General features: G+C 31.6%; 6 protein-coding genes and 1 long non-coding RNA gene across 11 annotated transcripts; 1 reads left to right on the top strand and 6 right to left on the bottom strand.

The window, feature by feature from the left end:
- Nucleotides 1–8785: 8785 nt before the first annotated feature.
- LOC137823027 (uncharacterized) lies at nt 8786–9971 on the bottom strand. Its single transcript, XR_011083048.1, has 2 exons — nt 9753–9971; nt 8786–9639 (listed from the first exon to the last, which is right to left on the bottom strand). It is a non-coding gene; the product is annotated as an uncharacterized lncRNA (long non-coding RNA).
- A 6819-nt stretch (nt 9972–16790) lies between these two features.
- On the top strand, nt 16791–18301 carry LOC137822455 (uncharacterized). Its single transcript, XM_068627341.1, has 3 exons — nt 16791–17270; nt 17357–17680; nt 17771–18301. Exons 1-3 carry the CDS (start codon nt 16791–16793, stop codon nt 18299–18301), a joined length of 1335 nt encoding a protein of 444 aa, XP_068483442.1.
- Nucleotides 18302–20850: 2549 nt separating this feature from the next.
- On the bottom strand, nt 20851–21252 carry LOC137822456 (ethylene-responsive transcription factor ERF098-like). Its single transcript, XM_068627342.1, has 2 exons — nt 21177–21252; nt 20851–21101 (listed from the first exon to the last, which is right to left on the bottom strand). The coding sequence occupies exons 1-2, from the start codon at nt 21250–21252 to the stop codon at nt 20851–20853; spliced, it is 327 nt and encodes a 108-aa protein (XP_068483443.1).
- Nucleotides 21253–26072: 4820 nt separating this feature from the next.
- LOC137821609 (ethylene-responsive transcription factor ERF098-like) lies at nt 26073–26774 on the bottom strand. Its single transcript, XM_068626289.1, has one exon. It carries the CDS (start codon nt 26617–26619, stop codon nt 26242–26244), a length of 378 nt encoding a protein of 125 aa, XP_068482390.1. The 5' UTR covers nt 26620–26774; the 3' UTR covers nt 26073–26241.
- Nucleotides 26775–38502: 11728 nt separating this feature from the next.
- On the bottom strand, nt 38503–38880 carry LOC137821690 (ethylene-responsive transcription factor ERF098-like). The gene has a single exon (XM_068626399.1). The coding sequence runs from the start codon at nt 38863–38865 to the stop codon at nt 38503–38505; it is 363 nt and encodes a 120-aa protein (XP_068482500.1). The 5' UTR covers nt 38866–38880.
- Nucleotides 38881–50787: 11907 nt separating this feature from the next.
- On the bottom strand, nt 50788–58179 carry LOC137821215 (potassium transporter 11-like). Of its 3 annotated transcripts, none has more exons than XM_068625696.1 (9): nt 57656–58179; nt 56887–57042; nt 55836–56061; nt 55376–55621; nt 54822–54872; nt 54409–54669; nt 53952–54119; nt 53069–53323; nt 50788–52133 (listed from the first exon to the last, which is right to left on the bottom strand). In XM_068625696.1, exons 2-9 carry the CDS (start codon nt 57007–57009, stop codon nt 51094–51096), a joined length of 2370 nt encoding a protein of 789 aa, XP_068481797.1. In that variant the 5' UTR covers nt 57010–57042; nt 57656–58179; the 3' UTR covers nt 50788–51093. The 3 variants fall into 3 exon arrangements, with proteins under 3 accessions (XP_068481797.1, XP_068481798.1, XP_068481799.1); XM_068625697.1 differs by having other exon boundaries at nt 56887–57047; nt 57656–57966; XM_068625698.1 differs by lacking the exon at nt 57656–58179 and adding an exon at nt 56269–56335 and having other exon boundaries at nt 56887–57037.
- A 2645-nt stretch (nt 58180–60824) lies between these two features.
- Nucleotides 60825–64684, bottom strand: LOC137821216 (ATP-dependent zinc metalloprotease FTSH 2, chloroplastic-like). 3 transcript variants are annotated; one of them, XM_068625699.1, is made up of 5 exons: nt 64491–64684; nt 62507–63709; nt 62123–62436; nt 61707–61947; nt 60825–61293 (listed from the first exon to the last, which is right to left on the bottom strand). In XM_068625699.1, the coding sequence occupies exons 2-5, from the start codon at nt 63689–63691 to the stop codon at nt 60952–60954; spliced, it is 2082 nt and encodes a 693-aa protein (XP_068481800.1). In that variant the 5' UTR covers nt 63692–63709; nt 64491–64684; the 3' UTR covers nt 60825–60951. The 3 variants fall into 3 exon arrangements, with proteins under 3 accessions (XP_068481800.1, XP_068481801.1, XP_068481802.1); XM_068625700.1 differs by having other exon boundaries at nt 64218–64638; XM_068625701.1 differs by having other exon boundaries at nt 64261–64506.
- Nucleotides 64685–72089: the final 7405 nt, after the last annotated feature.

The following is a 72089-nucleotide window of genomic DNA, read 5'->3' on the forward strand; positions in this document are numbered from 1 at the left end:
GTTTTGATTTTTGGTGAAATTTAAATTTCAATTAAACTAATAAATTGACTAATAAAATACTTCATTAAAAATATATAATTTTTTAAGATAATACATATATACACATTATTACTATTCTAATGAAAAATAATATATATATATATATATACATATATTATAAAGGGATTCCCCTCTTAACTGTTTTTAATTTTTTTTCCTATTTTATCCTTATATTAATATTTAATTTTATTATTGTATTATGGTCATTGTATCATTTCTTATTCCCCTCTTAACTGCTCTTAATTTTTTTTTCCATTTTATCCTTACTTAATAATTTATTGTATTAATTTATTTTGGTTATTTGGACATTTTATAATTTCAAAAATTAATAAAATAATTTTTTAATTTATTTTATTTGTTATTATTTAACTAGAGAGTGGAGAGAATGGAGAGAGTGGAGAGATTGATTAGTTACTTTTCTGTTTTAAAGATCTTCTTCTCTATTAAATAAAAAATTAAAGATATTTGTAATATTTTGTGGACCACTAGCAGGAGAGTGGAGATTTGATACGTTACTTTTCTGATTTAAACTGATATTTTTTTTATTAAAATTGATTTAAGAAACAAATTTTATGATTCTCCACTACACATAACTCACATATCCTACTTTTCACTTTCTCTCTCCTATATAGGTGAGAAAAATAAAAAAATACTAAAAAAATAAAAAATGCGGATACACAGACACGTTTTATTAGAGAAGAGTGGAGAGAGAAGGGGTGAAATGTGAGTTTATGGACGGTTACTTTTTTTAGGCAAAAACAATTATATATAAGAAAACTATGAAAGAGGAAGAATATAGAAACATCTTAAAAACTATTGTCTGATACTATTTGATATTCTTTCTACAGAGTGCGCGCAAATTCAATTTTGGTATTCTTTCAACAAATTCAATTTTGGTGCGTTTTCTTTCATATTTCTCAAGCACAAGAGGAAGAAGGAGATAGAGAAGAAGAAATCGAGAAGTTCCAAGTTGTGATGCTCAGCGTGAGCAAACGCCTCCATTGTTGACCCTTCCAACATCTAAATGCAAGCGCACACAGTCTTCCTTGGCTGCCATTATGCCTCCCGCCTCCTCAAAATTCTAATTTTGAGATTCTGAAATAGTGTATTATTGTTCCTCTTCACATTTCATCACAGCCACTCACCATGTATTTCGTTTCCTTAATGCTTCAAAAACTCTAATTTTTAATTCTGAAATGTGTATTGCTAATTTTCTTCATATTTAATCTCTTTTATTTATCTTATTTTGTTTTTCCTATTTCTTTATTGTATACATTTTATTTTATTTTTTCCAATAGATGTTTAGTTTATTTTATAAATTAATAACTTCAATTTCTTTACTCATTAAGAATCACATTATTAAAATAATATTACATTTTATTTATTGTGATAAAAAATATAATTATTTAATTATTTTAAACATATTTAATTAAAAATATATATATCTATATCTATATATAAAGGGGATTCTCCTCTTTAACAACTCTTAATTTTTTCCCTATTTTATCCTTATATAAATATTTGATTATATTATGGACATTGTTGTCATTTCTTATTTTCTCTAAAATATGTAATATATGTGGAGGAACAATTTTAAATTGAAATAGAGGTTGGAGACTTTTTTGAATTGAAAAAGTGGTTACTTTTCAAACAGTTGCATAGAAAGAAGAATGTCTCTTCAAATTTGAGAGAAAGAAAAATATTAGTGAAATACTGGAGAAGATGAATGGTTTTGAATTGCAAAAGTGGTTAATGTGTGTGACATTCTTAGGAAATAAAATTTGTAAAGAATAAAACACTTAGAATGATGATCAATTACTTGCATTGGTTAAGCCAATTCACACAAAGTATAATAATTTTACATAATAATGATAATGTCATTTTTTATTTATAATATACTATAAATTTATATTGTTAAGATAAATGTGCAAATAATAACATTATTTATTCAAATTTTAATATTAAACATAAATATATATAAATAAAAAAATAAGAAATGCGGATACACAGGCGCGTGAGCGCCTGTGTTCCCGCTAGTATATATAATGATAATACTATATTTAAATTTTATTATAAAAAATACTAAGATCTGAATACTACATTTAGTATTTGATGAGTATTGAAACTTAAATAATTTATACATTTCATAAAGACAAAAAAAATTATAAAATTATTATCAAAATATGGGGTGCAGAAAGAAATTCTTAAAATTTTAAAATATGTGAGTTATGTAAGCCAAATTGTCCAGTCTCGCACTTGGGGGTTATGCATAGCAAGCCTAAGCGAGTCGGCGGATTGAAATAGGCAACCTGCATCGTGTTTTTCTTAATGGCCCATGGGTTGGCTTGTCTCGCTTTGTCATCCCTAAATGAAAGTGCATACTGCTAAGGCAATTTCTTCCTGCACCATATCACTTTTAACTTGCATCCTATCACTTTTTTTAAATTTCCAAAATTACCCTTATTTTGTATTTAAAAATCTAGAATAATAAATAAAATTCAAAACTAAAAAAATACATTCCAGATAAAAAAATCCAAAATAAAAAGTTGAAAATACATTCCAAATAAGAATTTCTGAAATTTAAAAATGTGCTATGAAAATTTAAATCCAGAATATTTCCGTAAAAAGTGTTCCACACCCTCTTTTTATTTCGTCATTTTTGGGGGTACTTTTGTCATTTTAAATAACAAATTGGGTGTACGTTAGGATTGATATGGTGCAGGAAGAATTTGCCTACTGCTGCTACTGCTAGATACAATCAATTAAGCAAAAATTCTTCCACACCACGATCTCTCAAATAATTATAATTGTATGTATAGTCGTATATTTTGGCCCTAACTCCTCAATTCAGATTAACTAATAGCACTGGCCATTAACCCACCAAAACAAAGAAACCTATCTTGCAAGCTCCACAAAAGTTATTTTATAACCCCGTAACCTATTGAAGATTGATTTGCAGTGCCTCAAAAATGTGTTTACTGCAATGTCCTTCAACAATCTACCATGGATATTTTTTTTACCCTGATGTCAACATCTGAAGCTAAATTGTATGCGTGATTGAACCTTCTTTCAAATTTTAAATCTTGCAAAAAAACGAAAGCATCCAACCTCCCAACAGAATAAGATTATACCATTATAGGCACTAATAAAAGCAGGAAAAAGAAAGACATAATCAATGTATAATATGTTGATTTTGGCTTAACCCAAGTTCCACATCGGTGGGTTCATTGTTTGTGAAGGAGGTTTGAGGGTTATATATTAACATCCCCTCCTTCACTGTTATATATCCCAATTTGTAATATCTTCTCTCATAATAATAAAAGTGAGTTGTTTTTGCTGTGCTCGGAGATTAGGCTAAATTGGTCGAACTCCGTTAACAATTTTCGGGTGTGTTTTTCCTCTTTATCTCTTTTATTATTTCGCTTTATTTATTCAATATTATTTGTCGGGTAGCTTTGTTAGGGTTTTGTTTTAGTGGGAAAATTACCTGTTTTTCCCAACAAGTGGTATCAAGAGCCGAAGGTTCGCCTTGGGTTGTTTGAAATTATTTGTAATATTGAATATTATATTGTGAGTTTGTAATGGCAAATCAAGAAGAAGAAGCGAAGAATGTATCCAGAGTGTCGGGCTCCTCGTCATCATGGTCGAGGTTCCCGGTGTCCACCTTGAAATTGGCGGTGGAAATATTTGATGGCACTGGACATTTTGGCATGTGGCAAGGAGAGGTCTTGGACTCTCTTTTTCAGCAGGGTCTTGATATTGCTATTGAAGGAGAGAAACCAAAAGAGGTAGAGGAGAAAGATTGGAGCATCATCAACCGGTTGGCATGCAGAACTATTCGATCCTGCCTGTCCAGAGAGCAGAAGTACGCTGTAAAAAACGAGACTTCTGCACACAAACTGTGGAAGGCATTGGAGGACAAGTTTCTGAAGAAGAGTGGTCAGAACAAGCTCCTTAAGTGGAAAGCTGAAGTTGAAAACCAGACAGGAAGGAAGATTAAGGTTCTCCGAACAGACAATGGAGGAGAATACAAGAGTGATCCGTTCCTGAAGGTATGTCAAGATTGTGGCATAGTTCGGCACTTCACTGTTAGAAAAACACCACAGCAGAATGGGGTGTCGGAGCGTATGAACAAGACACTTGTGGAGAAAGTTCGTTGTATGTTGTCTAATGCTGAGTTAGGCAGAGAGTTTTGGGCTGAGGCTGTGACATACGCTCAACATCTCGTCAATCGTTTGCCATCATCTGCTATAGATGGCAAAACCCCGTTAGAGGTATGGTCTGGAAAACCTGCAACTGATTATGATTCTTTGCATGTTTTTGGTTCTATTGCATATTATCATGTGATTGAATCAAAGTTGGATCCACGGGCAAAGAAAGCTCTTTTCATGGGTTTTAGTCATGGAGTGAAGGGATACCGTTTATGGTGTCTAGAGGCAAAGAAGACGATTATCAGCAGGGATGTTACCTTTGATGAATCTGCCATGTTAAAGAAGGTAAATCCAGAAGGAGCTGATAGTACTCCACAACAGGTAGAGTGTGTTCGGAAGCAGGTGGAGTTTGAGCAGACAGTGGTGATCCCAACACGAGATACTATAAGTGACTCTCCTATGGCAGAAGAAGAGTCAGATGAGGAAGAGGTTCCTACCCAAGAATCTCAACAACAATCAGCGCCAATTGCAGTTAGAAGACAGAGACGAGATATTCAGAAGCCTGCTCGTTTCATGGATATGGTTGCCTATGCACTTCCAGTTGTTGATGACATTCCATCCACTTACCCAAAAGCCATTCTGAGTTCAGAGAATGGTAATTTGGCAGGTGCGATGGAAGAGGAGATGCAGTCTTTGAAGAAGAACAAGACGTGGAAGCTGGCACAATTACCAAAAGGTAAGAAGGCAATTGGATGCAAATGGGTATTTGCAAAGAAAGAAGAATTTTCTAATAAAGAAGATGTTCGCTACAAGGCAAGGTGGTTACAAGGGCCAAGTTTGAACATTGTTTAGACTTGGTTAATATTTTGCACATTTGAAGTTGGCGCCCAGAGGCGCAAATTTGAAGCACTGCAAAGTTTGTTTTTGTTATGTTTTGAGAATATTTGTTTTAGGTGGGACTTGAAATTAAGCCAAGGTGGAGATTTGTTGATTTTGGCTTAACCCAAGTCTCACATCGGTGGGTTCATTGTTTGTGAAGGAGGTTTGAGGGTTATATATTAACATCCCCTCCTTCACTGTTATATATCCCAATTTGTAATATCTTCTCTCATAATAATAAAAGTGAGTTGTTTTTGCTGTGCTCGGAGATTAGGCTAAATTGGCCGAACTCCGTTAACAATTTTCGGGTGTGTTTTTCCTCTTTATCTCTTTTATTATTTCGGTTTATTTATTCAATATTATTTGTCGGGTAGCTCTGTTAGGGTTTTGTTTTAGTGGGAAAATTACCCGTTTTTCCCAACATAATATAACTTTATAGAATTCAAGCAAGTGATGGGGTCAAGAGACCATTGAACACATGAAAAAGATGCAGAACTTATTTTTCCAGTAATCCAAGAACAAGTTAATGCGAAAATTTCCATAGGATCCACCATTGAATTTCTAAACACTATGTTGTTTCTTTGCTTTCATATTTCACCTATTATTGTTATCCACACAACACCTCATATATCGTGAGCATCTTTGTTTAAAGTGAAACTAATTAACAACATGCCTAAAGTTTTGGTTGGGTTCATTGTGTGACACAGTTGCCTCTCCTATCCACAAAAAAACATGAGTTCTAAACTTCTTTGACAATATTACATGTTAAGAATAAATGGCTTATTGTTTCTTCTTTCTCACCACACATCACACACATATTACTATCCATCGTTACTCCTCTTCTCCTTAAATTGTTTTTTGTGACCACTTTATTCTTAATGACTCTTCACGCTAAATTTGAGTTGAAGGTAAGGCTTTGATATTCCAAAAACCTTCAAACACATCCCTTTCCTCTCCTGTGTTGTCCATGAGAAGAAAATTATATGTTGATTTCACAGTGTAAATTAGTGAATTTTCTCTTTTCCACTTCCATTCGTCTTCCCTTTCCAAATTTGATGTTTTAATAGCTAAATTGTGTTGAACTTGAAGCTTTGATGTCTCCAAATCCATGAAGATTGCTTGAAGACTAGGTTGTTGCTTGTGGGCATGGGTTGTAGGTAGATTAGAATTTGTAGTTCACTCTTAGCTTAATTCAAAACTTAATCAATCAAGTTATTTAAAAAGAAAAATGTTTTTCAAAGTGAAAAAACAACCTGTTGATTTGTCGTTTCAATCGGTTAAATCGTGCTTTCAATCGTTTGTTTTTTAAAAATCTCAATAGAATTGGTTAAGTTTGTTAAATCTGTTTTTCCTTGATTCAAATCTGTTTTGATCCCTAATTCAAAGCCAAAAACGTTTATATAAGAGTGAGATCAAAATACAAAAAGAAATTAAAAAATTTCCAAGATTGCTAAAAGCTTTGCATTGGTTAAGGGTGGGATATGAGTTGCAGTATCAGGTGTAATCTTTCCTATTCTTTCTTGTATTTCAATTCAGATTTGTAAACTTGAAAGGTATTGGTGTATACAGTCAGAGGGTGTTCTAACTTGTAGTATGTGTTACAAAGAGGGTGAGTGTTCTTGAAGGGTTCAAGATCACCTCTTTGGTGTTTGTGTTTGTGTAATCTGTGATTGATTGCCTAGTGAAATACTCAGGGATTTCTGGAGACTGGATGTAGTTCAGGTTAAGAGTGAACTAATATAAATTTTGTGTGTTGAATCTTTCTATCCCTCACTGCCTTAAAAGCTATTTGATTTGTGTTTTTGCAAAGTGCCGATAAAAACAATCAATTCACATAAACAACCGATTGATTTTTTTAAATCAATTTTAAAACAGTTTTATTTCTTGACTGATCTGATTGTTTTGTTATGTGATTCTGCATTAATCTTCATTCTTGTCTAGTATTTTAAAAAATCTTTCATGAAACAACTCACACCCCTCTTATTTAAAGCCTTTAATTCTAACAAATTGTTCATTAAAAGATTTAATTGTTTTGATTCCCATTCGAACGTGAATCTTCTCCATTCTAAGAGATCACTTCCAAGTATTATTTTTCTAATATTCGGTATCACAGAAATTAAATATAACCTTGGATATTTAGTAGTTTCCAACCCATCTATCTTCCCAAACTCTTATGGATTAACTTTGATTTCGTTAATCACTTGATCGAATGAAGTCGTAAAGGAAGAAACATTATAATAAAGAAAATCGTGTTAGTGATAAAGGAAATCATTCTCTCATAAATGATAAAAGGCTTGATTCTCTCTAGGTTTGATGCCCTGTTTCAACAAGTAATCATTTATGTATCATTATATCTCAAGCCAACATTATTTAGCAACTAAATAAATAAAAAATCACAAGGTATTTTTCTAATTATTTAATTAGTGATTAAGATTACTGACTTTACTTATCACTATTTTAATAATTAGTTATGCATGGCCGTCAACCACTTTCTATATTTCAAGCGATTGCGTAAGAATGTTGCATGTTGGAGAGGTAGATATCTTTAAAACGCTGACATGAGTTGACTTTGTTAATTTTTTTCCATTTTTTGTCTTTTTATCTTTTGTTTCTTCTACTGTTATTTTATTTATTTAATTCTTAGTATTTTTTATAAGTTAAAATATTAAAATTATATATTCGTTTTTATTATCAGAAAAATTATATATATTAGTTATAATAGTTTTATTAATATTAATATTAAAGGTAATATTATTCTTATTATAATAAAACCTTATTATTATTATTAATTTTAGTAATAATATAAAACAAATTATAAAATTATTATTACAATAATATATTATTATCATAATAAAAATTTATTTTTATAATAATATATTAATTAAATAATTATAATAATATTGTTGATATTAATTTTATTATTAATTATTATAACTAATATTTATTACAGTATTTTATAATATATTTTTATAAATATTAAGAGCTAATAAATACTTTTGCAAAAATTTATAATAATATATTATTATAGTAATCATAATAATAAATTAATATTAACAATATTATTAGTGTATTATAATTATTGTTGAATAATCGTAAAGAATAATTATTATAATATTATCCAAAAAATTAATTTATTTTTTATATTATTTTAATTTTATTATGATAATAATAAAATATTACTAATAATAATATTTATATTATTACAATAAAATTAATATTATTAACATTAATTTTATTATTAGTATTTACTATAATTATATATAATTATTTTTTAAAATAATAATTTTAAAAAACTTAATATTTTGATTTGAACAGATTACTTAATAAAATATCCACTAAAGATTTATATATCAACCTATATCGTAATATTATATTCACTCTCATCCAAAATAATTCTCATGGACTTTTTTTAAACCTTGTGTCAGGTTTAATAAATAAGCTTATATATACACTTAAATTTTCTTAGTTCCCAGTATGGCAACATATTACATATCTAGAATCGGGTTGACTTATATATTGTATATATATAGTACCTTCCTCGCAATTCTATTATATATATACTGAGATATGAGTAAAAGTCAACGAATGCTCTTTTTGTCACCTACCCCTTTTTATATAAGGACTTGAACTTACCGAGAAAAAATAAAAAAATAAATTAACATTATAACTTGAGACACTATGCAAAGTCAAAGATTTGAACAGATGTCTATCACATGTTTGAGGAACACCAAATCAGTAACTTATTTACTGCAAAATCACTTGTATATAATTTTTTTTTTATATATGCTCCTTTTAATTTTAATGTATTTTGATGAAAAAAAAATCTATGAGTACATAATCAGAAAGGAAAAGTAAAATAACTAAGACTATTTGAACTGTGAAATTGTAATCTCCATAACTTCAACCAAACATGACGGTTTCCGAAGCCTTGCTGAGGGAGACTCCGTTGAGTTCGCCATTCAATCTGACTGACGGACGCGCCAAGGCGGTTGATGTCACCGGTCCTGACGGTGCCAGCGTCCTGGGAACCCGTCGTGGTGGTGATGGTAGCCGAAGCTACGGCGGTGGCTACGGCGGTGGTGGACGAGGTGGAGGCGGCGGCGGCGGCGGCGGCGGTGCTTGCTACAACTGTGGAGAGTCCGGTCACCCAGCTAGGGATTGCTTCCAGGGAGGCGGCGGAGACAGGTACGGCGGAGGTGGAGGTAGATATGGTGGCGGCGGAGGAAGGTATGACGGCGGCGACGGCGGCGGTGGAAGCTGCTACAACTGTGGGGAGTCTGGGCATTATGCTAGAGAATGGCCATCTAATGCTTGCTGAAGTTTGTTTTAGGATTTTATGTTTATGAATTGCTTTATGTTTTTTATTTCAAGATCGTTTAGGGTTTCAGTGGCTTCTGTTTCGAACTATGAATTTTAATTAGTAGAATAGGTGTTGGGGAACCCTAAGTGAAGCAGCAGGGAAAAACAAATAAAGTAAAAGAAAATTGACTACGATAAACTATAGCACACCATGCTTGTGTTATTTTTAGTATCAGTTTCCAATATATATCATTGAACCTTCTACGTAAACCTGCATGAAGATCAAAACGAAATAAGCAATAAGACTCTGAGAAATGCATAGGAAGCAATTTATAGCTATATATGATACTTACTTTGAACTACAGAAAATAAGAAAACGCATACCTTTTGAAAATCATCTATTCTTGGGATAAAATATGCCCTTTGTAGTTGGTGGCTTCTGACCACCGGAGCTTGATGAAGAAGTTGAGCCAGTGCCCTTAGGTGGGGGTTTTGTAGGGCAAATGGCATTCTGAATATTGGTGTTACTGGAACTCATTTTCCTAAGACAAACAAAAATTCAAGCTTCTTAAGTAATGGCTCCTTTTGTGTAATTTTTGGCACATCACTTCCAATATCGCCACAGGTATTTATAATGAAGATTCTAAGCCTGCATTCAAAGGAGGAACTTACCAAGTAATTAATCTGATTGTGATTAATAGGGAATTTACATATATTTTCCTTTTCCACATATACATATGCCGTGAACTAAGGTTTAAATTATTTAATTTATAAAAGATTAAAATATTAGTAAATGTAGTCGTCAAATAAAGGGTCCTTTGGACTTTTAAGTGAATAATGTATAGCTTTATACAACGAATAATGTATTCCTTACTTCAGTTGGAAGCTCTCCTTAGTTCGAGATAAGGTTGATAAAACGCTAACTTTTTATGTATAAGGGTTGGACAGTGGTTTCCATTTATTTATTTTTTATTATTAATAAAAAAATAATTAAAGACTATTCACCTTGAATAACCTTTCAATTTACTTTCCTATCAAAAAATGAGGTTATAAGTATTAAACTATAGATCACTTGGTCATAAGAACTATAATTCATTAAGAGTTTTATATATTTGAATATATCTAGCATTTTGTAGTGAAACATTGAAGTCATACCAACACCCCGTGTATCAATATTCCAGGAAGGAACTTACCAAGTAACTTGATAGCAATTACAGGAAAACAAATTTACATGGTCGCATATATATATATATATAAAAAAAAAACATTGTCACATATATATGACGTATGTCATATTCTCACCAACCAAAAAAAAAAAATGAAGCATGCATGTGGGAAGCAAAAGATACACTTGATTTATGGTGACTTAGAAAAGGTCGTGCCGTGTGCTATAGAATTCTTCTCTTTGGTTTGTAGAAAACACAAAAAATTTCGTGGAAGTATCATTTTCTAATATCACATGACTTTAATGGTGGAGTAGCTATATCTTTGACTGTTTGAATTAATGTTTGAAATTCTTTAATATTAGAGTGAAGTTAAATGCTTCTTCTTGCTGCATCTTTTCTTCGTAATTCAGGTATCATTCGAATTGAAGTTTCTGAATGATACCAGGCAAGAGATTTTCATTGCCTATCGTTAACTAGTATTTCTGATTTTGTTTCAAAAGTATTTTATTTGTTAAAAAAAAATAAAAGAAAGAGCGAGTTATTATATTCATTATAATTATTGATAAATATTTTCCCAAGAATGTATTTTATCTTCCTGACTAATATATATATGAAAAGTTTCCATCGTCCTTCGTAGGCTTTTTTTTCTCCTTTTCCCATCTGTTCATGGTCAATGAAGGATTCTTATTTTAAATCTGATGGTCAAAATCGAATGTTTCTTATGTGAACACAGAACTTTCTCTTCTTTTGCTTCCAATTGGTTGTTAATTTGAGCTAGGTAAGAGAAAATTGTTCGACTTTACACTTGCACATGTTTGCTAGAGAAAGACTCGTTAACCTAACTTAATTTACTAGAAGTCTACAATTTAATTTCCCCTGCTTGAATTCCATCACACCATTAATGTTATTGGAACAAATTCTTCCTAAATTAATGAATTAATGAAGTGCATGATGATAAGTTTCTATTGAATTCTTATATTTATTCTCATCATATATATAATTAATTAACTATGTTGGAATATAAGAAACAGAGAGAAAGAATATTTGATTATTGTGTCTACAAGCACTGTTCACGTAAGTTTATATACAGACAAGAGCACCTAAGTACAGACTAAAGATATTAACAGAATAACATAATGGTAACAAGATTATACACTGACTAATATCCTCCCCTGTAAACTTATGGGGGTGGTTCAGTAACCATGAGTTTATGACGGAATTCTAGAAAAGAGGGACCAACAATGGGTTTAGTAAAAGTATCAACTATTTGAAATCTGGCAGGGAGATGAAGCAAGCGAATTTTGTTTTGCTGAACATAGTCGCGAACAATGGAGATCTAGTTCGAAATGCTTCGTTCGAGAATGCATGATAGGATTGGCACTTAGAAGAACAACTCCCAGATTATCCAAGAAGACCTGTGGTTGAGTGGAGGAAAGGAAAGGTGTAGTTCATGTAGAAGGGATTGCAACCAAATGACTTCAATTAGAGCTGCAGCAATGCTGCGATATTCAACTTCAGTGCTGCTACGAGATACAACTCGTTGTTTATGTGAGGACCATGCAATGATGTTGGGACCATAATAAACACAGTAGCCAGTGGTGGACTTCCTGTCGTCAATATCACTACCCCAGTCAGCGTCACTAAAAGCGCGTATGTCTCTGGAAGGGCTACGTTGAATGAGCAAGCCATGAGAGCGGGTGCCAACAAGGTAGCGTAAGATGCGCTTGACTGCCTTCCAATGATGCTCCTAAGGATCGTGCATATACTGACACACTTTGTTTACAGCATAGGACAACTCAGGACGTGTGACAAGTATGTATTGAAGGGCTCCTACGACAGATCGATACATGGATGGATCAGACAAGGCAGCGGAGGCATCTTTTGGTATGCGAAGGTTAGTTTGCATGGGGGTGGGTAGAGGTTTGGCAGCATGCATGTTTGTGCGTATAAGAAGATCATGGATATATTTGTGTTGGGACAAGTGTAGACCGCCACTGGAAAGACGTTTGACTTGTACACCGAGAAAGTAATGAAGGGGACCAAGATCCTTGAGAGTGAAACAAGAGTTGAGCTTGACTATAAGATTCTGAATTTCCTGGGAAGAGGATCCTGTGATGATAATATCATCAACATATATGAGAATAAAAATTGTGTATGAGGGATGAAACTGCACAAATAAGGAAGAATCACTTTTGATAGCATGAAAACCAAAGGTGTGAAGGGTGTTACTTAGCTTTTGAAACCACGAACGTGGTGCCTGTTTTAAGCCATATAAGGCTTTGTGAAGTTTGCGAACAAGAAGAGGATTGTCCAACACGAACCCTGGTGGCTGGTGCATATAGACATCCTCCTGTAAGTCTCCATTCAGAAACGCATTATTTATGTCAATTTGACGAACAACCCAATTAGCAGAGATCGCGTGAGTGAGAACAAGACGAATGGTGGAAGGTTTAACCACAGGACTGTAAGTGTCATAGTAATCACACCCTGCAGTTTGGCTAAATCCCTTGGCTACAAGGCGAGCTTTGTGCCTATGAAAAGAACCATCTGCATGATATATATTTTTAAAGAGACATTTGCAGCCAATCGCTTTAGCTCCTTCAGGGAGAGAAGTTGAGGACCAAGTGTTATTGTTGAGAAGGGCATTGTATTCATCAGTCATTGCTTGACACCAAGGAGGGGAAGAGAGCGCTTCGGCGATGGATGTTGGTGCAGATGGTTGTAAATCAGAGTGTGTATGAAGGACTTTAGGTTTGAAAATACCAGATTTGGACCACGTTGTCATGTGATGAGTATTGACAGGGCCATGATCAGTGAAGGAGGTGGGCAGCAGGGGAGAAACAATAGGTCGAGAAGTAGTGAGAGCAGGAGAATCAAAACCGAGTTGAGAAACAGGAGAAGAATTAGCAGCAGGAGAGTGAATAACAGAAATAGCATGGTTCAAAGAATCAGATTCAATATTATCATGCACAGGGTGATGAAACTTATATTTAGGAAGGTCATAGGGGAATAATTCTTCATGAAAAATGATATGCCTAGAAATATAAACCTTACCAGTGTTAGAGAGGCAAATATAACCCTTATTATGAACACTGTAGCTAAGAAAAATGCAGCAAGCGGATTTGAAGTCAAGTTTGTGTTTGTTGTAGGGTCGAAGCAAAGGATAACAAGCACACCCAAACATTTTGAAAGTGTTATAATCAGGCAGTTTGTGAAACAACAATTCATAAGGGGATTTATTTTGTAAAACATGGGAAGGCAGCATGTTAATGATATACACAACAATTAGAAAGGCTTCACCCCAAAATTTGATGGGTAATGAAGCAGAAGAGAGAAGAGTTAAACCCATATCAGAAATGTGACGATGTTTACGTTCGATGGAACCATTTTGCTCATGGGTGTGGGGACAAGTGAAACGATGAAGAATACCATGCATATGAGTGAAACTTTTAAAACATACGAATTCCTTTGCATTATCAGTTTGGATAGAACGCAGTTTGAAACCAGTTTGATTTTCAGCATATTTTGAAACGAATGAACGAATTTAGGGCTTGTGATTTATTATGCAAAAGAAACAACCATGTATGTTTGGTGTGAGCATCTAAAAAGGAGATATAATAGCGAGCACCATTGGAAGCACATACAGGGGCAGGACCCCATATATCAATAAAAACTAACTCTAAAGGTGCAGTGTATTGAGAAAGAGAGGTGATCCTGCCTGTTGACCAGAACACTGGAACCTGCCTCGTCAAAGGATCGACGTGCGCACCGCTTCAAGCTTCCGTTCTTCTTTGAGATCCACCTCAAGAACCTGCAAAAGAACAGAGCGGCGACGCTGCGGCCGATCGCACTCCAACGCCCAAGTCAGTGACAGAACCACCAAATACTAAGAGCAAGAACACTCAAGAAATCTCAAGGAACCGTGCAATGTTCTCTCTCCCAGTAAGCTCTAGAACTCGTAAGCATAAAGAGTATAATTTGAACGTGCGTACCTCAGAAAGTTCGTTGAGAACTCTTATACACCTGGTTACTTTCTCTCTCCTGGCAGTTACAGACCTGGACACGTGGCTCGCATCCAGTCGTACACGTGCCACCATCTGGAGCCTCCTTGACTTGGGCGCTGCTTCTGATTCTCTTTTTGGCTAAGTTACTTATGCATGGTATTGCCCAGTGCATAGCTAACTTGGGAGTGCGATCTTTACTGGAACGGGCGAGTTAGGGTGCTCTCGTACACCTTCCCTGTGGTCTCGCCGGCCGCCTTCATAATCTGCACCGCCTTCGTCTTCGGCGATGTGCTTGTTCTGGCGATCTCCAATCACTTAGTCGCCTGAGTTTACCATCTGGCGACTTCATCTTCAACTGGGTGATCGCCGGTTCTGGTATGCTGGAGGTCGGAGCACGCCAACTTAATAACTGGCGATGTCACGAGCCACCCGACTTCCTTCCCTTCTGCAACTCTGGCGCCTTGTCCACACGCCTACTCTGTGGCTTGGTGCCACGTCATCACTTCCGACTACCAGGGCGGTACACAAGCCCCCCAATCTTAAGCGAAAACTTGTCCAGCGAAAAGACTGAAAGAGTCACGTCAACACCGGTCTACGTGGCACTGACGCAGAATTCCAAGCGGTTGTACTTTCTGCTTCTCTGACGCTCCACCAAACCCCTCACCCATCGTTCGACACGTGGCTTCATCAACGGTTACCTTCAGTTACCGTTTGCGCTTCCCAAACCCATTTCGAAAAAACTCTTAAACCCATTTTCACTCTACTGTTCCATCACTTTTCTTCGTATTCTCAAACGCTCTCACCTTCTTCTGCGAAAAACTCTCAGCGTTCTTCAACATTCTGAATCACCAGCATCCTTCATCGTCTTCCTGATCATCAAAAGGTACCTCCTTTCCTTCTTCTGCTTGTTTTTCTTGCATTTTAACCGATTCGCATCATCCTGTAACTGTCTGGTGCATACGTTGTGGGTTGTTTTTCCATTTCTCCTTTCTCGTAGCTTAGGGCTTCGTCGATCGTTGCAACGAACCTTCGTTCGTTCGCTTTTCACCCTTCTCCCATGATCGAGTCAGCCTCTGCGAACCCTGATCATTTTTCCTTTTCTTCTTCCTTTGCAGCTTCGAGAATGACCCGCTCAAAGATCACCCCGAATCCTTCTCCTTCATCGCGAAACCCCTCTTCTCAAGCACTCATCCCACCGCGAGCACGCGGTGCTTCATCTTCCCAGGCTGAGAGGCCTGCACCTTCCCGCCCCAACCTGGCCCAGGCGACTCCACCTACCACCGGAGGAGCCCCCGTCCCCCCATCAGTCTTCAAAAAACTCTACCCCTGAGCCAACTCGACCCTGTTGAGGGAAACGTCTTCCGTAAACACTGCTGGGGCAGTTTTGCGACTGACTAAGGGGGATGAACCTCACCAAACATTTCATAAGGAGCACGATGAGAAGATGATAGTGCTACCTTGCCCCCTCGATCTGCCCGTTTGTGCCGACGATAAGGCGAGCGCTGACGGGCCCTTCTGCTTCGTCTACACGACGCTATTCAAGAAGGTGAAACTGAAGTTTCCCTTTACCCGATTCGAGAGGGAACTCCTCACCGAGCTCAACATTGCTGCCGCCCAGCTTCATCCCAACAGCTGGGCGTTTGTGCGAGCATTCCAAGTGATGTGCGACCATCTGGGGTTGCCCGCATCCGTAGACGTATTTTTGTTTCTCTTCGAAGCCAAGCACCCAGGAGACCGCCTGTGGGTTAGCTTAAATGGGATCGCTGGGAGGTCGATCTTCTCCATCTTCCAGCAATCCTACAAAGACTGGAAAGGGAAGTTCGTCCAAGTGCGCCCTAACGACAAGGACGCCTCCCTACTCGACGGCTTCCCCTTGTACTGGGTGGACAAGGGGAAGAAAGAGTCCAAGAGCTGCTTCAGGAGACCCAGAAGTCCTGATAGCATGGGTGCATTGGACAGAGATCTCTGCCTCTTTTGGAAGAGTGTGGCGGAGGCCAACATCACCTTCCTTACCACCACCCTGATCTGCTTCGAATTCTACGAGAACCAACTCGAAATTCGAATAGGTTAGAACATTTAAACTGTTGTTTTAATACTGCTTTTGTCAACTGTTTCTGGGCGTCTTGTGCGTTACGCGCAAGACTTTGGTTTTATTTTTCTGTACTATTTATCTGCTTTGCTATTGCATACTGCCTTGTGCGTTGACTCTTCTCCTTGAACTAACTCCTGTATTTTCGCTCCATGCAGATAATATGTTGGGCCAGGGCAAACTCGCGGAATTGAGGGCGCTCGCCCGAACCCACGGGTTGGCGACGGGCTCTCAAACAGTACCAAATTCGGTGGTGGAAATCGCCGTCGCCCAGGGTCGATCGCCACCTAAGGGCCTAGCTCCCTCCGATGTCCAGCCCGCCGCCCAACGTAAGAAACTCGTCCTCAAAAGGCCCAAGAGGAAGGCTCCCCAGGTAGTCCACGAGGATGAGGAAGAAGATGACGAGGTCACCGAAGATGGCCTTATCACAAAGAGGAAGAGGGTGGCACCTTCTTCACCACCTGCCCCACCCCCTCTTCCAACCTCAACACCTCCATCCACGCCCGCTCCACCTCCAACCTTGCCATTTCCACCAGCTCCTGCCTCACCTGTCCAAGCCATTCCACTGGCAACCGCGCCACCTGCGGTTGAGGCCCAAGAGCCAAATTTCATGGAGGACCCCCCGAACGCCTCCACGCCATATGTATCAGCTGGAGGGGGTCCTCCTTCCAATGCCTCAGCCGCAGATGTTGCTCCAATCGGGGATGAGGTTGCCCACACCTCACCGAGTCCCCGACGTCGTCACCACGAGCAGGAGCGCCTACTGAAGAACCAACCAAAGAAGGTGACGACGAAAATCAACAACAGGCCCACCTAACACCTCTACAAGCAGCAAACCTCCCTCTTGAGGTTACGAGGATGTGGGAGCCTTTATCTGCTAAGCTGAAGACGATAGCAGAAGACATCCCCGCCATCGTAACCAGAGTCGTGGAGAGCTCCACCAGGAAACTCCAGGACGACCTCTTCAACCTTAAAACTGAAAACAGCACCATGAGGGTCGAGGTGGGGAAGTTGTCCTTTAACCTGACACTCGCGGAGATTGAACACTCCCGAGTAGAGGACGCAATGAGCACCGAGCTCAGGTTGGCGCGCAAGGAGGCCACTGATCTCCGCCATAAGGTGCAGCAACTTGCTCAAGAAAAGATCGAACTGGAGAGCAAGATTGTGCCTTATCGCGTCAAGGTGGCTGACCTGGAGGCTCTCGTAAAAACCGACGCCGCCAAGGTGAAAAAATTGGAGCAAAGGTCAGCCGACCGGGAGACCCTCCTTGGAAAGGTGGAGAAGGCGAGGGATGACGCCATCACTGAGCTCGACGAAGTCAATAAGAAAAATGGGGAGCTTGCAGCTGAACTGGGCAAGGCACAAGCAGAATCCAAGAAGGTTGCTGAAGACCTTCTCCAGGCTCAAGAAATCAACGAACAACTCAAGAAGCAAGTTGAGGAGCTGGAGCAGCAGAATAAGGGACTGAAAGAACAAGCTGAAGGACTCGAGAAACAGATTGAAGAGCTTAAGAAGCAAAATGAAGATCTCAATCTGAGTTCCGCCCAAATTCTGGCTGCTGGATTCGAGGCTGCACCGGAACAGTTCGCCTGCTTGTTCCCTGATCTGGATCTCAGCATGGTGTCTCTAAATAATGAGGTGGTGGATGGAAAAGTGGTGCCCGCCGAAGACTAATCAATTTACTCCATCCACTGCTTTTATACTTTCTCTTGTGTATAACTTGTACTGATTTTTATATCTTCCCGCACATATATTTGAACTGATACTTACTGTTAATGACAAAAGTCTGTGTGTTTTCTCTTGCGACTTTTTCAACTGCTTTAACTCTCCTTGCGTATTTTACTTCAAAGAAAAGACTTAGCGAAACTGTAGGCACGATCTTTGACTTAACTTAACTCAGCTACTGGCTTAAACACTGCTTCACCCGATCTGCTTCATCAAAACGGGTCTTTTAACTTTCTCGCCACTATTTGAACTTTTCCTGGTCGCCAGAGACTCTTGGCGATCAGCTTCTTTCTGGCTTCACGCCTTGTTCACATGTGATTGTTATTTGCTCATTTTGTCATTTACAGTTAACGATATTTATCGCTCCAGTTTACGGTCTCCACAATAGTTCTAAGCTTATGAGGTCTAATTTAATCCATGAAATAGATGATTCAATTATAAATAAACAAAAAAAATGTTCATATTGCAGAATCCAAGGTCACAATAGAAACAATTGTCCGCACAAACAAACTTGATAATAAAATTCAATTTCAAATTTAATTATTAATTTCCTCATTTTCTTTACCTAAGTATTTATTCCTTCATAAAAAAATTATTTATTAAATTAATTTCAAATATTACATAAGTTATAATTTTAATTATAATTAAATAATTATAATATATATTTATTTTTAAAAAAAAAAATATGACGTGGAAAAAGTCGTGCCAAGTTGACACGACTTCAGGTTGACGTGACAGAAGTTGTGCCAAGTTGACACGACTTCAACTTCACACGACTTCAAGTTGACGTGACAGAAGTTGTGTCAACTTGGCACAACTTCTACATTTGAAGTTGTGCCAAGTTGATACGACTTGCCCCATATTTGTAGCTTTTTTGACAACGAACCCATTTTGGTAAAAAAAAAATAATAATGGTAAAAAAAAAAACGCTTTTCTGAATGGAGGCTCGGGAATGTAGTTGAATAAGCAATGACGATAGAAGAGAAGGTTCTCTTATAATGAGTGAGTGTGAATTGCTGACAAACCCAGAGAACTCCTAATATAAAACATTTATACTACCCTCAAGGATCTTCATACACCACCCAAAGAACCTTGGAGGCTTCATGGCAGAGAGATAAACCTTTAAAATTTGCTATAAATAAGGATGAAGCTAAAACATAATCCTTCCATCCAATTCCCAGTATAGTATTCCTCTCATCCTGATATTACATGGAATAGCTAAAAGGGTGCTCTTAGAATGTTGGTACACCAAAAAGACATCAGATTTCTCCCTTTCCCCATCTGTTTATGTGAGAAACTGAAGAACTGATTTTTTTTTTATTAGTAAGGAAAAAGTAAATAATCACCAACTCAACCTACCACTAATCACTTGTTTTTATCGAAAAAACAAGGAGAAATTTTTTTAACCCAAGACCATAGATTGAGTTAAAGAAAATTTAGGTGATTGATAACCGCTAACTTGACAGCAAAGTTGGTACTGCTAAACGTCAAACTTAGATAAAAAAGGAGCAATGCACCCACATAAGCATCCTCTCTGTGAACATAACCTCTTTCCTTCCCCTTGTCTAAGCTGATAACAGAGGCAACAGATGCTTCAGACTCATCCACACAAAAGGGAAAAGCTGCAGACTTGGCTTCCTCTGTTGGCATGCACCACACTTTGAAGATAAATCCAAAGAAGAAAGATATAGATTCTTCTGTAGCTGCTGATTTCAAGCTCATAGGCTATCATCCTCACCAGAACATTCATATGGAGATGTCTGTCTAAAGTGTGCGGCTTCTCATTTTTAGGCTGTTTCTGCTTTTTAATTTGAGGCTAGTACACGCTTTTGGTTTCTATATAAAAATCTATTGAATTCTGTTACCATTACTATTTTTGTAAAAGGATTTTAAAATAGAATGTGGTTTGGTGCTTTCTTTGGCCTATGATTAGTAGTAGAACCATGGTAGCATCATGCTCAAAGGACAGGTTCAAAACTGTTTAGCTTTTATAACTAATTTTTATGAATCTGAATTGACTTAAAATATTAATACTTTTTTTATCACCCTTTATATCTTTGGAACCTAAATTTTTATTATTCGTGTGAAAAGATAACTTATTTGTTACTTACTGTTTGTATATACATATGCTTGGCTTTGAGGATAAAAGAAAGTTCTACATCATTCCAAACAAAATAATTTCAGCTCATATGTAACATGAGTTGTATTTTTCTGTTATTTTTTTTTTCTTTTCTTTACACGAACAATGTGTATATATTCTGAAATATAACAAACTTTTCCATCTTTTTGCACTGTGCATCTCTGTCTTTGACTTGTTTTCTCACAGAGGAATTGGAAATTGCAGTTGTTTTGTGATGTGTAAATTTTATGTGGAAGAGGACATGTGAATATTTGGGGAGACAGAAACCAAGGCACTTAAAATGCAGAAAAAACAACATTTTCAGAGAGAATATGAACTCTGAAATAGTGAAGATTAAACACAGATAGTTCACGTCTTGTTACTCTTTCTTCTTTCTCTTCTCCTCTAACTCAAGAAGGTCTTCCAATACCTTGTCATCCAAATACTCAAACTCAATCACTTCCCCTTGTGCAGTAGAAGAACTTCCAATGACACTAGTAGTAGAAGAAGAAGAAGAAGACGATGATGAGAAGAAAGGGAAATGAGAATGGTACTCCTGAGGGAAATTAAGGATTGCAAGAGCACCCCTTAATTCTATGGCTGCTCGATCATAAGCTCTTGCTGCTGCTTCTGCAGTGTCAAATGTCCCCTACCATTGTCTTCCCGTAGGTTTTGTTGGGTCTCTGATCTCTGCTCCAAACTTACCCCATGGCCTCCTTCTCACACCACGGTACCTTCCTTCTTCCCCTTTCTCCTTGTTAACTTTACCTGACTCCTCCATGTTGTAACCTCTTGTTCTTCGGTTATTCCCAGGTAACAGAAACAATCTTATTCGAGATTGGATATTGGCTATGAATTTCTCTTTAAATAGAAACTCCGACGTTGATTCAGCATGTTGTGAGAGACAAGAGTTTTGTATGTGTTGGATCAGTTATGCCTATGCTTTATACATTCACGTATAGCGTCGTCAATACTATTCTGTCACGTTCTTAGAATCTTTCGCGGTCATGATGTGTAAAAATTCGATTCATCTACTTATCCTCAAGGGAACAAAAACAATATTTTGGAAACCAATTTTTTTTTTACAACTTGTTTCAACAATAAAATAAAATAAATGGATATATATATATATATATATATATATATATATATATTTTATTATTATATAACACAAAATTAATTTTCATTCAGGATTGAAATTTCAAACAATATATTTGTAGTAAGTAAATGATAAAATTCCACTTCTTCAATCTAATAGAAATGGATTTTCAATATTTGTAGTGTCAACAAAATTTTTCTCGATAAAAATAGTTAGAAATAATCACACTTCTTCAATCTAATAGAAATGGATTTTCAATATTTGTAGTGTCAACAAAACTTTTCTCGATAAAAATAGTTAGAAATAATCATAGTAAACATAATCAAAACTAATAAATTTTGAAAAAAAAAATTAACAATTATTTAGAAAAAAAAAATTTACATACAGACTTATTTTTATACTATAAGTATTTGGATGGTTTAAATTTAAATCAAGATCAAAAATCAATTTTGTGTTATATAATACAAAAATAAAAAATATATTTAACTCTAAAATAAAATATAAATTACACTTAATAAAAAAAAGAATAAAAATAATTGTGATTGTATAAAATTACAAAATATTTTTGACAAGTTGACCCAAAAAAAAGACTATTTGAAGAGGGTAAATATCTTTATGTTATATGTTGAGTGCAATTTTTGTATTAGGTTTATGTGGGGGTGGAAATAGCGCGTCTTGAATTGGTTTTTAAATTAATTAACTGTGGTGACCTAATTCAAATTTGCTAAGAACAACGAACAATCATGTTAATAACATGGTTTGACCTTGGGTGTTTACTGAATTGACCTATATATTAATAAGATTCTTTTCATTCTTGAACCTTTTGAGTAGAAGATTATTTTCATCATACAGTAATCTTCTTTTGGTTAGATAAAACGCCTTTAATTTTTCCTTTTCGGTAAATGAATCAATGGGGGAAAAACGCAGTTTCTGTTTTTTTCGCCAGCAAAATATAAATAAAATAAATTGAACATTTTATTTACTTCTAAATAAAGTTATTGATTTTGGATTTATGACATCGAGTGTGAACATTGGGATAGAAAATCTCAAGTGATAAGGTAACTCTACTTATGCATGTCCGAACAGTGAATTTTTTTTTATTAATAAAAAATAAAATTAATTAAAAATGTTTCAACCTTTATAAAAAAAAATCTTTAAAATCTGTAAAAATGATTCGAAGCAAGTAACTTGGTCACAGTACCACAGCTAAACAAAACAGTGAATTTAAGAAATCTAAATTTTGGTAGCAGACTTTTTGTTTTACTCTGCTTCGAAGGGGTTCTGCTTCTTCACCTTGCAGTCACGTTTTCTCTCATTGCCATTTTTTTTGTTTGTATTATTGCTTCCATCCCTGCTGTCGTATGTGGAATTCATCAATGAACAAAAGCACTAACGCAAGTTATGGGATGGTGCTCTTTGTTCTCACATATGTCTTACAATTGGAATTTACGCTTCATCTGGATTGTAGTCTCAAATGTGTTAATTTTTATCTGGTCCCAATTTAAGTAAAAGGAAATATTTTGTTCTCACAAAATAAAGTTGTGTTTAAGAACGTTATTTGTCATGGTTATTTGTCATGCAGATAAAATTTTAGCATAACAAAAGGGAAATGGTGGATATGGATCACTAATCTGAATAAAAAATCTGATTTTTCTTATCTTTGTAGTGTTTGAGTCCTTTACCATGTATAAACATGTCTTAATTCTTCTAGTTTCATTGTCTACAAATAAGATTTGTTATAATGTATGGAATGATTAGAAATTTATTCTCACATTCGATAGTGGAATGTAGTCGACTAGTCATCAACGTATTTAAGAAAATTTAAAATTAAGAAACAAGGTTTTGAATAAAACTTTTTTTCAAGATGATGTCATCTCATAGTTTTGAACTTAATTTCTTAATAATTTTCACAAAGCATTAGATGATGACCAAGAGTACACTATAAGAAAATCATAAAATAAAAATCAATTTTTAGAGACTAAAATAATTAGTTGCAATAGTAACTAAAGTAGATATCATTTTAGAAACTAAAAAAAATGGTTTATAAATTAGTTTTTATTATTGTGAAATAGTTTCTAAATTGATATCTAATTAGCTACCAAGATTTTAACTACCAATTATTTTGATTCTAATTTTGGTAGCAAAAACCTTAGTTGCTAATTAGATACCAATTTAGAAACCATTTAACAATAACATAAACTAATTTAGAAACCAAAAAATGATTTAGTCTCTAAAATGGTCTCTAATTTAGTTAATATAACAACTAATTATTTTTTGTCTCTAAAATTAGTTTCTATTTCATGATTTTCTTGTAGTGGTAGTTAACTCATGCAACGAAGAACAATGAACAAAAATAAAGTTTTCTTATACATTTTCATTCCAAAATTGAATTATACTTAATTTTTGTTTTGCAAGCAAGTTCCAATGATTGCACTGATTACAAGTATTACATTGAAGAATTTCACTAATTACAATTGATTACAAGTATAATGATTAATTGTGAATTACAAAAGTGAAGAGATACTAAATAGAATAGAGAGATATCTTAATCACATGTACACTTAGTATTATCATTGTACATGCTTTTCTATCGACAATAAATAAATTAAATAACTTTGAGCATTTAAAAGACCTTCCAATTCGTATACAAAAACAACTTACACTAATGTTCACATAGGGATATAGATACAAAAAGACAACCAAGAAAACATTCAACAAAGGACATAGTTTTGAGACTAAGACTACTACCATAACAAAAGATACACCTATTGTTCATTTCAGTTCCACAATTTACCAGATTAGTTGGTGTAGCACCGATGACAACACAAAGTTTGCATCACCAAGAGCTACTCCAAACTAAATGCAGCCACCCAACATGCCGAAGGTAAATAACCAAGAACAATTGTTGATTGTCGTTGATGTTGGTTCTGCTAAAAGGTAGAAACCTTAACTACTTTCTTTGCTAAGGATCTCTTTACATGCTCAAGTTGTGGCATCCAAAACACCACTCCTAGAAGTTCCTTCTACTGCATGATTTCTTCTTCACATTCTATATGTTTTTTTTATCGGCTAAGAATAAATGAATTATTTGGAGTATTTAAGGGGTAATCCAACCCTATACACACAAAATACAATGCAAGAAACACTATCATCTCTAAAAAAAGATCAAGCACCTGCCTCCTCCAAGGATAACATGGCTACCAAAAGTAATGTTATACCCATAATAACAACATAGAAGATAAAAGTATATCTCCCTAATTAGATAAACTATCTTCCTTTCATCATAACCAAATATACATGATTCTACACACCTCTTATCCAGCTAAGATACAAAACCAAATTCAGATTTGTGCAACAGCTGCAACAACAGTTTTACAACAGAGCTATGTGAAGGTGACATCCATTTTGTCACTTTCCAAGCCCTACAATTAGTAGCATAGGGCCCATTTCAACTCCTACTAGCCACAAACACCTGCACTTTGTGTTGGGCCTAGATCGAATCGAATTCGATCAAGATTAGGTTAGGTCGGACCAAGATTGAGTTGAGTTCAACTGGGTTTAGGTGGAGTAAGACTCAGTGAGATCAAGACGAACTGGTCCAAGGTTGACCAAATTAAGTTGGACATGTGTCTAACCAATACACACTTAAGTCAATCGTACATCAAATTTACTCTAATTGACAAAATAGATTTAATCTAAATTTAAATTTAAATTGAATTAATAAAATCTAAATCAATTTCATCCAGTTAAAATAGATATGAATTTAGATCCAATCTATTCTATTAGATTTGAATTAAATCTAGATTTTGGATTTTGAAAAATCCAATTCATAACACCCCTAGACCTATGTTTGATTAACACAAAGGAAATTAAATAAACTGTAACCTATTATGAGATATTACAAAGGCGAATATATAACAAAGAACAAGAGAGCAAACGCAACGTAATTAAGAAGCCATCAACCTTAAGATTGCCAACCTTTTTCTCAGGTTACAGCATCGCAACATCATCATCTGCCAAAAATCTAGATCAATTTAAAAGAAAATATTTTCAGTGTCTGAGAAAGCATAAAGAAATCCTCAAATCATAACTAAAATTGAGAAATGTAATAAGAGTTACCAAGAGATTTGATTGACAGTTCAAGAGGATGATATAATATTGAATCTCAGTATAATGCAGTAGACCAATAACGTGTAAGAACATACAATATTTCACCACCTAGCAGAGCAATAATCAAGAAACATTATGGTAACAACAGAACTAATCCCAAACTAATCACGAAACTCAAGTTAAAATAAAAAAGCTTAGAGAAATTAGAAACACCATGTAGAGCAAATGCTTACTGAAATAGAGTTGCATGATTTGTAAATATCTGAATCAACGTATGTACCCTCACCACATTGAACTGTGAGATTTCAGGTATCTACCATCCAAATCCTACTTCATTAACCACATTGGACCAACAATTTTTCCATATATATAAACATTAAACCGCTATTATTTCAAGATTTTGTTGCATTAACTGCAACATTTTTTCAATTGAATCAATGTTAAACGGGGGATGGGGAAGATTTTTGGAAATCAATCTGAACACTATAACACAGGTTTAGTTCAGATATCAATACAAGGAGAGAAAAAAGAAGAGGAACTAAACAAAATGCAGTCAAGCTCCTAATCTCCACTATTCCTTCTCTTCTCTTCTATCTCAAGAAGATCCTCCAACACCTTGTTATCCAAATACTCGAACTCAATAACTTCCTTCATAGCAAAAGAACTTCCATTGTCCTTAGTAGAAGAATTTGAGAACACAAAAGGAAGATGAGAATAATACTCATCGGGAAAATTAAGGATCGCAAGAGCACCCCTCAAACCAATGGCTGCACGATCATAAGCTCTAGCTGCTTCTTCTGCAGTGTCAAATGTCCCCAACCATTGTCTTCCCGTAGGTTTTGTTGGATCTCTAATCTCTGCTCCAAACTTACCCCATGGTCTCTTTCTCACACCACGATACTTCACTTCTTCATCTCCTGATGATCTCTCTTTCTCCATTTTTTTAGCAAAAAATAATAAATAAATATATAGAACACAAGAACTCACTCTTTATAACAGTACTATACTAACACATCAAAATCTAATCTCCAACAAATACAAAACTTAAAAGATCCCTCTTATCTCTCTTTCTCCATACGTTGCCCCTTCTATGCTTAAACAACTTTGGTCTTTCTTCAGTATTTGTGTTCTTGTTTCAAGTCTTTATATATAAGCAGCCTCTGTATGATGCAGTTGAGTAGGGTTCCAACTCTTAGTTTTGGTTCCTTCTTATTGACTTGATTCTTAGCCTTCTTGAAGAAGTGTAAAAGTTGGACTCTTCTTTTGACTTGGCTTATCATATTTTGGAAGGAAGTGTCACTGGAATGAGTATATTTGGACAGGTTCCAAATGCAAATATTTGGTCAGATGATGTCCAAAGCTCGTCACTGTAGGTTGTAATACAGTCAAGGCTCTTTTCCTTTTAGGTGCTCTGTAAGGTGGCGACTGGGTCGAAACAATTACAGTGATGATATATTTTATTGTTTAGATTTTGATATAATGTTCTGAATAATGGATGATATTATTGAGTTTTAGGTTAATCGAAATTTTTTGGTTAGGAGATTGATTTAAATTGAGGTTAAAAATTTTTTTTATTTTTTTTTATCATTGTGTTAAGAAATAGACTTTAAGTCTAACTCAACTTCATAAAATCGGCTCATAAGATTGAGGTTTGCACTACTTATATATAATGAAAGACTTTAATCTCTAGTCGATGTGGGATTTCAACACGTTGTATAAGAATTTCATCACTCTAAAATGATCTATATTTATTTATTATTTTTTATAAAAAATATTTTATTGTTTGAAATTATTATGCAATATTTTAATTATAGTATAACAATAGAGTCCTACCACGTTGGCAGATCCTAAAAGGTTTGAATAGCAAAGAGAAGATAACATTTTTTATGTTACATGAGGAACGAATTTGAATAAAGAGAATAAAGTTAAAAGAAACAGAACTTTAATAAGAATCTGACATCCAATATAGTACTGAATAAATGGGAAATATAGTAGACTATGGCCCCCCGTATTACCTTACGTAAGTCCATTTTATTTTATATTTCTTGTTTTTCTAAAAGATATAAATAGAATTAGTATATGAAAAAATATATCTAATGAAATAATAGAATTTTTTTATTTTGTTGTCCGTGTATTAATTATTAGATTAAGTAATTGAGTGCAGTTGAGAATAGCTGAATCAAAGTAATTCAAAATTGGTGTAGAGCAATTTTTTAATAAGCATGGTGTACATCATATTAGACTTGCTGCGTTAATATGTGATTTGACATTAATATTATTCAAATGGAACTGGTGTAGATACTTTGACCTGAATTTCACATCATTCAATTTGATTATCTTCTGGAACAAAAAGAAAGTCGAAATGTTTTAAAATAGAAATGATATGTTTTTTATTAACAATAATGTGGTTAGAAATCATTAGTTTGTTGTATATCCCGTAGTGTGGTAGCATGGCAGAAACAGGTAAAAGCAGCCCTATGTTCTATTTTCAGTCCTATTGTGGTTCAGAGGTTATAGTTGCATAAAAACCAATCGTAGCAATATGTTAGCCAAATATTTGAATTGGAGTGGTTAATAAAATTAGTTTTAAAGATAGAGTATTTTGAAATATTTTCTTTGTTTCAATAAAAGATTTATGTGTCTCTATTTCCAAGTGTAAGAAAGGAGGGAGAAGATGTTTTTTTTTATTTGTTTTCATAGTTTTGAGAGTGAATGGAGAGAGAGTGGAGACTGATTTTCATTCTTTACAAAATAAAGATATTTGTGCGAGTTTAGGTAGAATTTTTTGTATTTTATTGAAATATCTTGTACATGTATTTTATTACAATATACAAAATTAAATATTACATAAATTTATTTATAATATAAAAAATATTTAATTATACTATTAATAACAACGTACAATTATAAATAATAAAAATAATAAAATAAAAATATTAGCAAAATATATATAGTATATAAAATAATAAATGAATATAGTAATAAATATTATTTTGATAAATTTTAATATATTTAATAATTTTATTTCAATTTAAAAAAAAATATTTTTTATTATATTTTTTAATTTTTATTAAAACATAAGTAATTATGAATATTATATATTAGAAAATTTTAATTAATTCAAATCTACACAAAAAAAATCATAATTTATTATTTAAATATTTTTTAATAACAAGGATAAATTTGTAAATTTACAATAAATCATCCTTACCAATTCATTCAATCATCACTCAATCCAAATAACCACACATATTTTCACACATTCTCTCTAATTCTCACAAATCCACTATCTCTCCTCTTCACAAATCCCCTCCTCAATCTAAACACAATTATTTCTTACTTATTTTTCATTTTCAATTCAACTTTCTTGCTTGTTGCTAATAGGATGTTTATGTTTTTGTTTATAAAGATTGAATCATTCTTAAAATATTCTTATTCCTAAAATATTCGTATTAGTGTTATAAAAAAAATTGTTGAAGACATATTAAGGTAAGGTATGAAAGATATGTGGTAACAGAGAATTGGTTCCCTGGGTGTTGTAGTTGTCCTGTTCTTGCTTTTGAGTGATGGAGACCTCCCTTTGGTCTGCAGCTGGTATAAGCCGTGAGTCATGCTTACATATTTTTTTGGCATGTGACAACATAAAACAATCCCACAAACACTATTCGGAATACAACTATCAGACAAAATCACTATCCTACATACTGTCTCTGCATAAGGATCATTACTGTTATTATTATAATTTTTATTATTATTATCAACCGTCTTATTAAAAATTATAATAATTATCAATAAAATTACTGTTACTAATAATAATATTATTATTATTAGGACAGAAACTAATTCAAAAACCTAAACATACATTTCATAACAAAATAATATTTTGTATCATCATGGAGAAGGGCGAGGAATGAGTTACATGAGATGTTTGTTGACGGCCGGTGGTGTGAGGATAAGGAGGTGATTAAGGACAAGGTCAGAGTTTTCTTCAAAGAAAGGTTTGCTAGAAAAGAAGGATGTCAAGTTAGGTTGGACAACGTTAGGTTCAATTCTATTTCGAAAGAAGATAATGAGTTATTGATTGCCGATTTTTCTGAAAAAGAAATTAGGGATGCGGTATGGAATTGTGATAGTTCTAAGAGTCTTGGCCCTGATGGTTTTAATTTTGGGTTCTTAAAGCATTGCTGGGAAATCATTAAGTCGGATGTGGTGTCAGCAGTGAAGGATTTCGCATCTAAGAGTCATTGGCCTAGAGGTTCAAATGCATCATTCCTATGTCTTGTTCCAAAAGTAGAAAACCCTTAGCAACTTGGCGAATTTATACCTATTTCGTTGGTCGGGTGCCTATATAAGATCATCTCTAAAGCGTTGTCTCTACACTTGAAAAAGGTGATTAGTAAAGTCATTGATATTAGACAGTCGGCTTTCCAGGAAGGTAGGGGTTTGTTAGACAGTGTGTTAGTGGCGAATGAGGTTTTGGAAAAACATAAAAGGAAAAGGAAGAGTTGTGTTTTCTTTAAAGTTGACTATGAGAAGGCATATGACTCGGTAAGTTGGGATTTTCTCTATTATATGCTAGAGAGGTTGGGCTTTTGCGCTCAATGGATTCGTTGGATTAAGGGGTGTTTAGAATCTGCTTCAGTCTCGGTGCTTGTGAACGGTAGTCCAACTAGGGAATTTACTCCTGGGAAGGGACTTCGTCAAGGTGATCCGTTAACACCGTTTCTTTTTATGATAGTTGCGGAAGGGTTGGCTGGGATTTCTAGGATGGCAGAAGAGAAGAGTTTGATTGACAGTCTGGAGGTTGGAAGGGATAAAGTGAAGGTAAATATGTTACAATACACTGACGACACTTTATTCTTTTGTAAAGCTAATATAAAAAGTGTCTTCAATATGAAGGCGATCTTACTCTGCTTTGAGCTTGTTTCTGGGCTTAAGGTCAATTTTGTGAAGAGTACTATCGGTGGGTTGGGGTTGGATCAGAGCTTGCTTCAGAGTTTTGCGGCTATTCTAAATTGTAAAGTGATGGTAACTCCTTTTGTTTATTTAGGGTTGCCAATAGGAGGGTGTCACAAACGGGGTGTGTTTTGGAGCAAGGTGATAGAGAGAGTTCAGGGTAAATTGTTAAGATGGAGAGGCAGGTGTCTGTCGTTGGCTGGGAGGATTTGCTTGTTAAAATCAGTTCTCTCCTCAATCCCGTTATTTTTTATGTCATTGTTTAAGTTACCTTTTATGGTGGCAGAGAAGTTAGTTCGAATACAAAGGAATTTCCTTTGGGGATGGGGTTCAGATGGTAGGAAGATCGCTTGGGCCTCTTGGAAAAAGGTGTGAGCCTCGTGACAATGAGGGTCTAGGTATTATTGACCTAAGGTTGTTTTATTTGGCTCTATTAGGTAAGTGGATCTGGAGGTTGGGTACGGATAAGGGTGGTCTGTGGAAAGAGATCCTCGTTTCTAAGTATGGTGGGTGGAGAAGCTTGAGAGAGGAAGGTAAAGTTGGTAGGAGCTCTCTTTGGTGGAACGATTTGAAGGAGGTGTGGGCTTCAAAGGGTTGGGGAAGAAGTTTTGAAGATGGGTTTGAGTGGGAAGTTGGTGAGGGGAGGGCTATCCTTTTTTGAGAGGACAATTGGTTGAGTTGTGGAGCGTTGAAGAGTGTTTTCCCGAGAATTTTCTCTCTTAGTGTGACAAAAGGTGCAAAGGTGGCTGAACTAGATAATTTGATTGATGGTGTTTGGGTGTGACACTTTGAATGGCGTAAACCCTTTTTTTGAATGGGAGAAACCTCTGGTGGAGTAGTTCTTTCAGTTACTACAAGGGGCGAAGTTGGAATCGGGGAAGGCAGATTGCTGGATTTGGAAGGCAGGGGGTTTCATACTTTTACGGTTAACTCAGCCTATTTTCAGGTTAGGAAGGATAGAGTTGGGGAGGTTTCTCCAGTTTACAGTAAGTTGTGGAGGTGCAAAGCTTTGCCTTCCGCTTTGGTCACTGCTTTGAGGGTGATGGAGAATAAGATTGCTGCTAGGGTAAATTTGGAAAGGCGAGGGGTGGTGGTAGAGAATCTAGTGTGTGGTTTGTGTGGGAAGGTGGAAGAGTCGTCCAGTCATCCGTTTTCCGTCTGCGAGTTTACCTGGCGGGTGTGGTGTCTTTGTTTTGAGTAGCTTGGAGTGTCGTTTGTTATTCACAAGGACCCTTTGGTCAACTTCCAACAATTCAGGTTGTGTTCTGCTTCTGATGTGGTTAATGACGTTTGGGGGGCGATTTGGGTTGGTGTTATGAGTGGAATTTGGAGACATAGGAACTCGGTGACCTTCGACAGGGGCGTGGTAGATGCACTCGAGGTATTTGCACTGGTCTAGGTAAATGTTTGGTCTTGGATTTTTGCAAAGTCTTGTTGTAATTCTTTTACGTACCCCAACTGGGTTTTGAACCCAGTGGATTGTATGAGGTTGGTTGTTTAATGCTTTCTTGAGTTGGTTTGGTTGTTCCTTATTTAAGTTGGAAGGTGTTCCTTGGTTAGAGATTGGTAAGGCACTAGCTCTTTTGGTATAAAGGTTGGACTACCTCTAAAGTGGTTCCCATTTATTTATTTTTTTATTACTGATAAAAAAAATCATGTTGTGATCCTCAAATTAAGTATATTCACAATTACTCTACCACTCCGCCTTTTTTACATGTATATTTTTCTAAGACAATAAAAAATAATTAATATTATATGAATATGAGGTTGTGATGCTCCAATACATATATAGGAAAGGTATAAATAAAAAGTTTTACCCAAAAAAAATCATACTTCACATGTTGTTGCCTACACAAAAGCCTAAATAAAAATTAAAATACACATTTTTAGAGTCCACTAGAATATAAACTCTAAATGATTTATCCTAAACCCTAATCTAAATCAATGATTATCTTATAACTCTTTCACTACAGGAAATTTTGGATTTACTGTCAGAAAATTACAAATTGACACTTGTCCGTCAATAATTTGATTTTACTAATAAATTTTATCCTATAGACAATAGTAATATCTATTGATAATTGAACATAAATAAAAATGTATCGATAATTTAGTGTCCATATTTGTATTTGTAGGTAATATTCATTGATAATTTGGTAATATTCATCCATAATTATCCATACTAATAATTTAATAATAATGTTAATTAAGATAATAATAATATAATTAAAATAATAATAATACTAATTAAAGTAATAATAATAATAATCACAATTATAATAGTTTTTTAAATTTCATAAGTTTATCGATAATTATAATACTGGTAATATTTTTTATATTGATACATAATAAAATGAAAATATTAATTTAATTATTTCACATAATAATAAAAATAATAATAACTGTTATGGTCTAAGTAATAAAATCAAAAATAATTATGATAATAATTATAATAAAAATAATAATACTTTTTATTCATAATAACAATTTATGATAATACAATACTAATAATGTTTATATTAATATAAATTAAAATGGAAATACTAATTAAAAGATTTATAATAATTTTTTTATTTAATCAGCAAAAAATAAATTTAATAAAAATAAACTTTATGAATGTTCCAACTCTATTACACAAATTTTTAAATGATAAAAATAATAAAAATAATAATATTAATAATACTAATAACTTTATTATATATTAATATATGTTAAAATAAAAATATTAATTTAATAATTTGATGTATTAATAATGATAATAATAATAACAATAACAATAATATTATTGTTAAAAATAGTTATGATAATAATTATATTAATAATATTAATAATTTTCTTTTTATTAATAATAATCTATGGTAATAGTAATACAAATAATCTTATTTTATATTAGTATAATCGTACTCATAATATAATAATAACATTAATTAAGGTAATAATAACTATTATTATTAAAATTATAATAATAATAATAATAATAATAATAAAAGCTAAATAATAATAATATTGATAATGAAAAAAAATTATGATACTAATCATAATAATTTTGTTAATTTTAATAAAAAAATTTGTAATTATAATACTAATAATTTATTTTATATGCATACATAATAAAATGTAAATAATAATTTAATAATTTCACATAATAATAATAGTAATAGTTATGGAAATATAAATAATATTAAAAATAATTATGACAATAATTATAATTATATTATTAATATTTTTTATCATTAATAATGATTTATGATAATAAAAATACTAATAATCTTTTTATATTAACGTATATTAAAATTGAAATAGAAATTTAATAATTTGTAATAATATTAATAATAATAACGATGATAATAATAATTATTATTATGATACTAATAATAATAAAAAAAATAATTATGATAATAAACATAATATTAATAATAACTTTTGATAATAATAATACTAATAATTTTATTTCATATTAATATATTAAAATGAAAATATTAATTTAATAATTTGATATAGTAATAACAATAATAATGATAATAATTATTATTATTATTAAAAATAATTATGATAATATTTATAAAAATAATATTAATAATTTTCTTATTAATAATAATAATTTATGGTGATTGTATTATTAATAATATTTATAGTAGTATATATTAGAATAAAAATATTAATTTAATAATTTGATGTAATAATAATGAAGATAATAATAATAATTATTATATATTAGTCTATATTAAAATAAAAAATATTAATTAAATAATTTTAAAATATTAAAATAATTAATAATGTTAATAATAATAATTAATAATATCAATATTAATAATTAATAATATCAATAATAATAATAATATTAATAATAATTTTATATTAATATATTTCATGACAATTTAAGTACAACTAATATAGTAAGTTTCAATTATTAACAATATTTAACCGACATGAAAATTTTAAACTTTTTATCTATATTAGATCTATATCAATTCTACAATTGTCATAAAAAAAATAAATAGAAATCTCATAAAATATAGATGAGTATCTTTTCTTTAACAATTAATAGTCAGCTTTGTTGTGTATTTTACCTATCAAATTATTTAATTACTGTTAATGACTTTGAATTTCTTAAGTCATAATTTATTTAAAAATAAATAAATATGAACCATTTAAGGGTGATCCAACTTATATACGTACGAATAATTTCACTCAAAGAGAGACTCTCCAACCAAGCTATAACCTATCAACGCAAAACTAAGGCACCTAAAAGAACAACATCAACAAACCAGACTACTCAAACTAACAAGCTATCAAAGACTTTTGATCATAAGCAAACAAGTCAATGGGTTAAGGCACCAATTAGAGAAGGAAAAACAAACTGAAGCAAAATTAGAAGTCCAAGCAAAATTTGATTGAGTCAAAGATTATTTTCTTTTTATCAGCAAAAAGCAATGAAATTAAATGGGACCACTTTAGGCGTGGTCCAACCCTTATACAGGAAAATGGTGTTCACAAAGTACCTTTTCATCTACATATCAACCAAAAAAACCTCCTAGTGTCTATCTAATCAATCACTCTTCTTTTAAAGATGTGATTATTTTTATGCCTCTAAATTTCTCCAATGACTACAATCCAAACACTTCCCCAAGCGACGTTAACATAACCTGAAACACTGCACAAATTAAAGTGTAACAAATGTGAACCATAATCAAAATGATCTATCGACGCCACCACAATCCAAACATAACATTGATTCCAAACTAGCTAAACAATTTTACTGTAAAAAAAACAAATGTCTTGTTGTCTCCTCTTCTTCCCGACACATACAACAAGAGATACAATCAATTGTTACCCCTCGCCTTACCAGATTGGCCTTAAATGCGATTGTATTACCCATAACCCTCCAAGTTGTACAGTGAGCAGAAGACAAAATCTTTGAGCTTCCAAAAAAGTTTGAATAGGGACAAACTCTCTCGGTCACAAGAATTCATTAAAATATTGTAGACCGAGTTGACCAAGTATCCCGAGGACACGTCGTCCTTGTACACCCGACACTCTTCTTTACCCAAGACAAGACGTGAGCCTCGAAGCACTTGTAAAAGCTTAAGTTCTTGAGTCTTCTCCCAATTAAACAAACATGTTCTTCAAACTAGAACCCAATTTCAAGAGTGGAAAGACAAAAGAATAAAAAAAACATATTTGCTAATACTTAAAGAAAACAACCTCACAAAACCTACTATTCAAAGCTTCAAATCTCACCCACTCATCATGCCAAAATAAAATTTTATTTCCATTACCGACTACCCACTCAAAACCAACTTCAAAATTTCTTCCCCGCTCCTCCATACCGTTAACAATCAATATATGAATTTAGGAAAAACATCTTCCTTAAAGCATCCTACCAAGACTAAGTAAAACTTATTAATGGAATTAGTGTTTTTTTCTTGAATATAACAAAGTGTTTGGTAATTGTACATTTGATTTGATAGTGTTTGTTATATAAAAGTCCAACACATATTTAAAAGTCACAAGGGTAAGTTATAAAAAAACTTCCTTTCATTAAGTTTTATCATTAAGCTTTATCTTTAATGTTTACTTATCATATTATTTATTTTCTTTTATAATAAGCTATCAGGTTAGAGCTTGTGCGGATTTTTTGAAGCGCTCTTTTGTTTTTATGGTCTGTTTTGCTGGTGCCTTTTATGTAGCCATTTATGCAGCTTTCTTTTGGTTTTGCGGCTGATGTAAAGGCTCTAGTTGGTTAGTTCTAGCACTTTTGTATGGGAGGAATGTTTAAAAAGATTAAGTCTATATAGAGGTAAGGGTCTCTTATTAATTTTTCTTTTTATAGCAAGTAAAAAATAAATATAAATCATTTCAGAGGTAGTTTGACCTTATAAAGGACAACATTACAAGACCCATCAATCCTCCTTCTAGCTTGGTTATACCATATTGTATTACAGAAAAGCAAACAACTCACGTAAAAGAATAAACTAAAACCCTTCCTACAAGAACAACGACCACAAAGTTCAAAGTCACTTAATCGAAAACATACAGAGATCTATGCACCACTCAGAATAAGAAAAAAAATAATCAATGACAGATTTAAACATTATTCAATACGGGTTGGGATATCAGAAGTATCTCTTTACTTATTTATTATATTCTTTGCTAATAAAAAATATATATGAAACTTGACAAGAATCTATATCTTAAATTTCAAATTCTTAATCCATAGTATATTTAAATGAAATTTTTTATAAGAGGAAAATCTTAAACTTAAGATCAAACCAAAATATCGAGATGTTCTAATAATATTGTAAAACGTACCGTCATAACATAATAAGATCTTTCTTTCTTTTCTTCCCATTAACATGGCTACACACTTTCTACAAAATCAGAGATGATGACAAGTTTAAATTGTAAAATGAGAGAGAGTAGATCATGTGCCAGAGTGGTAGTTTTGGCTGCTGATGTATATAGTTGGTGGTAAATTTGTACTTTAGGTTTTTACTTGTAAAGAGGTGTCATTATCTTTTTGATGTGTATAAAGTTAGATTATCATCAAAGTGCATCGTATATATTTAATTATTTATTTGATAAAAAAATATGTACCAAATTTTTTTGTTTGATTTGTGTTGGGTGTTTCATTTTTATTTTTTATTTTGCTATTATATTCCTATTGTAGCTCTTGCATAAGAATAAGAATGTATGTAAACTTAAGTGAAGAGTTAGAAAAGGTCAAGGGGACAATTAAGGGTTGGAGATAATCAAATATTTTGTATAGATAATAAAAAAATACTGAAAAAAAGGAATCTTCCTATCTTATTCTATACATACATCTGAAACCTCTATTACAAGGTTGGGTATACCTTGTCAAAAAGAGAAAAAACTTTCTCATTAGAAATAGCCTAATAAAAGCATACACACATGGTGATTTTTTCACGTATTTTTCTAAAATGAACTATGTAGTCAAGTTGGCCAAAAAAGCATATAACAGAATCCTCAAAGATTTGTTCAATGTGAAGAAGTGGATAAATGGGTATTATAGGTTCCAATTTCGTATGACCTTGTACACCCAAAAAAAATTAATAAATTTTCAAGTTTTAGATCTTTTGTTTGTACGAGAATTATTTGCATTGTATTGGATTTGGATTGTTGGATCCTATTAAGAAAACATCCTGGTTAAAGATGGAATGTATTACGTATATTAAATAGATATTTTATTATCAGATTTACTTATATACGAATTAGACATCCTTCAAATATTTCAATATTTATTTATTTTTTTATAAAAAAACTACGAAAAATAAAAAAAACAGTGTAAAGAAGTCACCAACCTCAACATTCCCAACTGCTTTGATCAGGTTAAATTCATCTCGTTTCATCATCAGCCAAAAACTCCAATTTGAAGATAGCTTTAAGAGAAAATAACTTCAATTAACTCCATTTGATAGAATTAAAAGCTTGCTAAAAGAAATGATAGAAAAAAAAATAATTGCAACGTGTTAAAGAAGTTCTCGAAGGGGATAGTTCATGCTTCACCACCAAGGAGCAATTAGCATTCAAAAACAAATATTTAGTATTTGTAGAACTTAGTCCAAACCAAATACCAACTGAAGTTGACATAAGTAAATTTGAGAATAATAACATCTGAATTATAACCACTCTAAGAATAAAATTATAGTGGTTGAGATGAAAAAAAGAAAATATGGGTGTCCCTCCCAATACAAGGTTTTTTGCATGAGGTTTTAAAACCATACAAAGTTCAATCAATGCCAAATACCCTAAAAGTGGTGGAGGCATGAAGATCTTTGAAAAACAACCCTAAAACACAAATTCAGATAAAAAAATGAGCTAAGAGAGAAGGAAATGGTTGTGTTGTTAATCTGGGTTCCTTCTCTTCACTTCTGATTCAAGAAGGTCTTCCAAAACCTTATCATCCAAACACTCGAACTCAATAACTTCCTTCTGCTGTGAAGAAGAAGAAGAAGAAGAAGTTCCAATGGCTGTAGTTGAAGAACTTGCTGATGCATGAGGAAAATTAAGGATTGCAAGGCCACCTCTCAATTCAATGGCTGCACGATCATAAGCTCTAGCAGCTTCTTCTGCAGTGTCAAATGTTCCTAACCACTGTCTTCCCGTAGGTTTTTTTGGATCTCTGATCTCTGCTCCAAACTTACCCCATGGCCTCTTTCTCACACCACGGTACTTCACTTCTTCCCCTCCTTTTTCTTTCTCCTCCATATTTTCGTACCTTTTTCTAACTCCTTTTTTTGCACCCTTTTTGGTGAGGTTTATGTCTTAGTCTTAAATATAAATGTATGCATAAAACCTAGCTATATTGTGTTTACTTTATTCTTAGCTTTCACGAGGAAGTGTAAAAGTTCGATTCTTCTTGGACTTGGCTTATGTTTTGTAATGAAGTGCTATAACTAGAAAACATAAATACAAAAATGTGGGGACACAAATTTTGCCATGTGTTGTGTGTAATTGATTACGTTAACATCCAACATTCAGAGGTCTTTTTCACGAAGGAGCACGAGGCGGCGACTAGGTTGAAAATAAAATAGAGTGAGATTTATTGGATGGTTTAAGATAATGGGAATAGAATCTTGTAACACTTTTTGAATGGTGAAGAAAAGATTACTCTACGTAGGAAGTTTTTTTTTAATGGCAATATGTTTAGGAATATAGAATTTAAGAGGGTTTTTTAATTTACTCCAAGTAAAAATAGGATTGAAACAAAGTTGATTGATGTAATTAATATTTGATGTATACAAAGTTGTATTGCCCGCTTTGAAGGTGAGTATTCAGTCATGGTTTTGTTTTAAAAAGTATTTTGGTGGATTGAAAGAGAAAATAGTATATAAAGAATCTTAACGTTGACTTATGTGAGAGTATATTTGACATATCAAAATACTTATCATAAAGGTTTCTGGTTCATTAGAAAGGTCAAAGAAACCGAATTAGACACACATTTCTTTTCATAAAATATAACTTATTGAATTTTAAAAAAAAATTAAGATATGTTTTCAATCTATTTTTACTTTTTGTACTTTTTGAGAAAAAAGATAAATTTTAAAAAATAAGCTAGACACATTTCTATATAATTTAGAAAAAATATTGATAACCAATCACAAATAATTATTAGTAAATTTTAAGATATTATGAAAAAGGCAATTTACTTATATTAAATCTTGTTTGTAATTGAATAATAATAATAATAATATAACAAATCTTTTATACAAGAGTTTGTATTATTTACTATATTTTTATATCCCATTTTTTTCTTTTTTTCTAATTTAAAATGTCGATAATAATTTTTTTCTTTTATTTATACTCTTTTTTTTTATCAGCAATGAATAAATAAAATTAAAGGGATACTTTCGGGGTATCCCAACGCAAGAAATTCTCCTTTATGGTTGGAGCAGAACAACCTTCACCTCGTCACACGACAGTACCCATGCATGTTGCATAACTTCGACGACCACCGACTACACACATATGGAGAATACATATATGAATACACACATATGGACCACATATTTATACTTATATAAATACATATATGAATAGAAACTTTGTCTAGTACATTTTATCTCATTTTGTTTTATTTTCACTTGATTTCAACTCAATGTCCGTATTAATTATTTCATTAATTAATTTGCTTGAGTAGGTCAGTGAACCGCAACTTGATTCAAATTTTCTGTAGATGAGTGGACTTGCAACGTTAATGATATGATTTGATATAACATAATTTAAATTGCTCCCTCTAGATGATCTTACTTATACCGCATTTTATACAGTTATACATTATTAAGAATAAGAACTAATCAAAGAATGATTAAGATTAAGAAATTTCATTCATACAATATTATTTTTTAGTACGGTTTTATTATGTTTTTTTTATCAATAAAAAATAAATAAAATAAATAGAAACACTTTAAAAGTGTCTCAGTTTTTATACAAAAACTTAAAACAAGTTTCTTATTACCTAACCATCTAAAAATTCAACTGACATTACAATACATTAACCATTTTTTTTTATCGCAATAAGCAATTAAATTGAATTGACCCACTTAAGGGGTGGTCCAACCTGTCATACAGAGAACAAAAGATAAAAAAAAATTTCTACCTTCATATCTAAAATCCACAGTTTAATCTTATACTTCCTTTCCCAACACTAATAATTGAATAATAAAACAATGCATCAATATTAAATCGAGTACATACATGCCAAAGGTTCAAGACACCATTCAGAGAATGAGAAACTCACTGACGGTATTTTTGAATTGATTCAGGATCAAACCTTGACCTGTGCTAAAGAAAATACTTCAGTATGATCAACCTCTCCTCCTACAACACATTAACCATAATAACATACCAGATCAAGATACAAAAGCCCAACAATTACAATTACATCAATCCACCAAAGAGAACACACCCTCACTAGAGGACATAAAATCCAACAACTAAACAAGATTTTTGTCAGTAGGCTGGAGAACTCCAAATATCCAAGTGCTAACATCTACAAACCGATCATGCGAGAATGATACATAAACCAACAAAACTTGCATAAAGCACACAACAACTTCCCAAACTGGACAAATCAATAACCATAAACACCACACATCAATCTCTCAAAACTCATAGTAAAATTTATGTAGAATTTTGTATTCGGACTATGATAACTGTTGAGAAGGTTAAGGGGAAGTGAAACTGTATCCATATTATTTTTAGGAGATTTATGTTGTGTTTGGATTGAGGAGAAAATTTGTGGGGAGGGTAAGAAAATATATTTATGAGAATATATGAGATTGTTTGGATTAAGGGATAATAAAGTGAATTTATGAGGTGATTTATTTAAATTTGGGTGTAATATGATAGTTGGGAGGAAATTTATAAATTATTTTAAAGTTGTAAAAAGTAAGTTTATAAATTTACTCTTATTATTAAAAAGTATTTAAATAATAAATTATGATATTTTTTTTAGGTTTGAGTTAATTAAATTTTTTTAACACATAATGTCTATAATTACTTGTATATTTTAATACAAAATTAAAAAATATAATAAAAAATAATTTTGTATTAAATTAAAATAAATATATTATATATATTAAAATTTATAAAAATAATATTTATTATTATATGCATTTATTATTTTATATATTGTATATATATAATTATGTTTTAAAAATACATGTAAAATAATAAACAAACTGAGAAAGTGGGAATACAGATAACTAATTTTGATGATTGTATTAAAAAGGTTGGAATACTTAAAGTATACTTATTTTTTATTTATAGAGTTTTTCGTTTGCTAACAGAAAAAAAAAATATTCATATTTAAAATTGGTTTATTTTCTTGCTATGCATGGGTTTAATTTTATTTTTTTTGGAAATGAATTATAAGTTAGTTTAACTCGAGTGAAAACGTGGTGATTCGAATTTATGAAGTAAAATCTTTAAGTGTTTTTGGTTAAAGAAAATAATTTCACTTAATTTTTATTAATAGATTTAGCCTTTAAAAAATTATAATGTTTAAAAAAAATCTTTAAGTCTTTATATTATCATTAAATTTTATACTTTCAATCAATTAAAAGTTAATATTAATATAACTTTTAAATAGTCACAGAAAAATTTATTATATGTTATGTGATGAAAATTTGAAGAAATAAAAAATCAAGATGATGCAATTTATGGAAGGGATGCAATTATTTGATATACCAATTATAGGAATGTGATACACATGTTTTAGAGATAATGGTAAAGAAAAAGTAGATTAGATAAGTTTCTTGTTTCAAATGAGTGGTGTATTAGTAAGCAGAAAGTTCTCAATAGATACAAAAAGAGGTTTCACACCCATTCACCATGTTAGATGCTTGGCAAAAACAAATGCTTTCAAAGATTTAGTCATGAAATGGTAGTCCAATTATCATATTTCAGGTTTGGGAATTTTTGTACTAATTAGGAGAAACTAATATTTCTTTTATCTCATGATTTTCTTTTGTAGTGTTGTTAATGAAATTGAATGAGATTAATGAAGAACAAGAGGTGAATGATGTGAAAACAAAAAGCATGTCCCTAAGTAAGACTTTCAACAAGAAAAAAGCAATCATCAAGAAAATGTTTATGTCAAATTTACTAATAAAGAGAAATCACAAAGCTTCATAGAAGTCACTGAAAAAATAGAAAAATAAAATAAATGTACGTCTTGAAGAAGAAATTCAAACCCTAAAAGAAAATCAAACATATGGTTTGATGAAATTATCATATGTAAGAAAGACATAAAAAAATAAGTGATTTTTTTAATAAGCAAAAATTAATAAAATAAATTGAACATTTAAGATATTTCTGTAAAAAAATTGTAGTAATGTTTAAATTTAAGATTAAAAAAAAAACAACTTGAATCCCTTGTACATAAATTTTGAAGAAATGTTCTTACTGCATCTAACAATTCCTACCCAACTAGATTTGAAATTAGAATAACTTAATATTAAGAAAATATTCTCACATGAGACTTAAAAGAAATTTATATAGAGAGATTAGAAGGTTTTCATAAATTTATATAAATCAAGCAAAAAATAGTTAGTAACAATATCTAACAATCTCTAAAATAATTATAGAATAAGTTTGCTATGATTATGATCCAACACAATTTGAGCATGCATAATATCCAACCTCTACATGTTTCGTTACTTTTGGTTATCTTAAACTTAGTAAGACTAATATCCAAAAATATGTAAAAGGTTAAAAATATTTCAACCTCCATAATGTAAAAAGTTAAATTTTCAAAGTAACCAATTGTTTTATATCTTTTTGTGCCTTTGTAATTTTACCAATCTACCAAAATATGTAAAAGGCTAAAATGTTCAAAGTAACAAGTTATTGTATTGTCTATTTTTTGCCTTTGGAATTTTACCAAAGCTGGAAAATTACACTCAGTGCAACCCATCCATAAATATAGCGATTTGGTATAAGTAAAATGCATAAGCAAATTTAGCACGGTAAACTTATATATATATAATGAAAGGCTCTAATCTCTAGTCGATGTGGGATCTCCAACACACCCCTCACGCCGAGACTACCAACTTGTACAAAGTGAACTTTAAGCTTAACTCAACCCCATAAAACCGGCTCGTATAGTTGAGGTTTGCACCCACTTATATACAATGAAAAGCTCTAATCTCTAGTCGATGTGGGATTTTCAACGAACATTATTATTTTACTCTTAGCAAACCATAAAAAATGGTGATGAGAAAATAAAAGATTGTAACAAAATCTTGAAGCAGTCGGTGGGAACATATGCAATTTTAAATTCTCAGAAAAAGAGGAATCAATGGATTACATTACATCTACAATTTTCAATTTCGGCGGCTACTCCAAACAATATCTACATTTAAAAAATAAGTAAACTACATAATAATTCATCCAAACTCAAATATATAAACAAATGACATTTAATGTACTTTTTATATAAAAGTTTTATTATGAAACTTGACCTCTCACTTAGACGCTTACTAATACTTCACGTAATAACAATCATCTGTCATCACATAAAAAAAATATTATTAAAAAAAATAAAAAAATATTATACCAAAATCTATATATTAACAAAAATGATACATAGATATACTTATTCATAAAAGATTCTAAAAATAAAAAACAGACCTCATGGAACTTTGTTCTATTATATCAATAAAATGATTGTCTATGAAAAAAATCTTAAATTAGTTAACGTATCGGTACACACATTTTTTATATTTAGTTAGTATACTTAAATATAAACAAATTCTTACTGGGTTATATCTAATGTTATTATTTCAAAAACATATGTTTAAACACGATATCATTTCTAATCAATATGCTTGCGATAATTTAAAAAATGTATATCTTTATTTTGTGAAATAAAAAATATTAAATGAATTTAAGTTGTATTTTTAATCAGTATGAAATTAGTTTATTTTGTAATGCTGGAAGTTGTATTTTAGTACTTAAAAATTAATGTTGGTATGTATGGTGAATGAAGGTTATAAAACTTTATTAAAGTTAAGCAATGTTGCTTAACAAATTTTACTATTGAAACAAACTATTTGACGTTGTCTAGGAAAATTAATATTGTTTGACTGAGAAAATTGATTAAAAGAATACATAAAATTTATAAAACTAAATTAAACATTCATTTAATTTAACATTTTAACAAAATTTGTGTGGAGAGTAATTAAACTGATGTGACTAGATAAGTTGTGCTGCTCAAATTTGGGCAAACATTAGCCTTCCAGTTTTGCACTATATTTGGTAATATCTATGTGGACTTCTGGGTTCATGTAAGGGGTTATAGGTTAATTGGTTCTATATTGTTATATTGTTACGGTTTTTGTTTTTAATACCAAAGTTACGGTTTTTGTTTTGTTAATTTTATCACGACTTTATTTTATTTATATGTACATCTAATTAAACAATATTTATTATACTCACATATTTTCTTATATTGAGTATTGACTTAGGTATTAGGGTACACCACTCACACCAAGATTGAAGATCGCATGACATCATAACAAGGATCAAGTGAACTTAAGGAAAAATCTAAACCTTTTATCAATACTCATAAAATAGGTTAGATATCAAAGTTTTTTTTGTTATCAATAAATAATAAATAAAATGATATAAAATGAGAGATGCTCCAACCTCATTACAAAAAGAATATCCAACAAAGAGGACCTCCAACCAAACCTAGAAGATTCAAAAAAGCTATATATATACTCTTGTGTCTCAAAACCAGTATCATCATAAAAGTTCTTCCAAAACCCTACTCCACTAATCACTTTATGAAAAACCAACTACCAAGAAGTCTTATTTCAAATATACTTAGTTGTCCTACAACTTTATACAAAACATATATATTTCATAGTACAAACAACACAAATTACAAAAGATATTATACAAAATACAATCATATTAAGACCATGAATATGTTTAAACTCCTCAAAGACATAACTTCTACTTAGTCCATCCATAAAAATAATGTCAAGTCCAATTTTGCGTATGAGATTGAATTGCATCATTTTGCAAAGATGATTGTAGTATCAACATCTAGCACTCCGGTCCGAATCACCAGATTATGTCTTTCTATTCATGTACGGTACTCTGCATTACTAACAAAAAAACTCTTTCCCAACTAGCTAAATGATCTATAACTTAAAGGAATATACTTTACAGTCATACATCCATAAAACAGCAATTCATTCAAGAGATTTTTAGCATAAAATTGGGTATATATAGACCAATTATATAAAGAGAATTTTTTTTGTTAATTTTCATTTTCAACCATTGTCAAGAATTGAGTTGTTTATTTAAGATTATAATTATTAAATTTATTATAAAATAATTTCCTTATATTTTTCTCTTATATTATAATGATCTTATTTTAATACGGAATAGAAAAATATACAAAAGGTCTCTATTCTTCTTTTTTATATCTGAAAAAAAATAATAACTAAATAAGAAGTATTTCAAAAATATCTTAACTCTTTTAAAAAATTCAACTTAAGACACATTTCCCTCTTACCTCCTTACACAAACATAAAACATAAATCCTAAACTTTGATAGAATCACCTCTAAAAATAAACCATTAAAATCTCCCTTATGCACAAAGAGTTTCTCTTCTACAACCAACAGAAATGTTTTAAAACATATTAGTTGTTACATATATGTTTTGTTTTCTGTCTTTTTGAAATATCCATGAAAAGGGAGTTTTGTAAGTATTAAAAATTTAGATATCTTAAATCTGTAACAAATAATGTATTATATATGCTTTAGTACGGCGGGATCATTATAATAGTAAGAAATGTTAATTATAATATTAATCTATTTAAATCTTAAAAGCAATGTTTCTTCGAAGAGTATTTGTTAGCTTAGAAATTATAGTTGAATTAATGGTTCTTCTTCTTCTTGGTCCAATAATATTCTTTCTCTTTAGTACATTGTTTCTCTCTGGACTTGTCAATTTTGCCAACTCCATGAATTCAGAACAATTGGTCAAAACACACGTAATAATGCATGCATGAGAATTCAAGAGTTGAACCCGTGAAGGCTTTTTCATTTGAAACTCACACGTTTTAACACATGGGGTTGAATGGAACCATCAAAACCAGATCCACCATCACCTCAACTCAACTCAAAGGGAAGAAAAAATCATACATCAAATCAAATGGAACAATCATTAGGGATAACATATCTATCTATTTTTTTATATTATTTAATAGAAATACGCTTGAAAAATATGTGTTCCCACTAAGATATAATTTTTTTATCTGGTGTATATAACTTTTTTTCAATATAACTATTTTTTAACATGAAATGAATACAAAAATTAATTTAAAAAATACTTTAAGCAATTTATCTTTCTATAAGCATTTTTATTTTAATATTTAAAAATAATATTTTTTTAATTTTTAAAAATACGAATACAAAATTACTATAAATTAATACTAAATTAATTTTTATTATTAATAAATAATTTTTTAATTAATATCTAATTATTTTTTAAATTTTAACTATTAAATTTAAAATATAATTAATTTTATTTAACTATATATTAATTTAAAATTATTTATTAATAATAAGAAAACTAATTTAAATTCTAATAATGTTTTTTCTAAATAGTATCTAATTTAGTTAATATAATCATTAATTATTTTTTATTTAATGATTTTTTAATAGTATAGAAAACATTTGACGGTGTTATTACTTAAACATCTTACATTTTATACACTCGATAAGATAATGTAATACAAAATTTCTTTCAATGTTTTCAAGACAATAGATGAAGAGTTTAAGGATTTTATATAATGACAAAATATTTACTATTTTATATTATTTTCAAGGTAGTTAATATAAAAATTATTTGTAAAATTATAAAATTACTTTACAGAGAATAGTTTTTTTATAAAAATAAGTACAAACTCAGATGAAATTAAATTAAAATGTGTAATTTTTTATTCAAATATTATTAATGATATCACGATTTGTAACAATTCTTATAATGAAAAAATCCATGTGAAGACCAAAATCATGAGAAATAAATTATGATAGCATGAATTCTATTATTTGAGAAATAAAAAGCATTAGACGACAATGTTACGTGTTGTAAACCACATGTGAAATTGTCTCTTTTAAAAAAGAAAAACAGAGAAACTTGAAGAAAGTATCACAAGACTGATCTTATAAGTTTTCAAGATAATAGAAGTCAAAAAAAGTAAAAATATCGTCATAAATCATTTTTAATATAAAAAGTAAATTAAAAAAGGTTAAGGAATTAATTAAAAGGAAAAAAATCTCCACCACTGTTTACTTCAAAAAAATTGTAGAAATAAGAATGAAAAAATAACCTGACACTTGTCTCTCATTTAAAGTTCTGAGTCAATTCAAAATCAACAACACATCATCATAAGTTATTGTTTGCTTCAAATGTCTATGTTTTGTTTTGACCTTAACTTCAATGTTCTTCTTTTTTGAACACTGGATAATTGGTCGGCATCACTTTCTTCTTTTTGTCCGCAGACATTGGAGATGAATGTGACAATGAGTAGATGAACATTTTTTAAAAATATATATATATATCTATATAAATTGGTGATAATTTAATTTTTAGAAAAATAAATTTTTGATTTGGTTTTCAAATGTATAAAACCTATGATAGTTATATAAAAAAAAATAATTCATAAATTTTATATTTTAATATCAAATTAATCCTAAAAAATAATTTAGTATTAAAATTAACATTTTTAAATGGTCTAAAAAATATAATGATAGAATATAATTATCAAATTTTAACCATGAGATGTTAAATTAGAATTCTTATTTTAAAAAACTAAATTTGTATCGACTTATATATTTAAATATTAAAATAATTATTTATCTAACGAAATATTCACATAAAAATTGTCCTGGTGTGCTTTTTTCTTCGTGTGTCTCCTGTCAAAGCATATAATTTTAGTATAAAGACACAAATATTTTGGTATTATTAGAAAAAAATTAATTCAATCTCTAAATCTCAATTTATTTATTTAAAAGTAATAAAAGAAAATTTATTAATTTTAGAGATAATAAGCTGAGTTAAATAAGGTTTTTCTTAATAAGTAGGGTTTAACTTTAAAAAAAATTAAGGTTTAGGTTAGTAACTATTATTTAGGTTTGAACGTAGTACAACTTTAAATAAGTAGTTTATTTTATATTTAAAAAAAAATTATTTTTTTAGTAATTTGTAAAGATAAGATATTGTCCGTATAAGGTTAATAGTTTGGATTATGAAGAAGTTTTGTGGAAAGTTCTAGAAGTGAAGGAAGGTTTTTAAAAACTTGTAGCCATAATATATGTAGACAGAGGGAGGTGATTATGACATGATTTAATCATAGTTAAGATGAATGTTTATGTAGATTGTTGGATTTAGAGAAAAAGATGTATATTGAAGTATCAACATAAAGGTAATGGTAATGGTAATGTATACAATGATTGGAAGATGTGTATTATATATGGGTATGCGAAATTGATAATTAGGATAATTTAAACACGGTGTGTGTTAAATTTGTTGTGTTTTATTCTATTGATCTCTGAAATATATATTCTTTAGGTTGATATCATTCAATGTGTGAATTAACACTCAAACAACGCTCAAGCAATAAGTCATTATAGTATACATTGTTCAATATTGTTCAAGCGTTAGCATGATGCTTCAGTGATGACTTGGAACTCGATTCAGAAAGAGACAAGACAAAAGTATTTCTGAAGTGAGAAAGTAATCATGAGGTTGCTCAAGCATTAAGACGACAATTGTACATGAGATTCTAAAATATGTGAAATCATGCAACTACATGTCATAAAGTAGTGAGGTTGATGATTTTATGACTTTTGGGTGATACAACAAGTTGTATGCTCAAGTGATGATCACTAAAGCATTAGATGAGCATTTGAGTGAAGGAAATGCTTAACTAATTCTTCTATTTGACATTATATTGATCAAGTAAGATAGTCTTCCTCGATTTAAGGAAGCAAGGTCACTCAAGTAAGATGAACTCGTTCAACCAACACCTATCTAATAGTGAGATGATGTTAATGATGAGTATGTGATGATGTTTGTGTCTACGTGTGTGATTAATGTGCTAAGATGCATGTGTGGTATGATTATTGATGATGATGATAAGGATTAGATGCATGCATGTGTATGATATAAATTGAGTTCTATATTGTATGTCATATTTGCATAATATGTTATCCTTCATGATGTTGCCCTTTAATGGGTGCGTGGTGAGAATAACTAGGATGATATTTTTGTCCCAAAAATCATACTTTTTTAATCGCAAAAATCATTAAGAAAATAAGATATATTATATTTCACTTATGATTTTACCGCATAAATTAAAACATCATGTGGTGAGAAGCTAAAAGAAATTTTAGGCATCAAGTTATCATAAAGTATGTGCATAAACTACTTTGTTTGAGGATAAATTTTCCAATATGCTTTTTATGTGTTAGGTATTATTCTTTGGTGGAATATGCTTAATATGAGTTTTTTAAAAGACGTCAAGTGTAACAAATTGAATTATTTCATTAAGATACAAGTAAGGATTTTCTAAATTGTTGAAAAAAAGTGGTTTAATTGTAATTTGTTGTCTATGTGTGCTCTATGTTGAAAGTTTTCCTATGTACAAAGGTGGTGTAAAAGTACAAGAATGTTTTTCTAAAGTACATGAATCTTTCATACCGTTCTTAGATTAGTTTGTGGTGGTGTTTATTGATGTTATATTGATCTACTCTTGTACTATTTTTGGTTTGACTCAGCAAGTGAATGAAACAAGTAGGACTGGTGAAAAATAGGTCAAAAACTTATTAAACCTTAAAAACAGTTATAGTTTGCTGGAGAAAAAAGAGAAAGCAGTTATATTTAATTGTATGCACATTAGTATGTATTGCAAAAATTGATGTACCCGTCTCAAGGACCTAAACAACATTTCATTAAAAAAAAAGAATAATGATTGGTGACACATTCCAGCATTTGAAAATGGTGAATGCAACATAAAGTGTTAGAAGAGTTGAACAACTTAGTGTGCCATTGGGAACATCAAATGAATAATGAATTCAGATTTCTAAGAAACCACCCAAAGTCATTCCTTTGAAGACATTCTCTATTGAATGATACATACCACAAGGGATCGTTCATATGGCAGCTACACTAAACTCAACCATGCACAAAATGATACAAATGATAAATCTTACTGGTTTTGGACCAGTAGGAACAATTCTTGTGTGAGCACAGTATTTACAAACACAGTCAACCAAAAAGCCTCTGAATAGTAATAAAACAATTTTATGTTTTAACATTTTTTATGACTATTATTTATTTTCACATGCTTTTGATCGAATATGCCCATAAACTATGTTCACACAAGAATTACCAAGAGAAGGGTAGGAGGCTATACATAGAAAACCTGACCAACATTTAAGAGACTCTCATGAGGAACATTGAAGATCACACTATTTTCTCTGCATATCTTCCTGAGAAATGCATATACATAATCCACAGCTATTTTCTTGTAGAATCTTGAATCCCTACTAGCCCTCACAACTGTGTTTCCGAGTATGTGAACCACCCCAGCCTCTCTGCAGCTGTTTAAAAACTCAACTTCATCAACCTCAGTTTGGCTGCTTACATGACCAGAGGACCTAACAGTAGCATTCAAGTGAGATGGAGATGTAACTGAAACTATAGAATCCACAGATGAAACTGTTGGATCCATATTCAATGATGCTGTGTTTGCATTATTGTTCAATAGTAGGCCTTCTCTCTCAGTTTGTTGTTCATATAAACTGTAGTCATCTGAATCTGAGCATCCTTCCATCATAGACTCCAGCTTAACAAACACAAAAAGATTGTGGAAAAGCTTTTTCTCGAAGTCCTCATCTTTCTTGTGCAAATCTTTGTATCCGTACCTTGCCACACATCGAAACATGTGGAAGTTCTTAGGTCCAATTCTCTTGACAAGGAACCTTTCATCTTCTGGGACAGTGTAGACAGGAAGATACTTCACACATACAAAAACAACAACAGAATGGATGGCTGGTAGGTTTGTGATGAAGTGAGAAAATATGTGGGGTACTCCACTTGCAAGCTCTGTGTATACCAGGCCTATTCCTGGTACACGAACAAGTCCTAAACTTGGTCCAAGTCCAAGAATCCATGTCATTGACACCTTACTGTGCATTTCAAACTCATAGCGTTTCACTGTGCCATAATGCCATACATACATGATCAGAAGAAATGCTCCAGCAATTGCAAGGGGAGCCCATCCACCTTGATCAACTTTGAAGAGTACAGCAGAGAAGTATGTGCATTCCACAATCAGTGATAAGCCAGTGAACACCACAACCAGAATCCAATGGCAGCGCCACACTAATATCATGATTAAAATCATAAGCAATGTTGTAACCAGCATCACTAGTACAACTGCAGTACCTGCAATTACAATGGCTGTTATATAATTGGTTGCACAATTTAAAGGAAGCATGTAGTATCATTGCATAATATGCACTACTTCTTACACCCTTTGATGTAAAAAGGATATAGGGAATCCCCATTCATGTGAAATTTGGGCAAAAAAAAAAGTAACTTGGAGAAAAATAAATAAAGTGACTTTCACAAATTTTTTTGTTTATAACCTAAGACCAATCAATCGAATATTGATTAATATGTAATCGATCGAACACTACTTGAAGGCTATTATGCTCAGAAATGAAATAGTCCAAATGTTCCTGGAAATTCTTGCTCCCATTGGACCATTTCTATCTATATGCATTAGGATCCCAATTCATAGATCTGTCCGTTCGAGAAATCAAAATAAGAGGATCGAACCATTCCTTCTGACTCTTTTTCAAATTTGAGAAATGTTGGTTGATCGTGTATTTCATTCTAGTTCGATGATTCAGAGTATCATTTCCTATTTGATACCTTTTAATTTCATATTCGAAGTTGTAATTGAATCGATTCAATACATTTCTTATGTAAACATGGTGCTATATTGGATTTGAATCAGATCTTATTGGATCCTTCACTGAATTTTTTTTCTTTTCACTTTGTATGTGTTTAGTCCCTTGGTCAAATTTGGTCTCTGTATTTCTATAACAGTGCCTCCAGTCCTCGTATTTTCTAGTGTATTTAGGCCCTAATTCTATACTACATTGGACCTACCAAGGGACTAAATTCACCACCTTTTGGAAGATACAAGAATCAAAATCACTGTTGTACATTTTATCCTGTTTTGCTCTTTCTAAGGAATTCATGTCCTCCTCCAAATTGTACATTCTATCTCCTTCCTTGTAAATTTCCTTTTCTTATAAGAGAAAGGTGAAAAAGCATGCTTCACAACATTCAACAAAGGAAGAATAACTTACCATATGCATTTCCAATTTGACTCTGATTTTTAAACCCAGCTGTAACAGCAATGCATAGAATCATAAGGATCCAATTGATATCTGGAATGTATATCTGGCCAAGGAACTTCTTTGATGTATGAACAACTTTTATTCTCGGGAAACATCCATGAGCATTGGCTTGCTTAATAATTGAGAAGGTTGCAGATATTGTGGCCTGGCTTGCAACTATAGCTGCTGCTGTTGCAACAACAAATACTGGCCAGTATATTTTGTCTGCAGAATTAAGGATAATCAAAATCTACCCACTAAATTTTATATTTGCAGTAAATTTAGTAAAATTTAAATTAAAAAAGTGTATTAATTGTTAACATTTCTCCTTATACTATTAACATGATCAAGCACAAAACCATCTCTCAAGTTTCATAATAATCAATGCAACCAAACTCTATAACAAAAGCCTTAATTTTATGAAGTCTTAAACTTTGTTCTTAACTGGGACCCTCAAACTCCCAAATAATATGTAAAATCTCTCTGGTCAATTATCACACCAACCACACTGTAATTGACATCTCACTAGGTATCCAAATCATCTGATAATCTCCAAAACACTGAGTCAAGTATCATAACACCAATAAGCAACCTGGTCCTTCAAATCTAGAACCCTTGACAACAAAGAAAAAAATCTATAACCGTAATTTCTCCACAAACTGAAGGGGTTTCATACTTTTATGACATCTCTAACACCAGTCAACATAAAATATCTGTAAGAGAAAGAAAAGTGGAACTTCCACACCAAGAGGTTTATCCTAAGAGTGTAGCAACAAGGCTGTGGATCATATTCTAAACACCACATATCACAAGTAGAAATATCAAAATAAAAAGTGTGAGAATTATAACAAACCTGGAATAGAACGATAAAACGCATCTTGTGAATGGTCCAAGTTATGCATAAGGTAAGCAGCTTGTCCAGAGTAGGCTAAAAGAAGGCAAGGAAACACTAGGAGAGTAAATGCAATCTGTACAGAAGAGACTGGAAAGTGGGCTAAGTCAGCAAAAAGAGCCTCTGTCCCTGAAATAAATCATCACAAATAACCAAGCTCAAGTCATGAGTCCACTTCACTTAATTATCCAAGTCAGCTTGTTTTTCTTATTCTGATTGGTGTCTTGTTCCTTTGGTTTGTCTTGTTTCACTTTAGCTTGTTTGCAGTTGTGGTTTTTGGCAAGGTTAGTTTTGAGTAGTTGACTGGAAGGTGTTGTGATGTAAGGTCGTCTCAGGTTTTTTTATATGGGTTGGATCACTCCTGAAATGATTATTATGTATATATTGTTTCTTGCTGATTAAAAAAAAGTTAATGTACCTGTTATGCTGAGCAAAATTCCACCAAGGGAAGTCCAACCATCTTTACCTCCTCGTCTTAGATAGCGGTATATATACACTGGTGAAAAAGCTTTTAGAACACTGCTGTCATATTTACAGATGTTGAAGATGCCTATGCCTCCAATTAGGAGAAACCAAAGAAGGACAACTGGAGCGAAGAGCCAACCAACTCTATCTGTTCCGTAATGTTGCATGCTGAATAACCCAACTAGTATAACAACAGCAACCAGCACCACTACTTCTGCAACTCAGGAAAAAATGAGAAAAAAAGATAAACTTTTCAAGACTAAAAACATAAAATAGTTGAATTTGAAACTGTAGTACTTAACACAGATAATGGTAGATAGAAACAGAAGAAAAATGCAGTGTTACATTATAGGTGTAGGACCGTACCGTTACTCAAATCTGCGTGATTTACCTTGATGCCACCAACCGCAGATAAAACTGCAACACAAGATTTTGTTATGAATATTTGGAACTCACTGAAGGGTTATTTAAGATGATACTAAAGCAGAAAATAAAGTGTACTGAAAGCTGAATCATTTTATCTGCAGCCTTAAGCAATACATCATACATGTAATTAATTTCTAATTAATCCATTTTTAAAGGGGATGAAAGTGAAAAAGCTACAAATGATGTTCTAAGATCTTGTATTCTAGGCCATTTTCGAATAAATACATCTCTTGCTGAGTGGACCAAGTAATCAATAACGCCATTCAAAATACTACCAATTTCAAAATTATATTCTTCTCACTGTCCTTTTCTATCACCTCAAAATGACTTTATGGTTTCCCTTCACAGCTCGGTAAATTTGCACATTTTGACATATAAAATGCAGAAGCATGTAAACCGGTTGGTAGATATAGTACTTGGGTAAACAGAAAATTCACATCACAGAAACATAAACAAAAAGGAACAAGAAGATCAGTATCAGACACAAGCCATACCAGATATAGCTGGGGTAAGAATACCATCTCCAATCACCATGCAGGTACCAACAAGGGCAAGAATAAGAATGATATCTTTATAATAAGCTTGTTCCTCTAACCATCTCTTGGTTTTTGCAGCAAATGACTTTTCACGGATGGTAGACCGACTATATGTTGTTAGCTCTTCATCCGTACGATGCTGGTTGGGAATGGTTCTAATATTTGCATGTCGACAGAGCAAGGAATAAAGAGCCAATGTTCCACCTGCTCCATAGATGTTCAACAGTATCAACAGATTTTTCTGTTTTATCAACAAAGAATAAATAAAATAAAATGACACAGTTCAGGGATGTCTCAATCCTTACAACAGTATCAACATATATACACGTTCAATATGTCATAGGTTGAAATACTAGTATGCTTAGCTATTTCCTTAGTCCAACCATGAATATACTAATTACCAAAATCAAACAAATACCTTGACCATTATCATTAGCTCGTAGTACAATAAGAACATATTTGAGCAGCGGCACCAGAGTAAGAGAGTATATAATCAAAGAAAGAGCTCCCATCACTTGCTCCTGGTTGTCAACTCCATGAGGAAATGTATTATAGAAAACGTACAAGGGGGAAGTGCCCAAATCTCCATAGACTACACCAAGACTCTGATATGCAAGCCGCAGAAGTAACAGTGTAGAAAATTTCTGAACAAATCAAACCAATAACAATAACAAATTATACACCAAATTGTATGGCTGGCATAATATCTTTAGAAACTGTAAAAGAGAATTAGAGAATGAAGAAATTCCGATTGAAAGTTTAACTTATAATCACTCAACAGACATGTAAAAATATGGATTTCTTAGTCTACTCAGCATTAGATATGTATTTTGAGAAGAGTTGGTTCTAACTTGTCTGGAGAGCCTTTGTCATCAAGTGGTCAGAAGTCTAATCCTTGCTGCTCCACTGCATTTCCACCTAATTGCTTACGTAGGACTTCCTCATTAATAAAGCATTTCTCATGAAAAATCACATCTCTTTGTGAAAGCTACGATTCTTCACAAATCATGAAGAGTGGCATCTCTTCATGAACTAAGGGTTTTTTCATCCCCTATATCCCCTATACCTAAGGAGAGTATTTCATTCTATTTCCATGTAGTTAAGAATTTTCTATGAAAAAGAGATGAAAGAGGGTGAGAGGATTCTTATAATTCTCTTCGAGAGAGAGAAAAGTTGTGCTTCTATTAAGCTTGGTGAGAATTGGAGAGAGTCATTTGAGAGAAATGAGATTTTCTTGAGAAAGAGAGACCATTTGTAATCATATTTTCACTGTGGAAATCTTTTACTTGATAAAGTTTTTCATGTTAAAATTGTTGAAAATTTGTTCTGTTAATTCCCAGTTCTGTTAATTCCCAATCGCTTAATCTTCAATACCCATGTAAAGGACCAACTCCCCCAAAAGCTTAAACTCAAATGGGGGCCAAAGAATGGTTGTTAATATATACACATATAATAATAGAGGAGCATACTTTTTCTCTGTACATGTTTTTGAGCCGTTCAGCTTCTTCATCCATTGGCTGGTCAATCCTCTGTTCCAAAACCCACATACCGCCTCTGTTATCACCGTCTTCATCAAACTCAGTTGAAGCCATTAAGTGCTCAGTTCAATAACTTTCTCTGCTACTCTATCCTTGAAACAAACGTGAAATAGTTAGGTACCTAAACAAACACTCACACACAATAGTTGAAAGTAAACTCTGATGAAATCCATGCCTACTCAAACCAAGGATCCAAATTAACCTATAAAAGTTGGAAAAGCAAGCAAAGTTGGTTATTTCAATGAGTGGTTCCAACACCATCCATCCCATCTATGAAAGGAAAAAAATTTACAAACCCAATTTCAATCAACCTATAATCTGCATCGGCCAAGCCTTCACAGGCTAAAGTAAAGCATATTCAAACCAACTACAGACATAAGAAGAATAAAACTAACAGCACCAAAAGTTTGTATTAGAATTGTGGTAGTTAAGTGCTCTTGGTGGTATTCTCATTAGAATTGTGGTTTCACGCAATTTGTGTGGTAAAAGTTTGTATTAAAGATTAACAGATATGCTAAAAACACCAGCATCTGAGTTTTGACCAGTTGCTTTTCAGCCAAACTCACTATTATTCAAATTAGTCAAGGCAAATCTTTTATCTGAAACCATTCTTAATCAGATGAGAATATAAATCTCAAAAATCATAATAATCTCGAATTTAAAATTGAAAACTAAAGAATTGGTGAAAACCAATCCTCACCTCCCCTCGACTGTCACAAAAACCTGGTACTAGACAACCTCAGTATTTGTATTCAGCAGAAGCAGTATTAGTAGCAGTTTGATGTCAGCCACAGAGCCAAAAACCAAGCTCAGATTCATCAGGTATCCAGCACAAGATAGTTCCAGGTCGTGGGGAAGAGAAAACCAAAAGGGTAACGTTAAGGCTGTACACTGTCAGTGTCCCATAACAGACAAAAAATTACAGACCAAGAGAGAGAAAATACATGACACAGTAGAGCCACTTGTTTTTGTTTCTTTGGATTGTTTCTTTGTGTTAATTGAATGCATACTACTTTTGTTGAAATCTTATTCCCCATATGATAAGGATGTGAATGGGATAACTTCGATTCCAACCTGGTTTTATCATTGTTTTTTTAATTGGTGCATCCTCAGTAATGCACTAACCAAGAACAAAAGTTAATGCTGTCTATAACTGCTGCAGCATGTCAATGATATATATGATTATCATTCCAAGTGTTCCTGTCAATTCAACGTGGTTATTCTTATTTTTCTTTTCTCAAACACCTTCTCTACATCTTTTTAAACTATCTGATTATAAAATTATAAAAAGAGAAACCTTCCTAGATCATCACTGGGAATAATATTTAAAAATTAATGCCCGTTTATGATTTCTTAATTTGACAGGTAATATTTAAATACAAACTCAGAAGAAATTAAATTAAATAAAATAAAATTCTAAATTAATATAACACAATAATAGCATATAAAATCAAATAAAAAACTGATAGTAAGATGTTAAATAACAAAAACCTATAAATAAATAGATTTTTATGCATTGACACTTTATTTTTTTATTAAAATAAAAAAAAAGTATTAATTGACCAACTTGGTTCATTTTTTTTATTAAAATAAAAAAAGTATTAATTGATTCTCTGTTGAATAATTAATCAATTGACTTCATCAATAATGGGAAAAAAGAATTCTTTTCATCATGACTGTGTGTAGATATAAAAGTTTACAATTATTTATTAAACCTCTTTAGAAATATATCTATAATAACATCAATTTAGATGCCTTGCAAAAATAATTATAATACAAAGCACTTATTCTCACAATCTTAATCATATATATGAAGATTTTAAAAAAAGTTCAGATATAGGATATATGAATCCTATATCATTAACTACTGAATTATTTGCTTAATAAGAAATGAGTAAAAACTTTAGAAATTTTATTGTGAATTTTATTAAATAATAATTAGGAAGTGGCACTATGTTGGTGGGCCTCAATTTTACAAATTAATGTTAAACTGGTTTATTAATTATTAGCATTTTTTTATAGTAACTCAAGCTTGGTCAACCTCAAAAAATAAAGTTAATTATGTACATAGTCAAACTCAAGTTTATAATTGTGACATTAATTATTTGTAAATATCATCATTTGTGTCTATACTAGGTTTTGTTATAGGAGTAATTTATTAAACTCTTAACTTCTAGGAATCATTTCCGACATACTAATCACCAATCTCTTTAAAAAAAATATGAATTAAGTGATTTCTTTTTCATCTCTAAAACCTAGAAGCAACTTATTTTAATATTCGTATACTTGTTGAGACGTGACCAACCATCTTCACACTTAAATATATTTTTGTGCTTCAATTGATTATGCCAAAATTTCAAAACTATTTTAAAGATAAAAAATAACTATTTTAGAAGCATTAAAATATTAAAAAAATGTTAAATAGATTTATTGTGCTTTTCAGGAAAGCATATCCATATATACAAATTTTTATTCTGAATATCATCAACTTTTCAGAGTTAGAGTTTTGGATGACAAAATATATAAAGATCAAATGAATTTACCCAACTACATGAAACTCGTAATTTCAAGAAAAAAGTCATAACCGATTTAAGAGCAAAACGACCAAACTCATCTAGAATTTAATTAGAAATTTCTTGTTCTTTCCAATTATGATATGATTAAAATAATAAGACATATAATGTGAAGACAAAAGAATATTCTTTTAATATGTCAACCTAACTGAGATATCAAGTTGTATAGTAATGTATAACAGGAAAAAATTTATAAAAAAAACTTAGCTTTTATAGAAAAAACTTATGAATCGTTCAATTTATAAATAACTTACATATTGATATTTCTTAAATTAAAAAATGTAATTTAAAATAAAATTTAAATTTAATGATAATTAAATAAAACAAATTAAAAAGCAATCCGTGTCCAAACATATAAAAAAACACTTAACATTTTTATTCTCACTTATTATTATTTAACAATTTTCTTGTACAATTTCTTCTTTTTCTCTTGATCGTGCTCAGATCTTTGTTTTTACTGATCTCATGAAATTTGAAAACTTCATCTGTAATTCTTGGATAAACCACACTAAAGAGATTTCTACATTTATTAGCTGTTCTCTTCTATGCATCTCTCTCCCATTTGACTGATACCAAATTTCTAAAGAAAGGATAATTTTTTTAAAACAAAAAATAAGACACAGTGAAGAAGAAGAAGAAAATGTAAATAGCAAGACCTTTTCCAAAAACTTTGTCTATCACCTGACATTGCTCTGCCTCTAGACCAATCATGAAACATCAAACATCAAACATCAAATAAGAGAGGGGGAATCAATCCAAAACGTTACATCACTTAACATTGCCCTTTTCCAATAATGACACATCAATTATATTAATCCAACTGTTATGGAGGGACACAAAATATCACAGCTACACCATATTTTGACTTTTACCATAATCATTCCATTATTTACTTTATTAAACCCTGCTCACTTCAAATGTCATCATAGTAACTAAGCTAATATTTGGCACCATCTCTGACATGGATATCCAACAAGATCATGCAGAGAACAGAAAAAGTCACTGCTAAACCACCCTTTTGTCATCATTCAATTATTTGCTTCAATAGACCCTCATCACTCTGAAATATCATTATGCTACCTAAGCTCATATTTAACAAACCCTTTGTGACATCCAGCAAGATATTAAGTTTTTCATTCTTTAACTCGTGTAAAACACCTTTAGGCTCAAACTAAAAATTGCACATCACTAGTTACAATGATACAATGGGTCATCATATTATTACTATTTACTAAGGTTACATTATGTACTAATTGTGAAGAAACACACACTTTATGTTGCCAACACAAGAAAAAGTACAGAAGCAAGCTAGGATCTTTTTTCATTACAAAAAATGGAGTTCATGGTATATTACAAATATTTCACAATTCCAGAAATCCAGCATGCGGAAAGCTACACTACATTGCAGTGGCATATAGGCTATTCAAACAGTAACTGGTGAGGGTATTGAAGGAGGGACCCGATTTTCAGCAGGAATTTCAACAAACTCGGATAGGAGAGCTCGGAATTCATCTCCACTCATTGTCTCCTTCTCCAGTAAAACTTCCACAATCTTATCAATTGCTTCTCGGTTGTTCCTTATTTGGCTCAATGCAATTTCATATGCTTCATCTGAAATTCTCTTTACAGCAGCATCAATGTCTTCAGCAAGCTTTTCTGACATTGAATTTCTTGCCATCATTCTCATGATCACATCTGCACTTTGAGACGATGAGTCCATGAGTGACCAAGGACCAATATCAGACATTCCAAATGTGGTTACCATCTGCAACAGTATCATTTACATTTATTAGATGAACAGGTGTTATAAAGTTGTAATCTGAAGACTAAGGTAGGAGAATAAGAAAGATTATTTTGGCAATGAGTACTAAAAATTCATCCTCCCAAATGAAGAAATATCATTCTTTCAGTTAAAGACAAAAGAAATTGAGTTTTAAGCATTAAAAAAATATTTTGACAAGTCCTTAATTCGGCTCTCACCAATTCATTAGAGCTACATAAATAAAATACTGAATGTACTGATAAAGTATAACCAAATTCAGATTACATTGCCAATTCTGTAGAGTCTAAACAATACTACTAGCATCCGTCCCCACCAAAAGCAAAATAGAAAAATGAAAAAAGAGAACAAGTGAAAAGTGATACATCACAACAGAAAATGAAGTCATGAACACCAACCTGTTTGGCCAAACCGGTTATTTGCTGCAAATCACCAGCTGCTCCAGTGGTAACCTCAGGCTCACCAAAAATAACTTCCTCTGCTGCTCTGCCACCTAGTCCACCAACAATTCTTGCGAAGAGTTGTTGCTTGGAGATCAGAGTTGGGTCATCAGCAGGAATAAACCAGGTAAGGCCTCGAGCTTGCCCGCGAGGAACCAAGGTTACTTTTTGTACAGGATCATGACCAGGAGTCAAAGTTCTGCAAGTACAGATAGATATTTGAGAACAATTTTATTGTTTGTTATAACAGTTTCTATAATGAGAACTACAATATATACAAATGTAACACCAGTTTATATAGGCATAGCACCTTGTTTTCATTGCTATCATACACATTTACTCAAAAGACAACTACACCCTGATTTTTGGCTTACCCACAAATAGCATGCCCTACTTCATGATAAGCCACTAAGCTTTTGCTCTTCCCATCTGTCATCACTGTTCCTTCCATTCCAGCCACAATCCTATCAATAGAATCATCAATCTCTTTGGATGCAATAGCTGCCTTTCCACGCCGACCAGCCAATATAGCAGCTTCATTCAGAAGGTTTGCCAGATCTGCCCCACTAAAACCAGGTGTTCTCATAGCAATTACCTCAAGTGAAACGTCAGCTTCAAACTTTTTATTACTACCATGAACTTTTAAAATTTCAGTCCTTCCCCGAATATCTGGAACATCAACTGTCACCTGCAAAAGCACTACATTCAGTGATTGGATCACACAAATGTGAATTAAGCATTAGCTAATATAACCTTACCTGTCTATCAAATCGGCCTGGCCTTAACAATGCAGAATCAAGAATGTCAGCCCTGTTAGTAGCTGCAATGACAATGATACCCGTATTACCCTCAAATCCATCCATTTCTGTCAAAAGTTGGTTGAGGGTCTGTTCTCTTTCATCATTCCCTCCACCAATTCCAGTACCCCTTTGCCTTCCAACAGCATCAATTTCATCAACAAAAACAATGCATGGAGCATTCTCTTTGGCCTTCTTGAATAAATCGCGAACTCGAGAAGCACCAACACCAACAAACATCTCTACAAACTCAGAACCTGAGATTGAAAAAAATGGGACACCTGCTTCACCTGCAATAGCCTTTGCTAAAAGTGTCTTCCCAGTTCCAGGAGGACCAACAAGAAGAACACCTTTTGGTATGCGAGCCCCAACAGCAGTGAATCTCTCAGGCTTTTTAAGAAATTCCACCACCTCCATAAAATCCTGCTTGGCTTCATCCACTCCAGCAACATCGTCAAATGTCACTCCAGTATTAGGCTCCATTTGAAACTTGGCTTTGGATTGACCAAAAGCAAGAGGAAAGCCTGACCCACCAGGACCTCCCACTCCTCCTGATGATCGTCTTGAGAGAAAGAACAATCCTCCAATCAAAATTAGAGGGAAAGCCAGGTTCCCAATCAGATTAGCTAACGGAGAACCTGTCTCTTCTTGGCCATTATGTGCTGCAAAGTCAATGTTCTTTTCCCTGAATTTCTGAAGGAGCTCTTGGCTAAGTCCAGGAAGTTGAACACGCACTCGCTGCACTCTATTACCCAACTCAGGAGATACAGCCTCCACGGTAGCCGAGGTTCCATTCTCATATAGATCCACTTTTTCAACTCTATCCTTGTCCAAATACTCAAGAAATCTAGAATAAGACATTCTGGAGGAGGATGCCCCTTGTTCATCAGCAGCATAAGCTTTCCCACTTCCTAATAGTACAGGTAAGCCAACTCCGACATTCAACAATTTCAATAATCCTCTTCTTCCTTCATGTTTTCTTTGATCCAATGATGCCTGGACAGATGTTGTCTTCGATTCCTTATTCAATGATGAAAGCCTGTGAGATGAGAAGAGATATCTTCCATTGACTTCCTTGCCAAGAATTATTTTATTACTCTGTGTGTATAAACCACTCCCACCAAGGGATGCCAATGATGCTGCCATCCGTATCAAGAAGGGGACCTGAAATATGGGTTATGTAACACTGATTATATCTGTGATTAGCAGGAAAAAAAACATATGGCATAAATAGAATCAGTGATTCTCAAGTAATTTCTTCTTCTACAACGCCACCACAGTAAATTCAGTTACACACTAAAAAAAAGCATACTCATCTACATAAATTGTGCCCTAGGAAATTCTAGTTATGAAAAGAAACAAGCTACAAAAGAACAAAAGTTCAGCAGAATGAACAAGGGGACGGACCATGCAAGAAGCCAATTTCAGATCTTAGGATACAACATTTTATATGAATGTATTCATAAGAGTAGAATATACAACATGTAATAGTTATCCCATAAACTTCTCTTATTTTCTCCTTTCCTTGTGAATCAAATATACACTCATTATACTTAATATAATGGTATGTAGTAACATAAATATACTAGCCTGTAACACTTATTATTCTATCAAACCATTCAACAGGAGAATAACAAAAAAAATTATCAACAAGAGCCAAGTATCTGCACACATGTACAAGAACAGATATGCAATTGGAACAAACTTTTTCTCACAATTTCTGGAATTCTAAGCAGTCTCAGTCCAAAGGATGTACAGAAACAACTTCAAATGTGAAAACTTTGGCTCAAAGGGTCCACCATTAACAACCCCAACAATCAAATTATTCACATAACAAACAAGTAAGTAAAATTGATAATTAAGGGTGGAGACAAGAAGAACCCAGCACTACAGAAAGATGACACAGACCCATGAAAAGTGGAGGGCAGAAGAAGAACTCACATACCTGAAAGAAAGAATCTGAAAGAGAGTGTGGAGAAGGGAGAGAGAAGAAGAGAAGTGAGATAGTAGAAGAAGCTACGGAGGTGCAAGAGACGTGTTCGGGTATGAGATTGAAACGTGGAATGAAAGAGAAGTGGGATGTGAATGGGAACAGTGTCTACATTTTCTTGATCTTACTCTTAAAATTGATTTCGTTATGAATGGTTTTAAATAAATAAATAAATAAACTAAATTTTGAAGGATAAAACTTCTGATTTATTCTTTGAAATAAATGCATACGAACTGATGCAGAATATAATGAGAACTAATTTTTTTAATTTAATATTAAATTACTCCTAAAAATATGATCATTTACCTTTTTTATATCAAAATTTTACAATATAATTAATTAACTTGCCAATTTCTTTGATGAATTTTAAACGGGATCTCGCTGACCCAAGAAATTAAAAAAAATCATTATTGAAAATAATACAAGAAAAAAAAAATTATTTTCTTAACTGATATTCTGAAGAAGATATGGCAAAATCTATTTAAAGTGGTTTATTCAATACAAATGTTAAATTTAGACATTTAGAAGCATACTTAATTAAATAAGGTTGTGAAAAAATTCTGATAGGTCAATTTTTTTCCGAAATAGGTTAATCTATTCATTGTTTTAATATAACATTTTATATATACTTGTATATTTATTTAATATCTTAATAAGATAATAATTTCATATAATAAACCAAGTAATTTTTTTAGGGTCTGTTAGTTTAGTTTTATGAACTATTTAAAATTTGGCATGTTAGTTTAGTTGTAAATTTTAGGGTCTGTTTAAATATACTTTTTTCTACAAGTATTTTTAGAGGAGGGATAAGAAAAAAAATTATGAGATCATATACTAGAGACACCAATATTATAAAAAAAACTAAAAATAATATATCAAGAGTTGAGAGAAATGAAAAAGAGAAAATTCAAATAATTCATGAAGTTTTTAATGAGTTTATGACTAATAGAAGATTAAGGAGTTAATGGAGGGATTTTACTAAATCAAAAAGATTTTTAAGAATTTTAGAAAGGATAAAAATATAATAGAAAGGTGATTTCATTTTGTATACACAATGATGAGGTTAATTCTTATTAGGGTTTTTTTTTATCTTAGAATAAACTATCATATGTTATAATAGTTAACCCCCACACTTCCATTTAAGGAGGCTAGTTCATGGCTTCTAGCATGTATAAGAAACCAGAGTAAATATTGTAGATCATCCTACCTTTCAAGTGAATATATGATGAGAGCTTTTGATGGTTTTTGTGTTCTTTGTGAGGTAAGTTTTATCTTAGTCAAGTTTTCTTAAGTGGTTTTTTCCTCTCGTTGTCTTTCTTGGTGTGTCATATTCAAGAGTGTGAATCAAGAGTCAAAGGCTCTTCACACTCTAAGGAGTTATTTACATTCAACCTAAATAAGTTTCCATCATTTCCTTGTCCATTATTTTCATTGTCACAAGTTTTTTTTATTCTAATCTTTCTATAGTTTGTGTTATTTATGCTTTCAACATCCATCACTTATCTATCACCACTGTTAGCCAAAAGCACACACAAAACCAACAACTTCCTTACACACCACCATCAATTTTCATTTAATAATCAAACTATATTTTATCCAAGAACCACAATATAATTCTCAAGCCAATAACCACCCATATTCCAACCAAGACTTCCTAACCCTTCTATTACACAATTAAAACAAAACATATCAAAAAAGAACAACAAAAATGCAATCACTTTCCAACAAAGAACCCGTACACACTTTAATATAGTTATAACAACTTTGTTCTTGAGTTTTCTCGAGAACTTTATAAAGATTGATCCAAGATTCCTAGAAAATTTCCCACATCCATTTAGGTTCATCCATCACACCTGGTTCCATATAAATTAAATCGTAACCCGCATAGTAACACCAAAAATCAAGTCAAGAAACTAGTTAATAAGCAAAACAATTTGTATTGATCTATCTATGCTTTTGAAGTTTATTTGGACATTCCATCACTTTCTTGTGAGTCTTGATGAGGTCTCCATCAAGTGGTAACAAAGTTTGGGTAATTCTAAGTCTCTCCAAATGCATCACAATTCCAAAAACTCCAAGAATCTAAAATCAATCACAAGAAGAGGTGCATCCAAAAATTTGTTACTAATCCTCCAAATTCGTCACTAATTCATTGTAAGTTTGGTCTCTAAAAGGTTAGCAACCATAACTTTTTTCCACTTTATTTGGTAATTCAACATTGGCATGTTTTTGGTTCAATTTTTTTTAGTTGTTCATTTGCTTGCAAAATCAAGTACGCAAAACTCAGTGTCTTTGTTGAATATTATTGTACAAAGAAAGTGTAAGTATTAGTTATTTGAAAATTATTGGAACAAAGTTTCAAGAAACATTCTTTTTAGTCAATAGCATACCTTACTTTAATTCTTATCTTTCTTTCTTTGAACTAGATGTCTTTCTTGTAAGTTTTTTCTTTTGGTTATCTTGAAATTGTATGATAATTTCTTGTTGAACATTTGTGAAATAAGATTTTGTGATAAAGTATTCAAAAGTAGAGGTGCAAGTGTTGTGCTCTTTTAACTTGAAATCTTGGATTAATTGATAAAGTAAGCATTCAACTAAACACAATTAAAAAAATGTACCAAAAGTTTTGCATTTGAAAGGTGTTGATCAAATGACCCTTAGGACAAAATCTATCTACTTGCAAGGCATACCAAATTTGAAAAGTATTAAAGTGAAAAGTACCAAAAGTTAATGAACATTTTATATGAAAAAGTTAAAAGTAAACACAATTGTCATACTTACACCTCATGAAACAGTGAATTAATCAAAACGCATGTTCCATTTTATTGGAGACTATTTCAAGTCATACAAGCATCTATTTAATTTATGAACATAATTCTTTTTACCTTATACCTAAAAATTCTTATGATTACTTCACATAGATGGTCTCATCGAGATCTCCATACATAGAAATCATCTCAACATCCATTTATTCCAACTCAAGATTAAGCTTAAAAATCATAGCTAACAAATCCTAATAGAGTTGTGTTTCACTATTAGAGGAAATACATCATTATAATGAATATTTTCCATTTAGTTAAACATCTAACTATTAATCTTGAATTGAATCATCATTAATCAATTCCCATAATTTTATCATTTCGTTTGAAAATTATTTACAAATACCAATATAGAACCAACAGGTCTACATATCAAACTTTGGGTATTATTTAATGAAGTGATTTCATCTCCTCCTTAATGATATTTAATTATTTAGTCTTGTCTTTACTTGTTATAGTAAATGATAGTGAACTTATTTTCTAAAACTTCACTTGCAACCATTAGAGATAATGCAATAAGATTGACCTATCCCAACCTTATAAAGGTTTGATCATTTTCCATATTTTGTAGTTATACTATAATCATCATAATCTTATTAACTTTTAGTTTTATGAAGTAATTAATTGAAAATGATAAATTATGGAGTAATTAATTTATAAGTTTGAAAGTAATATTCAAATTTATTTTGTTAATAATATTCCATAAAATTAAATGGATTCAAAGAATATTAATATAATTTTATACTTCTATAAAAATTTATTTTAATTTTTTAATATTTATTTTACAAGGAAATAAAATCAAAAATCACTAATATCAAATTAATATTAGTTCAAAGTAATTTTTTAAATTAATAAAAAAAATTACTAAACAATTTAACTACAAATAGTATATAACAAACACTATTTAGTATTTTAAATTTAAATAGTTTATTTCTTAAAATATATTTACAAAGCAAAAACTTTTGACTTATTTCATTAATGGAACATCAAACATGTCTCTAAACATTTTTTTTTATCCATCACCGTTTTAAAAAGGTGTTATTGAATTATGTACTCATTCAATAATAATAATGATTATGGATTAATTTTCAATCAAAATAATTAGATCAAATTATTCAAAAAAAAATAGATCTTCTAATTGAAAAATTATATGGCTTACTAAACCAATTTAAAAATTACAATTTTTTCATTGGCTAATTCTCAATATTACAATTGCACAATACTAAAGTAGCAAAATCCATTTTGTCATTTGTCTTTATTCCTATTTCAACTCTTCATGGAAGGGGCACCAATTTCCTCTTTCTTTCCTCCCATTTTTGCAAACGGTACATATGAAAAAATAATACAACATAAGGGATTTCAAATTCCTATTCAAGTTAGGCATATACCAACTTCGTCCAACAACTTTTGAGTTCCATCATGCAAATTGAAGTTTAAGGTTCTAATAACAATGATTTTAAAGGATTTGTTAGCTCTACGGAGAACAAATCATTCTTTAAATTTTATAAACTCATAGAACCACAAACTATTACAAGTCATGTGGAATGAACACCCATCCACTCAAAATCATCAACATCACTAGACACCATAAGAACTTTTTATTACTCATAATCTTCTTCTACCAAAGTTGCATCACCATATCTAAATGATATGAGAAGTTGTCAACTTTCTTCTACCTACCAAGACAACACCTTCTTGTATGACATTCCTTCTTACAATGGTAGCATATAATGTTCAAAATGTTACCTCCACCATTCCTTTGTTTAGACTTATACATTTTCTTATTATTGTTCTCATTCTTAAACATCCTACCCATTGCTATTAGTCCATCAATCAATCTTTTCAAATTGTTTTACCTTAAACTTCTCGTTTTGTTTTTTCAAAGTTAGATCAATATGAACTTCTTTAAGAGAAATAACATCTCTTCCATACAATAAAATTCCTTTAAAATAGTCATGTGTCTTAGACACCAATCATAACAAAAATAATATTTTATCTTCATTGTCAATATGCACAATGATATTTTTCAGATCGAGAATCATTTTATTGAACTCATGTACTTGTTTACTAATTGACTTTTCACTACTCATCTTACGTAAACACAATACTTGCTTTAGATACAAATTATTCATTAAAAAGTTCGTCATGTACAACCTTTTGAGCTTCATCTATAACTCCACACAAAAAAATTCCTTCAACAACACCTTAAAATCAAGACTAAGGAGCCTTATCCAATCGTATTTTATTACACTTCTCAATCAAGCAACATCAAGCTTGGTTTCACCTTCTACACTTGTAGAAGACATTGTTGAACGAAAAAAATGCACATCATTAATTACCATAATCCAAAATTGTTGTTTTTAATGAACTTCTCAACTTTGTACTTTTGTATGTTGAACGAGAAAAATGCACATCATTAATTACCATAATCCAAAATCATTGTTTTTAATGAACTTCTCAACTTTGTACTTTTGTAGAAGACATAGTTGAATCGTTTTGCACTCATCACATCAGTTTGTTATGGATTTAACACAAGTTACTCAATTGACACAATTCAAGAACACCCCAAACAATTAAAGAACAAGAATGAAAATAAAGAAGGGAACTTTTAAAACTTTAATCCATGTCAGCAATTCAGCAAGTTTATCCTTCTCAAAGAATTATAGAGAAAATTGAAAACTATAACTCAAATCGAACCATCTTACACTTAAAATAAATATTTATATATATAAACTAACTTTGTAAATCATTCTACAAATTACTGTAGTAAGATTAAGGACACATAAGTTACATTTCTCATATTAACTTGATTATTTAAAATATAAACAAACTATTAAAAAAAAATTTATCAGCAAAGAAAACAATATTTGATAGCAATCTTTGATGAATATTAGACAATATAAATGACCAAAGTGATTTATATTCTTAAAATTAGAGGACTGAAAAAATAAACTCTAAGAGATATTAAACATATTTATTTATTGCAGTAATATAAAAAGAAATAATGTGAAATGCCACTAAAAAATACATCATAAACCATATAGGAAAATCATAAATACTTGTCTCTAACGTATTTTTTTTTATGGTAACACCGACACATTAAAAAAAAGTATGAATTTTGGAAGAATAAATATTGTTGGAGAAAACCTGGGAGTTTATGGATAATTTGAATGACTTCTCTATTAAATGAATCAATTGTGAAGTCTATATAATTCCATCCCATCACATATAAGAAAGATTAACATATTGGAAACATTCACACCTTGGCTTACTAAGTTAGTAGCCAATTATTTGAAAGTAGGTTGTAACTTTAACCAAAAATAGAGTCTAAGTTTGAATCATGTTCCTATCTTTAATAGGAAGGGACCACATACAACACCTTAGACTTCAAGCTTTTAGGTCAAGTAATGAAATATTCATCTTACTATAGAAGCTTGAGAAGAAATGAAGTTTTTTATTAGTCATCTTTCATTGAGTAAAAACAACTTAAACACCTCCTAATACTTTATCTATGATATTATGAGCCTCTTAAAATTATTTCTTAAATAAATAAATTTATTTTATTAACAATTTTTTATTTTGTACTTAGAATTCCATACCAATCAAAGATTGATTCTAATCTTAATCTTAATGTTTTTCATTTTTGTAACTTCATAACATAAGACTAGTGATATAATTCCTACAATTAAACTTGATAACATGAAAGAAAATCATACATATAACACAAATAGAGAAATTGGCAAGCAAGTGTTAAATTCCAAAATTAATAGTGAAATTAAGTCTATTAAATAAATTACAAGTATAAAATTAATTTGGTAATAACATATTCATGCATGAAAAATGAAAATATAGATATATTTTAACATTTTCATAAGATTTTTCCAGAAATTTAAGTGCGTTAAAATATTTAGAAAATTAATTATAATCAATAAGACCGTGGTTGACTGATTTTTTAAAAATCTTTTCTTAAATCTAAAAGAAAAATTATAGTAATCCCAATTCTACAAAATTCTAAAAAAAACTTATATAACCCAAGAAAATGTAAAAAATGTTAAATACACTAATTTTGAGAAATTATATTTCTCCTTTTTAACAAAAAGTCCCGTTTAATATGTATTTAGTATAAATGTTTTTAATAATGTCCTTCAATTATAAATTCACATCTAAACAAAATTGTTCACTTTTATAAATTATATAAAAAAATTACTAAGAAAAATTTGATTTATTAACATTGTAATTAGGTCAGTTTTGTTACACTAATAAGATATATTATCATTGTTGTATCTAATTCCTCATTTATATATTATATATATGTATAATATACGTGATCAATTAGATAAAACAATGATATATATATTTATATATATTATAATACTCAAAATTTAAAGTATTTTATTTAACATTTAGAATTTATTTAAATATTAAATTTTATATTTAAAAAAGCACTGATATGCATATTTAAATTATTTTATTAATTAAAATATTCAAATATAAATTATTATTATTTAAACATTTTTATAATATTATTAATTTATTATCTAATGCAAACTTAAATGAGATAAAATTAAAATTCACCGTTATTTTATCATGCCATATCTTGTTAATATTTACTGTTGATTAAACTTTTTGACAGAAATAACTATTTTTTATTAATTCGGTGTATTTAGTTTAATTTGTTTTAAAAACAATAACAAGTTTTAGTATGTAGATTTTTTTTTTAATTTTGAAAATAAAA

Source organism: Phaseolus vulgaris, chromosome 9, assembly GCF_000499845.2.
Source record: "Phaseolus vulgaris cultivar G19833 chromosome 9, P. vulgaris v2.0, whole genome shotgun sequence".
Classification (NCBI taxonomy): Eukaryota; Viridiplantae; Streptophyta; class Magnoliopsida; order Fabales; family Fabaceae; genus Phaseolus; species Phaseolus vulgaris.

Coding starts and splice junctions, on each gene's coding strand:
- LOC137822455 (XM_068627341.1), top strand. CDS start 16,791: ATGTTGGGCCAGGGCAAACTCGCGGAATTGAGGGCGCTCGCCCGAACC. Junction 17,271..17,356: donor CGAACGCCTCCACGCCATAT/GTATCAGCTGGA, acceptor CACCTCACCGAG/TCCCCGACGTCGTCACCACG. Junction 17,681..17,770: donor CGGAGATTGAACACTCCCGA/GTAGAGGACGCA, acceptor GCTCAAGAAAAG/ATCGAACTGGAGAGCAAGAT.
- LOC137822456 (XM_068627342.1), bottom strand. CDS start 21,252: ATGGAGGAGTCAGGTAAAGTTAACAAGGAGAAAGGGGAAGAAGGAAGG. Junction 21,102..21,176: donor TGTGAGAAGGAGGCCATGGG/GTAAGTTTGGAG, acceptor TTGACACTGCAG/AAGCAGCAGCAAGAGCTTAT.
- LOC137821609 (XM_068626289.1), bottom strand. CDS start 26,619: ATGGAGAAAGAGAGATCATCAGGAGATGAAGAAGTGAAGTATCGTGGT.
- LOC137821690 (XM_068626399.1), bottom strand. CDS start 38,865: ATGGAGGAGAAAGAAAAAGGAGGGGAAGAAGTGAAGTACCGTGGTGTG.
- LOC137821215 (XM_068625696.1), bottom strand. CDS start 57,009: ATGGCTTCAACTGAGTTTGATGAAGACGGTGATAACAGAGGCGGTATG. Junction 54,120..54,408: donor AATTTTGCTCAGCATAACAG/GTACATTAACTT, acceptor GATTTATTTCAG/GGACAGAGGCTCTTTTTGCT. Junction 52,134..53,068: donor TCAAATTGGAAATGCATATG/GTAAGTTATTCT, acceptor TTGTAATTGCAG/GTACTGCAGTTGTACTAGTG.
- LOC137821216 (XM_068625699.1), bottom strand. CDS start 63,691: ATGGCAGCATCATTGGCATCCCTTGGTGGGAGTGGTTTATACACACAG. Junction 62,437..62,506: donor CAGGCCGATTTGATAGACAG/GTAAGGTTATAT, acceptor GTGCTTTTGCAG/GTGACAGTTGATGTTCCAGA. Junction 61,948..62,122: donor GTAGGGCATGCTATTTGTGG/GTAAGCCAAAAA, acceptor CTGTACTTGCAG/AACTTTGACTCCTGGTCATG.